Source organism: Triticum aestivum, chromosome 2D (genome assembly GCF_018294505.1).
Source record: "Triticum aestivum cultivar Chinese Spring chromosome 2D, IWGSC CS RefSeq v2.1, whole genome shotgun sequence".
NCBI lineage: Eukaryota > Viridiplantae > Streptophyta > Magnoliopsida > Poales > Poaceae > Triticum > Triticum aestivum.
In genome coordinates this window covers 141,296,395-141,368,483 of record NC_057799.1, presented here as the reverse complement: position 1 = coordinate 141,368,483, position 72,089 = coordinate 141,296,395, and the positions used below count along the sequence as shown (strand labels likewise).

The 72,089-nt window shown below is 46.3% G+C and overlaps 1 protein-coding gene across 1 annotated transcript in view; it reads right to left on the bottom strand.

The window, feature by feature from the left end:
- The window catches only part of LOC123052234 (omega-6 fatty acid desaturase, chloroplastic), a 5,659-nt gene extending 3,769 nt beyond the window's left edge, over nucleotides 1–1,890 (bottom strand). Inside the window, exons 1-4 of the mRNA XM_044475360.1 lie at nucleotides 1,600–1,890; nucleotides 1,448–1,499; nucleotides 218–450; nucleotides 1–28 (exon numbers count right to left, since the gene is read on the bottom strand). The exon at nucleotides 1–28 is cut by the window's left edge and continues 116 nt beyond it. Of these exons, the coding sequence (XP_044331295.1) occupies nucleotides 1–28; nucleotides 218–450; nucleotides 1,448–1,499; nucleotides 1,600–1,653 (367 nt within the window). The 5' untranslated portion in view covers nucleotides 1,654–1,890. The remainder of the gene's footprint in view (nucleotides 29–217; nucleotides 451–1,447; nucleotides 1,500–1,599) is intronic.
- Between the last annotated feature and the right edge of the window lie 70,199 nt (nucleotides 1,891–72,089).

Here is a 72,089-nt window from a genome sequence, read left to right as displayed (position 1 = left end):
AAGCCTTTACATCATCGATTTCAAATACCTAGCAGGAGCAAAGTTTTACATAAGAATTTGAGTACAGGAAACATCAGGAGCATAGCTGGTATTGGCATTGTCTAGTTGGTACTCCCTCCGTTCGGAATTACTTGTCGCAAAAATGGATGTATCTAGACGTATTTTAGTTCTAGATACATTCATTTCCGAGACAAGTAATTCCGAACGGAGGGAGTACCTCTTTAGGCAGAGTATCCATGACATCTTTAAGAGTAATGTTATCTGGTAGCTGTTCTCCAATTTGATTGAAACCATAATCTTCAGACATTTGCTTCCTTTTTTCCTCATCATCAAGCAGTGGTGGAGTAACAGGTAGTACTGCTGCTTGCAACCTTCCCCTTTGTTTCAATGGTAAAAATTGGTGATGACTTCTCCCGTTGCATAAAGAAAATCTCTTCACAATAAGTGAACCTGGCAAAACATTGGAACGCAACATCGAAACAATGAAACGATGCGGCCAAATAAGAATGAAAATTGGGAAGTTAGATATATACTCCATCCATTCCAAAATATTTGAAGTTCTAGGTTTGTCTTAAGTCAAACTTCTTTAAGTTTGACCATGTATATCTAAAAAGATATTAATATCTACAACATCAAATATATATAGTATGAAAATATATTTTGTGGTGAATATAACAAAACTAATTTGGTGTTGCAAATGTTGGTATAGTTTCCAATAGACTTGGTCAAACTTAAAGATGTTTGACTTAGGACAAATCTAGAACTTCAATTTGGAATGGAGGGAGTATATGTGATGAGCTGAGCTGAGCAATTTCTCAATCATCTCATTTGTATCACAATCTAATTACGGCCGTGCTACAGCATGGATCCGTGCCCAAGGTTTACAGAACGAATCACATGGCCCCTTATTCTTCCTTGTGCCGGGACTCCTCCCCTCCTCCTACTCCACACGGTAGCTGCACTGCCTCCTTCTCTCCTGCACCTGTTCTGGCTACATTGCTACTGCCAGTGTCAAGTCAGGACACCGCTCACCCAAATCAGGCCATCCTCTAAGCCTGGCAGGGAGCTCATTACCGATCATTCGGTGTGCCACCTTGTCACTATTGCCTCTACGGTCGCCAGCGTCGAGGTCAACCCTCTCAACCGCCAGAGTCCAAGCCCACAAGCCTTTCTACCAAAGGAAGATTATTTGATATAACTAACCACTTGTAATGCTACATACAAGGACACATCCTTGTATTCCCGCCATGCAATTGGCAGTACAATTCACAAATTCACAATACCACGACCTCGGCATGGTGATTTCCCATCCAACCCTGAACAGTTATATTCCAGGCAATTCAACGCATTACTATGCCAGCAAGAACAGGGGAGCCGTCTATCTCGCACCACACAAAGGCCCTACATTTCCAACCCAAATGCGAGTGCTAGGACGGCGGGACTGTACCTGACAGAGCTCCCGCGGCTGCTCTCCGCGGCGAGAGGTTCTTGGCGGGTGCCTGGGCAACAACAAGCTCAGGTGAGTGCCTCGCAGGCATTAACGCGAACAGATGGCGGGCACATAAACAAAGCATGCGCAGGATAGGATAGGGTTCCTACCCGCCGCAAGGAGAGGAGCTGCAGAGGGGCGGAGAGGCCGCTCGCCGTCGCCATCCGCCCCCGTCGCGGCGGCCGAGCGTAGAGAGTGTGGAGTCGGCGGCGGGGGCCTGGCGAGAGGAGTGTGGAGATGGTTTGGATGGGGGAGGGCCCTGCGCTGGCGTGGTGGTTGTGATGAACGCAGCAGCCCGGCAGAGGCGAGGCGAGCGCGCGCCGCAGATTGCAGCGACTAGTGGCTGGGGCGCGATAACGGCCAGAGCACCTGGCAATAAATTTTGCGTGCCAAAGGATTTATATCAATTTTTGTGTCACAAAAAGGGATATAGGAACACGGTTGATAACAAAGTTTGACATGAAACCTGCGTGGCTCCGTGAACATAGACCATCAATCAATGGCGCTAAGAGCGTCTCCACTCGTTCGTCCCCCAGCGCACGGTTCGACGCTATTTTGACCCTTCGGCCGGCGCATTTTGGGCCCTGGGGGCGATGTAGTTCCCAGCCACGCCCCCAGGTGTCGGCCCCAAGACGTTATAAATTCAAACTTGATATTTTCCACTACCAAAAAATCGCCACAAGTCCGGCGATCAGCGGCTACCACATAGTTCGGTGATCACCATGCCACAGTTCGGCGATCAATAACTCGAAAGTTCAGCGTTCAAAAAGGAAGGATGCGTAAGCAATGCATCAAGCGGCGGCGGCGGCCTCCGGCGTCGGACTGGCGGGAGTCGGCGTGCGGGCTGGTCGGCGTCGGCGCGGCTTCTGTGTTGGGCGTCGTGGAGGCGTCATCGCTCGGGCTTGGCGACTGCGTAGGGGTCGGCGTGGGAGTTGGCGCGGTCGTCGGCGGCATCCTGGTTCAAGATGAGGCCGCGCTCCGCCAGGTACCACGCCTTGACCTGCTCGTCCATCTCGACATGTCCGCCCCCATCAGGAATGCCAGGTCGGTGTTCCTCTTCTTCGCGGCGACGTTGGTCCGGAGTAGGTCGAGCTTGACGACGTTGTTCGTCATCAACGCCGACCATCGCGCCTCGGATTTCTCTTCCCTCTGGGCTGCGTGGTTCTTGGCGTCGACGATGCACTGCTCGATGGACGCATGCAGCCGTACCGATAGATGGCACGTCGTCCTTCGCCGCATTGGCTCGTTTGTTGCCGTCTGAGCGCCCATCAGCCGCGCCCGGAGTCGGCGCGTCCGACTTGTACGTCTCCTTGGCCTTGGCGAGGGTGCAACGGACATCCGCCCACTTCTCGCACTTCTCGATCCGGGAGAATACGTGGAGGTACTTGAACTCTTGGTCGGTGCTGCTGTCCTGGCGGTACATGGTGAACATCCGAACCATCTGCGCCCAAGAACAAGTGTCGGCGACGCAAACGGCGAAAGGAGCGACAACCGGCGACGGTGCATACCTGACCCTCGATGTTGGCGCCGCTATCCACGTGAGCCGCGACCTCCTCGACGATCCCATGCCATTTGTTGCAGGCCATTTGGATGAGCGCCCAATGGTTCGCCATGGCCTTCGAGCTGCGCTTCATGTGGATGCCGGCGAAGTAGGGGTCGACCAACTTGCGCTCATCGAACTTCGACTTGATGCGCTCCCAGTACGTGTCGGTGCTCTGGTTCGTGCCGGTGATCGGGTCGAGGCAGACGGTCTTCCATGCTTCGGCGAGGCACTCACCTTCTTTGGACGCCCACTTGACGCGCGGCTCGCCGGTCCTGGCCGCCCGCTGAAGGAAATATGCCCTAGAGGCAATAATAAAGTTGTTATTTATATTTTCTTATATCACGATAAATATTTATTATTCATGCTAGAATTGTATTAACCGGAAACTTAGTACATGTGTGAATACATAGACAAACAGAGTGTCACTAGTATGCCTCTACTTGACTAGCTCGTTGAATCAAAGATGGTTATGTTTCCTAGCCATAGACATGAGTTGTCATTTTATTAACGAGATCACATCATTAGAGAATGATGTGATTGACTTGACCCATTCCGTTAGCTTAGCACTTGATCGTTTAGTATGTTGCTATTGCTTTCTTCATGACTTATACATGTTCCTATGACTATGCGATTATGCAACTCTCGAATACCGGAGGAACACTTTGTGTGCTACCAAACGTCACAACGTAACTGGGTGATCATAAAGGTGCTCTACAGGTGTCTCCGATGGTACTTGTTGAGTTGGCATAGATCGAGATTAGGATTTGGCACTCCGATTGTCGGAGAGGTATCTCTGGGCCCTCTCGGTAATGCACATCACTATAAGCCTTGCAAGCAATGTGACTAATGAGTTAGTTGCGGGATGATGCATTACGGAACGAGTAAAGAGACTTGCCGGTAACGAGATTGAACTAGGTATTGAGATACCGACGGTCGAATCTCGGGCAAGTAACATGCCGATGACAAACGGAACAATGTATGTTGTTATGCGGTTTGACCGATAAAGATCTTCGTAGAATATGTAGGAGCCAATATGAGCATCCAGGTTCCGCTATTGGTTATTGATGTTGGGGAACGTAGCAGAAATTCAAAATTTTCTACGCATCACCAAGATCAATCTATGGAGTAATCTAGCAACGAGGGGAAGGGCAGTGCATCTACATACCCTTGTAGATCGCGATGCGGAAGCGTTGCAAGAACGCGGATGAGGGAGTCGTACTCGTAGCGATTCAGATCGCGGTTGATTCCGATCTAAGCGCCTCCGCGTTCAACACACGTGCAGCCCGGTGACGTCTCCCACGCCTTGATCCAGCAAGGTGAGAGGGAGAGGTTGGGGAAGACTCCATCCAGCAGCAGCACGACGGCGTGGTGGTGATGGAGGAGCGTGGCAATCCCGCAGGGCTTCGCCAAGCACCGCGGGAGAGGAGGAGGAGGGAGAGGGGTAGGGCTGCGCCGAAAGAGAGACGTTCTCATGTGTCTTGGGCAGCCCAAACCTCAACTATATATAGGGGGGGAGGGGGCTGCGCCCCCCTCTAGGGTTTCCACCCCAAGGGCTGGCGGCCAGCCCTAGATCCCTAGATCCCATCAAGGGGGGGCGGCCAAGGGGAGGAGAGGGGGGGCGCCCCACTAGATGGGCCCTAAGGCCCATCTGGACCTAGGGTTTGCCCCCTCCCACTCTCCCATGCGCCTTGGGCCTTGGTGGGGGGGCGCACCAGCCCACCTGGGGCTGGTCCCCTCCCACACTTGGCCCACGCAGCCTTCTGGGGCTGGTGGCCCCACTTGGTGGACCCCCGGGACCCTCCCGGTGGTCCCGGTACATTACCGATAACACCCGAAACTTTTCCGGTGACCAAAACAGGACTTCCCATATATAAATCTTTACCTCCGGACCATTCCAGAACTCCTCGTGACGTCCGGGATCTCATCCGGGACTCCGAACAACATTCGGTAACCACGTACATACTTTCCCTATAACCCTAGCGTCATCGAACCTTAAGTGTGTAGACCCTACGGGTTCGGGAACCATGCAGACATGACCGAGACGTTCTCCGGTCAATAACCAACAGCGGGATCTGGATACCCATGTTGGCTCCCACATGTTCCACGATGATCTCATCGGATGAACCACGATGTCGAGGATTCAATCAATCCCGTATACAATTCCCTTTGTCTATCGGTATGTTACTTGCCCGAGATTCGATCGTCGGTATCCCTATACCTTGTTCAATCTCGTTACCGGCAAGTCTCTTTACTCGTTTCGTAACTCACATCATCCCGTGATCAACTCCTTGGTCACATTGTGCACATTATGATGATGTCCTACCGAGTGGGCCCAGAGATACCTCTCCGTTTACACGGAGTGACAAATCCCAGTCTCGATTCGTGCCAATCCAACAGACACTTTCGGAGATACCTGTAGTGCACCTTTATAGCCACCCAGTTACGTTGTGACGTTTGGTACACCCAAAGCATTCCTACGGTATCCGGGAGTTGCACAATCTCATGGTCTAAGGAAATGATACTTGACATTAGAAAAGCTCTGAGCAAACGAACTACACGATCTTGTGCTAGGCTTAGGATTGGGTCTTGTCCATCACATCATTCTCCTAATGATGTGATCCCGTTATCAACGACATCCAATGTCCATGGTCAGGAAACAGTAACCATCTATTGATCAACGAGCTAGTCAACTAGAGGCTTACTAGGGACATGGTGTTGTCTATGTATCCACACAAGCATCTGAGTTTCCTATCAATACAATTCTAGCATGGATAATAAACGATTATCATGAACAAGGAAATATAATAATAACCTATTTATTATTGCCTCTAGGGCATATTTCCAACAGTCTCCCACTTGCACTAGAGTCAATAATCTAGTCCACATCACCATGTGATTAACACTCATAGGTCACATCACCATGTGACCAACATCCAAAGAGTTTACTAGAGTCAACAATCTAGTTCACATCACTATGTGATTGACACTCAATGAGTTCTGGTTTGATCATGTTATGCTTGTGAGAGAGGTTATTTAGTCAACGGGTCTGAACCTTTCAGATCCGTGTGTGCTTTACGAATATCTATGTCATCTTGTGGATGCTACCACGCGCTATTTGGAGCCATTTCAAATAATTGCTCTACTATACGAATCCGGTTTACTACTCAAAGTCATCCGGATTAGTGTCAAAGTTCGCATCGACGTAACCCTTTACGACAAACTCCTTTTCACCTCCATAATCGAGAAAATCCTTAGTCCACTAGATACTAAGGATAAGTTCGACCGCTGTCATGTGATCCATTCCCGGATCACTATTGTACCCCTTGACCAACTCATGGCAAGGCACACTTCATGTGCGGTACACAGCATAGCATACTGTAGAGCCTACGTCTGAAGCATAGGGGACGACCTTCGTCCTATCTCTCTCTTCTGTTGTGGTCTGGTCTTGAGTCTCACTCAATACTCACACCTTGTAACACAGCCAAGAACTCCTTCTTTGCTGATCTATTTTGAACTCTTTCAAAATCATGTCAAGGTGTGCGTTCTTTGAAAGTATCATCAGGCGTCTTGATCTATCTCCATAGATCTTGATGCCCAATATGTAAGCAGCTTTATCCAGGTCTTCCTTTGAAAAACTCCTTTCAAACAACCCTTTATGCTTTCCAGAAATTTTACATCATTTCGGATCAACAATATGTCATTCACATATACTTATCAGAAATGTTGTAGCGCTCCCACTCACTTTATTGTAAATACAAGTTTCTAACAAACTTTGTATAAACCCAAAAACTTTGATCACTCCATCAAAGCGTATATTCTGACTCCGAGATGCTTGCTCTTATCCATGGAAGGATCGCTGGAGCTAGCATACCTTTTAGCATCCCTAGGATCGACAAAACCTTTCTGATTGTATCACATACAACCTTTCCTTACGAAAACTGGTAAGGAAACTTGTTTTGACATCCATCTGCCAGATTTCATAAATGCAGCTAATGCTAACATGATTCCGACGGACTTAAGCATCGCTACGGATGAGAAAATCTCATCGTAGTCAACTCCTTGAACTTGTGAAAATACTCTTTGCCACAAGTCGAGCTTCATAGACGGTAACCTTACCGTCCACGTTCGTCTTCTTCTTAAAGATCCATTTATCTCGGATTTCATGGCTTCTAACCATTTGTCGGAATATGGGCCCACCATCGCTTCTCCATAGCTCGTAGGTTCATTGTTGTCTAGCAACATGACTTCCAAGACAGGATTACGTACCACTCTGAAGTAGTACGCATCCTTGTCGACCTACGAGGTTTGGTAGTGACTTGATTCGAAGTTTCATGATCACTATCAGAAGCTTCCACTTCAATTGGTGTAGGTGCCACAGGAACAACTTCCTGTGCCCTGCGACACACTAGTTGAAGTGACGGTTCAATAACCTTATCAAGTCTCCACCATCCTCCCACTCAATTCTTTCGAGAGAAACTTTTCCTCGAGAAAGGACTCGTTTCTAGAAACAATTACTTTTGCTTCCAGATCTGAAATAGGAGGTATACCCAACTGTTTTGGGTTTTCTATGAAGATGTATTTATCCGCTTTGGGTTCGAGCTTATCAGCTTGAAACTTTTTTCACATAAGCATCGCAGCCCCAAACTTTTAAGAAACGACAACTTAGGTTTCTCTAAACGGTGTCGTCTCAACGGAATTGTGTGGTGCCCCTTTTAAAGTGAATGCGGTTATCTCTAATGCCTAACCCATAAACGATAGTGGTAATTTGATAAGAGACATCATGGTATGCACCATATCCAATAGGGTGCAGTTATGATGTTCGAACACACCATCACACTGTGGTGTTCCAGGCGGTATTAATTGTGTAACACTTTCCACAATGTCTTAACTGTGTGCCAAACTCGTAACTCAGATACTCATCTCTATGATCATATCACAGACATTTTATCCTCTTGTCATGACGATCTTCAACTTCACTCTGAAATTACTTGAACCTTTCAATAATTCAGACTTGTGTTTCATCAAGTAAATACACTCAGCATCTAATCAAATCATCTGTGAAGTAAGAACATGACGATATCCACTGCATGCCTCAGCACTCATTGGACTGCATACATCAAAATGTATTACTTCCAATAAGTTGCTCTCTTGTTCCATCTTACTGAAAACGAGGCCTTTCAGTCATCTTGCCCATGTGGTATGATTTGCATGTCTCAAGTGATTCAAAATCAAGTGAGTCCAAACGATCCATCTGCATGGAGTTTCTTCATGCATATATACCAATAGACATGGTTCGCATGTCTCAATCTTTTCAAAAACGAGTGAGTCCAAAGATCCATCTACATGGAGCTTCTTCATGCGTTCTATACCAATATGACTCAAATGGCAGTGCCACAAGTATGTGGAACTATCATTACTATTTTATATCTTTTGGCACGAACATGTGTATCACTACGATCGAGATTCATTTTAGGTGCAAGACCATTGAAGGCATTATTCAAATAAACAGAGTAACCATTATTCTCCTTAAATGAATAACCGTATTGCGATAAACATAATCCAATCATGCTCAACGCAAACACCAAATCTCGATGGTAGAGGGAGCATGCGATGCTTGATCACATCAACCTTGGAAACACTTCCAACACATATCGTCATCTCACTTTAGCTAGTCTCCGTTTATTCCGCAGCTTTTATTTCGAGTTACTAACACTTAGCAACCGAACCGGTATCTAATACCCTAGTGCTGCTAGGAGTACTAGTAAAGTACACATTCATATAACGTATATCCAATATACTTCTGTCGACCTTGCCTGCCTTCTCATCTACCAAGTATCTAGGGTAGTACTGCTTCAGTGACCGTTCCCCTCATTACAGAAGCACTTAGTCTCGGGTTTGGGTTCAACTTTGGGATTCTTCGCTAGAGCAGCAAATGATTTGCTGTTTCATGAAGTATCCCTTCTTGCCCTTGCCCTTCTAGAAACTAGTGGTTTTACTAACCATCAACAATTGATGCTCCTTCTTGATTTCTACTTTCGCGGTGTCAAACATCGCGAGTTGCTCAAGGATCATCATAACTGTCCCTAATATGTTATAGTTCATCACAAAGCTCTACTAGCTTGGTGGCAGTGACTATGGAGAACCATCACTATCTCATCTGGGAGATTAACTCCCACTCGATTCAAGTGATTGTAGTACTCAGACAATCTGAGCACATGCTCAACGATTGAGCTTTTCTCCCTTAGTTTGCAGGCTTAAGAAACTTGTCAGAGGTCTCATACCTCTTGACGTGGGCACTAGTCTGAAATCCCAATTTCAGTCTTCAGAACATCTCATATGTTCTGCGACGTTTCAAAAACGTCTCTTGTGCCACAATTCTAAACCGTTAGCATTTCGCACTGAACTATCACGTAGTCATCAAAACGTGTATGTCAGATGTTTCGTAACATCTACAGACGACGCTGAGGTTCAGCACACCGAGCGGTGCATTAAGGACATAAGCCTTCTGTGCAGCAATGAGGACAATCCTCAGTTTACGGACCCAGTCCGCATAATTGCTACTACCAACTTTCAACTAAATTTTCTCTAGGAACATATCTTAAACAGTAGAACTAAAGCGCAATCTATGACATAATTTGCAAAGACCTTTTGACTATGTTCATCATAATGAAGTTCATCTGATTATTGAATGAACTCCCACTCAGATAGACATCCCTCTAGTCATCTAAGTGATACATGATCCGAGTCAAACTAGGCCGTGTCCGATCATCACGTGAGACGGACTAGTCATCATCGGTGAACATCTCCATGTTGATCGTATCTGCTATACGACTCATGTTCGACCTTTCGGTCTCTTGTGTTCCGAGGCCATGTCTGTACATGCTAGGCTCGTCAAGTCAACCTAAGTGTTTCGCATGTGTTCCGAGGCCATGTCTGTACATGCTAGGCTCGTCAACACCCGTTGTATTCGAACGTTAGAATATATCACACCTGATCATCACGTGGTGCTTCAAAACAACGAACCTTCGCAACGGTGCACAGTTAGGGGGAACACTTCTCTTGAAATTTTAGTGAGGGATCATCTTACTTACTACCGTCGTTCTAAGCAAATAAGATGCATAACATGATAAACATCACATGCAATCAAATAGTGACATGATATGGCCAATATCATTTTGCTCCTTTGATCTCCATCTTCGGGGCACCATGATCATCTTTGTCACCGGCATGACACCATGATCTCCATCATCATGATCTCCATCATTGTGTCTTCATGAAGTTGTCACGCCAACGATTACTTCTACTTCTATGGCTAACGCGCTTAGCAATAAAGTAAAGTAATTTACATGGCGTTATTCAATGACACGCAGGTCATACAAAAAATAAAGACAACTCCTATGGCTCCTGCCGGTTGTCATACTCATCGACATGCAAGTCGTGATTCCTATTACAAGAATATGATCAATCTCATACATCACATATATCATTCATCACATCTTCTGGCCATATCACATCACATAGCACATGCTGCAAAAACAAGTTAGACGTCCTCTAATTGTTGTTGCATGTTTTTACGTGGCTTGTATAGGTTTCTAGCAAGAACGTTTCTTACCTACGTAAAACCACAACGTGATATGCCAATTTCTATTTACCCTTCATAAGGACCCTTTTCATCGAATCTGTTCCGACTAAAGTGGGAGAGACAGACACCCGCTAGCCACCTTATGCAACTAGTGCATGTCAGTCGGTGGAACCTGTCTCACGTAAGCGTACGTGTAAGGTCGGTCCGGGCCGCTTCATCCCACAATGCCGCCGAAACAAGATAAGACTAGTAGCGGCAAGAAGAATTGACAAAATCGACGCCCACAACTACTTTGTGTTCTACTCGTGCATAGAAACTACGCATAGACCTAGCTCGTGATGCCACTGTTGGGGAACGTAGCAGAAATTCAAAATTTTCTACGCATCACCAAGATCAATCTATGGAGTAATCTAGCAACGAGGGGAAGGGGAGTGCATCTACATACCCTTGTAGATCGCGATGCGGAAGCATTGCAAGAACGCGGATGAGGGAGTCGTACTCGTAGCGATTCAGATCGCGGTTGATTCCGATCTAAGCGCCGAACCACGGCGCCTCCGCGTTCAACACACGTGCAGCCCGGTGACGTCTCCCACGCCTTGATCCAGCAAGGTGAGAGGGAGAGGTTGGGGAAGACTCCATCTAGCAGCAGCACGACGGCGTGGTGGTGATGGAGGAGCGTGGCAATCCCGCAGGGCTTCGCCAAGCACCGCGGGAGAGGAGGAGGAGGGAGAGGGGTAGGGCTGCGCCAAAAGAGAGACGTTCTCATGTGTCTTGGGCAGCCCAAACCTCAACTATATATAGGGGGGAGGGGGCTGCCCCCCCCCCCTCTAGGGTTTCCACCCCAAGGGCTCGCGGCCAGCCCTAGATCCCATCAAGGGGGGCGGCCAAGGGGAGGAGAGGGGGGGGGCGCCCCACTAGATGGGCCCTAAGGCCCATCTGGACCTAGGGTTTGCCCCCTCCCACTCTCCCATGCGCCTTGGGCCTTGGTGGGGGGGCGCACCAGCCCACCTGGGGCTGGTCCCCTCCCACACTTGGCCCACGCAGCCTTCTGGGGCTGGTGGCCCCACTTGGTGGACCCCCGGGACCCTCCCGGTGGTCCCGGTACATTACCGATAACACCCGAAACTTTTCCGGTGACCAAAACAGACTTCCCATATATAAATCTTTACCTCCGGACCATTCCGGAACTCCTCGTGACGTCCGGAATCTCATCCGGGACTCCGAACAACATTCGGTAACCATGTACATACTTTCCCTATAACCCTAGCGTCATCGAACCTTAAGTGTGTAGACCCTACGGGTTCGGGAACCATGCAGACATGACCGAGACGTTCTCCGGTCAATAACCAACAGCGGGATCTGGATACCCATGTTGGCTCCCACATGTTCCACGATGATCTCATCGGATGAACCACGATGTCGAGGATTCAATCAATCCCGTATACAATTCCCTTTGTCTATCGGTATGTTACTTGCCCGAGATTCGATCGTCGGTATCCCTATACCTTGTTCAATCTCGTTACCAGCAAGTCTCTTTACTCGTTCCGTAACTCACATCATCCCGTGATCAACTCCTTGGTCACATTGTGCACATTATGATGATGTCCTACCGAGTGGGCCCAGAGATACCTCTCCGTTTACACGGAGTGACAAATCCCAGTCTCGATTCGTGCCAATCCAACAGACACTTTCGGAGATACCTGTAGTGCACCTTTATAGCCACCCAGTTACGTTGTGACGTTTGGTACACCCAAAGCATTCCTACGGTATCCGGGAGTTGCACAATCTCATGGTCTAAGGAAATGATACTTGACATTAGAAAAGCTCTGAGCAAACGAACTACACGATCTTGTGCTAGGCTTAGGATTGGGTCTTGTCCATCACATCATTCTCCTAATGATGTGATCCCGTTATCAACGACATCCAATGTCCATGGTCAGGAAACCGTAACCATCTATTGATCAACGAGCTAGTCAACTAGAGGCTTACTAGGGACATGGTGTTGTCTATGTATCCACACAAGCATCTGAGTTTCCTATCAATACAATTCTAGCATGGATAATAAACGATTATCATGAACAAGGAAATATAATAATAACCTATTTATTATTGCCTCTAGGGCATATTTCCAACAATTGACCGGAGACGTGTCTCGGTCATGTCTACATAGTTCTCGAACCCGTAGGGTCCGCATGCTTAACGTTCGGTGACGATCGGTATTATGATTTTATGTGTTTTGATGTACCGAAGATAGTTCGGAGTCCCGGATATGATCACGAACATGACTAGGAGTCTCGAAATGGTCGAGACATAAAGATCGATATATTGGACGGCTATATTCGGACACCGGAAGTGTTCCGGGTGATTTCGGAGAAAACCGGAGTGCCGGAGGGGTTACCGGAACCCCCCGGGGAAGTATTGGGCCTTAGTGGGCCTTAGGGGAGAGAGAGGGCAGCAGCCCAGGAGGTGGCGCCCCCCAATGGGAGTCCGAATTGGACTAGGGGAGGGGGCGCGGCCCCTCTTTCCCTCTCCCTCTCCCTCTCCTTCCTTCCCCCTTCCTCCTCCTAGTTGGACTAGGAAAGGGGGAGTCCTACTCCTACTAGGAGGAGGACTCCTTCCCCTCCTTGGCGCGCCCCAAGGCCGGTCGGCCTCCCCCTTGCTCCTTTATATACGGGGGCAGGGGGCACCCTAGAAGACACAACAGACATTGTTCTTAGCCGTGTGCGGTGCCCCACTCCACCATAATCCACCTCGGTCATATCGTTGCAGTGCTTAGACGAAGCCCTGCGCCGGTAGCTTCATCATCACCGTCATCACGCCGTCGTGCTGACGAAGCTCTCCCTCGACACTCTGCTGGATCGTGAGTTCATGGGACGTCACCGAGCCGAACGTGTGCAGATCGCGGAGGTGCCGTATCTTCGGTGCTAGGATCGGTCGATCGTGAAGACGTACGACTACATCAACCGCGTTGTCATAACGCTTCCGCTTACGGTCTACGAGGGTACGTAGACAACACTCTCCCCTCTCGTTGCTATGCATCACCATGATCTCGCGTGTGCGTAGGAATATTTTTGAAATTACTACGTTCCCCAACAGTGGCATCCGAGCCAGGTTTATGCGTAGATGTTATATGCACGAGTAGAACACAAGTGAGTTGTGGGCGATAATAGTCATACTGCTTACCAGCATGTCATACTTTGATTCAGCGGTATTGTTGGATGAAGCGGCCCGGACCGACATTACGCATACGCTTACGCGAGACTGGTTCTACCGACGTGCTTCACACACAGGTGGCTGGCGGTGTCAGTTTCTCCAACTTTAGTTGAATCGAGTGTGGCTACGCCCGGTCCTTGTGAAGGTTAAAACAGCACATACTTGACGAAAAATCATTGTGGTTTTGATGCGTAGGTAAGAATGGTTCTTACTCAGCCCGTAGCAGCCACGTAAAACTTGCAACAACAAAGTAGAGGACGTCTAACTTGTTTTTGCAGGGCGTGTTGTGATGTGATATGGTCAGGACATGATGCTAAATTTTATTGTATGAGATGATCATGTTTTGTAACGGAGTTATCGGCAACTGGCTGGAGCCATATGGTTGTCGCTTTATTGTATGAAATGCAATCGCCATGTAATTGCTTTACTTTATCACTAAGCGGTAGCGATAGTCGTAGAAGCAATAGTTGGCGAGACGACAACGATGCTACGATGGAGATCAAGGTGTCGTGCCGATGACGATGGTGATCATGACGGTGCTTTGGAGATGGAGATCAAAGGCATAAGATGATGATGGCCATATCATATCACTTATATTGATTGCATGTGATGTTTATCCTTTATGCATCTTATTTTGCTTAGTTCGGCGGTAGCATTGTAAGATGATCTCTCACTAAATTTCAAGGTACAAGTGTTCTCCCTGAGTATGCACCGTTGCGAAAGTTCATCGTGCCGAGACACCACGTGATGATCGGGTGTGATAAGCTCTACGTTCACATACAACGGGTGCAAGCCAGTCTCGCACGCAGAATACTCGCGTTAAACTTGACGAGCCTAGCATATGCAGATATGGCCTCGGAACACTGAGACCGAAAGGTCGAGCGTGAATCATATAGTAGATATGATCAACATAGTGATGTTCACCATTGAAAGCTACTCCATCTCACGTGATGATCGGACATGGTTTAGTTGATTTGGATCACGTGATCACTTAGATGATTAGAGGGATGTCTATCTAAGTGGGAGTTCTTAAGTAATTTGATTAATTGAACTTTAATTTATCATGAACTTAGTACCTGGTAGTATTTTGCATGTCTATGTTGTTGTAGATAGATGGCCCGTGCTGTTGTTCCGTTGAATTTTAATGCGTTCCTAGAGAAAGCTAAGTTGAAATATGATGGTAGCAACTACACGGACTGGGTCCGTAACTTGAGGATTATCCTCATTGATGCACAGAAGAATTACGTCCTGGAAGCACCGCTAGGTGCAAGGCCTGTTGCAGGAGCAACTCCGGATGTTATGAACGTCTGGCAGAGCAAAGCTGATGACTACTTGATAGTTCAGTGTGCCATGCTTTATAGCTTATAACCGGGACTTCAACGATGTTTTGAACGTCATGGAGCATATGAGATGTTCCAGGAGTTGAAGTTAATATTTCAAGCAGATGCCTGGATTGAGAGATATGAAGTCTCCAATAAGTTCTACAGCTGCAAGATGGAGGAGAATAGTTCTGCCAGTGAGCATATACTAAAAATGTCTGGGTATAACAATCACTTGATTCAGCTGGGAGTTAATCTTCCTGATGATAGTGTCAATGACAGAATTCTTCAATCACTGCCACCAAGCTACAAGAGCTTCGTGATGAACTATAACATGCAAGGGATGGATAAGACAATTCCCGAGCTCTTCACAATGCTAAAGGCTGCGGAGGTAGAAATCAAGAAAGAGCATCAAGTGTTGATGGTCAACAAGACCACCAGTTTCAAGAAAAAGGGTAAAGGGAAGAAGGGGAACTTCAAGAAGAACGGCAAGCAAGTTGCTGCTCAAGTGAAGAAGCCCAAGTCTGGACCTAAGCCTGAGACTGAGTGCTTCTACTGCAAAGGGACTGGTCACTGGAAGCAAAACTGCCCCAAGTATTTGGCGGATAAGAAGGATGGCAAGGTGAACAAAGGTATATGTGATATACATATTATTGATGTGTACCTTACTAATGCTCGCAGTAGCACCTGGGTATTTGATACTGATTCTGTTGCTAATATTTGCAACTCGAAACGGGGACTACGGATTAAGCGAAGATTGGCTAAGGACGAGGTGACGATGCGCGTGGGAAATGGTTCCAAAGTCGATGTGATCGCGGTCGGCACGCTACCTCTACATCTACCTTCGGGATTAGTTTTAGACCTGAATAATTGTTATTTGGTGCCAGCGTTAAGCATGAACATTATATCTGGATCTTGTTTGATGTGAGAGGTTATTCATTTAAATCAGAGAATAATGGTTGTTATATTTATATGAGTAATATATTTTATGGTCATGCACCCTTGAAGAGTGGTCTATTTTTGTTGAATCTCGATAGTAGTGACACACATATTCATAATATTGAAGCCAAAAGATGCAGAGTTGATAATGATAGTGCAACATATTTGTGGCACTGCCGTTTGGGTCATATTGGTGTAAAGCGCATGAAGAAACTCCATTCTGATGGACTTTTGGAATCACTTGATTATGAATCACTTGGTACTTGCGAACCATGCCTCATGGGCAAGATGACTAAAACTCCGTTCTCTGGAACAATGGAGCGAGCAACAAATTTGTTGGAAATCATACTGATGTATGTGGTCCGATGAATGTTGAGGCTCGCGGTGGGTATCGTTATTTTCTCGCCTTCACAGATGATTTGAGCAGATATGGGTATATCTACTTGATGAAACATAAGTCTGAAACATTTGAAAAGTTCAAAGAATTTCAGAGTGAAGTGGAAAATCATCGTAACAAGAAAATAAAGTCTCTACGATCTGATCGTGGAGGAGAATATTTGAGTTACGAGTTTGGTCTTCATTTGAAACAATGCGGAATAGTTTCGCAACTCACGCCACCCGGAACACCACAGCGTGATGGTGTGTCCGAACGTCATAATCGTACTTTACTAGATATGGTGCGATCTATGATGTCTCTTAATGATTTACCGCTATCATTTTAGGGTTATGCTTTAGAGACGGCTGCATTCATGTTAAATAGGGCACCATCTAAATCCGTTGATACGACACCTTATGAACTATCGTTTGGCAAGAAACCAAAGTTGTCGTTTCTTAAAGTTTGGGGCTGCGATGCTTATGTGAAAAAACTTCAACCTAATAAGCTCGAACCCAAATCGGAGAAATGTGTCTTCATAGGATACCCAAAGGAGACTGTTGGGTACACCTTCTACCACAGATCCGAAGGTAAGACATTCGTTGCTAAGAATGGATCCTTTCTAGAGAAGGAGTTTCTCTCGAAAGAAGTGAGTGGGAGGAAAGTAGAACTTGATGAGATAACTGTACCTGCTCCCTTATTGGAAAGTAGTTCATCACAGAAATCTGTTCCTGTGACTCCTACACCAATTAGTGAGGAAGCTAATGATGATGATCATGTAACTTCAGATCAAGTCACTACCGAACCTCGTAGGTCAACCAGAGTAAGATCCGCACCAGAGTGGTACGGTAATCCTATTCTGGAGGTCATGTTACTTGACCATGACGAACCTACGAACTATGAGGAAGCGATGATGAGCCCAGATTCCACAAAATGGCTTGAGGCCATGAAATCTAAGATGGGATCCATGTATGAGAACAAAGTGTGGACTTTGGTTGACTTGCCCGATGATCGGTAGGCCATCGAGAATAAATGGATCTTCAAGAAGAAGACTGACGCTGAAGGTAATGTTACTGTCTACAAAGCTCGACTTGTTGCGAAAGGTTTTCGACAAGTTCAAGGAGTTGACTACGATGAGACCTTCTCACCCGTAGCGATGCTTAAGTCTGTCCGAATCATGTTAGCAATTGCCGCATTTTATGATTATGAAATTTGGCAAATGGATGTCAAAACTACATTCCTTAATGGATTTCTTAAAGAAGAATTGTATATGATGCAACCAGAAGGTTTTTTGATCCTAAAAGTGCTAACAAAGTGTGCGAGCTCCAGTGATCCATTTATGGACTGGTGCAAGCCTCTCAGAGTTGGAATATACGCTTTGATAGTGTGATCAAAGCATATGGTTTTATACAGACTTTTGGAGAAGCCTGTATTTACAAGAAAGTGAGTGGGAGCTCTGTAGCATTTCTAATATTATATGTGGATGACATATTGTGATTGGAAATGATATAGAATTTCTGGATAGCATAAAAGGATACCTCGGTGAAGCTGCTTATATATTGGGCATCAAGATCTATAGAGATAGATCGAGACACTTAATTGGACTTTCACAAAGCACGTACCTTGATAAAGTTTTGAAGAAGTTCAAAATGGATCAAGCAAAGAAAGGGTTCTTGCATGTGTTACAAGGTGTGAAACTGAGTCAGACTCAATGCCCAACCACTACAGAAGATAGAGAGAAAATGAAAGGTGTTCCCTATGCTTCAGCCATAGGCTCTATCATGTATGCAATGCTGTGTACCACACCTGATGTGTGTCTTGCTATTAGTTTAGCAGGGAGGTACCAAAGTAATCCAGGAGTGGATCACTGGACAGCGGTCAAGAACATCCTGAAATACCTGAAAAGGACTAAGGATATGTTTCTCGTTTATGGAGGTGACAAAGAGCTCGTCGTAAATGGTTACGTCGATGCAAGCTTTGACACTGATCCGGATGACTCTAAGTCACAAACCGGATACGTATTTATATTGAACGGTGGAGCTGTCAGTTGGTGCAGTGCTAAGCAAAGCATCGTGGCGGGATCTACGTGTGAAGCGGAGTACATAGCTGCTTCGGAAGCAACAAATGAAGGAGTCTGGATGAAAGAGTTCATATCCGATCTAGGTGTCATACCTAGCGCATCGGGTCCAATGAAAATCTTTTGTGACAATACTGGTGCAATTGCCTTGGCAAAGGAATCCAGATTTCATAAGAGAACCAAGCACATCAAGAGACGCTTCAATTCCATCCGCGATCAAGTCGAGGAGGGAGACATAGAGATTTGCAAGATACATACGGATCTGAATGTTGCAGACCCGTTGACTAAGCCTCTTCCACGAGCAAAACATGATCGGCACCAAGACTCCATGGGTGTTATATTCATTACTATGTAATCTAGATTATTGACTCTAGTGCAAGTGGGAGACTGAAGGAAATATTCCCTAGAGGCAATAATAAAGTTGTTATTTATATTTCCTTATATCATGATAAATGTTTATTATTCATGCCAGAATTGTATTAACCGGAAACTTAGTACATGTGTGAATACATAGACAAACAGAGTGTCACTAGTATGCCTCTACTTGACTAGCTCGTTGAATCAAAGATGGTTATGTTTCCTAGCCATAGACATGAGTTGTCATTTTATTAACGAGATCACATCATTAGAGAATGATGTGATTGACTTGACCCATTCCGTTAGCTTAGCACTTGATCGTTTAGTATGTTGCTATTGCTTTCTTCATGACTTATACATGTTCCCATGACTATGAGATTATGCAACTCCCGAATACCGGAGGAACACTTTGTGTGCTACCAAACGTCACAACGTAACTGGGTGATCATAAAGGTGCTCTACAGGTGTCTCCGATGGTACTTGTTGAGCTGGCATAGATCGAGATTAGGATTTGTCACTCCGATTGTCGGAGAGGTATCTCTGGGCCCTCTCGGTAATGCACATCACTATAAGCCTTGCAAGCAATGTGACTAATGAGTTAGTTGCGGGATGATGCATTACGGAATGAGTAAAGAGACTTGCCGGTAACGAGATTGAACTAGGTATTGAGATACCGACAATCGAATCTCGGGCAAGTAACATACCGATGACAAAGGGAACAACATATGTTGTTATGCGGTTTGACCGATAAAGATCTTCGTAGAATATGTAGGAGCCAATATGCATCCAGGTTCCGCTATTGGTTATTGACCGGAGACGTGTCTCGGTCATGTCTACATAGTTCTCGAACCCGTAGGGTCCGCATGCTTAACGTTCGGTGACGATCGGTATTATGAGTTTATGTGTTTTGATGTACCGAAGATAGTTCGGAGTCCCGGATATGATCACGGACATGACTAGGAGTCTCGAATTGGTCGAGACATAAAGATCGATATATTGGACGGCTATATTCGGACACCGGAAGTGTTCCGTGTGATTTCGGAGAAAACCGGAGTGCCGGAGGGGTTACCGGAACCCCCCGGGGAAGTATTGGGCCTTAGTGGGCCTTAGGGGAGAGAGAGGCAGCAGCCCAGGAGGTGGCGCCCCCTTCCCCAAGGGGAGTCCGAATTGGACTAGGGGAGGGGGTGCGGCCCCTCTTTCCCTCTCCCTCTCCCTCTCCTTCCTTCCCCCTTCATCCTCCTAGTTGGACTAGGAAAGGGGGAGTCCTACTCCTACTAGGAGGAGGAATCCTTCCCCTCCATGGCGTGCCCCAAGGCCGGCCGGCCTCCCACTTGCTCCTTTATATACGGGGGCAGGGGGCACCCTAGAAGACACAACAGACATTGTTCTTAGCCGTGTGCGGTGCCCCCCCCCCACCATAATCCACCTCGGTCATATCGTTGCAGTGCTTAGACGAAGCCCTGTGCCGGTAGCTTCATCATCACCGTCATCACGCCGTCATGCTGACGAAGCTCTCCCTCGACACTCTGCTGGATCGTGAGTTCGTGGGACGTCACCGAGCCGAACGTGCGCAGATCGCGGAGGTGCCGTATCTTCGGTGCTAGGATCGGTCGATCGTGAAGTCGTACGACTACATCAACCGTGTTGTCATAACGCTTCCGCTTATGGTCTATGAGGGTACGTAGACAACACTCTCCCCTCTCATTGCTATGCATCACCATGATCTTGCGTGTGCGTAGGAATATTTTTGAAATTACTACGTTCCCCAACAGTGGCATCCGAGCCAGGTTTATGCGTAGATGTTATATGCACAAGTAGAACACAAGTGAGTTGTGGGCGATAATAGTCATACTGCTTACCAGCATGTCATACTTTGATTCGGCGGTATTGTTGGATGAAGCGGCCCGGACCGACATTACGCATACGCTTACGCGAGACTGGTTCTACCGACGTGCTTCACACACAGGTGGCTGGCGGGTGTCAGTTTCTCCAACTTTAGTTGAATCGAGTGTGGCTACGCCCGGTCCTTGTGAAGGTTAAAACAGCCGCTCGTGATGATGTCGTCCATGTCGGCTTCCGTCCGGTCTGGGGGCCCGAAATGCGACGACGAGGCTTGCGAGAAGAGCAGGGCGCCAGGGCGTAGCGGCAGCGTCGGGGAGGTGGCGTAAGCCGGCAACGAGTATGTGTACGGGGGGGTACTGGACGCCGGCGAACGCGGGTGAGGGTGTGCGCTGGGCGGGATGGCCATGCAGAAAGGTGATGTTGGGGTTTAACCCGCCGTGCGCGTCGCCGTCGGCGTAGCCAAGCGAGGGTGCGCACCCCCAGGGTTGTGTCAGCGGCGAGAAGCCGAACAGTGTCCCGACGCTCTGATGGCTCCAGGTTTGCGGGCCGTGGCCGCCGGGTGGATTCATCATCACCACGCGAGACGCCTTGGCCTGCTCCGCCGTGCGAGACGCCTCTGCCTACTCCGCCGTAGCCGCCGCCGACACGGCCGCGTCTCGGGCCTTCTTGGCGTTGAGCCTATTCCGCTGGTCAGTGGTGACAGCCTCCCGACGCTGAACCTCCACCTTCCAGTCGGTGTTCGACATGCCCGGTGGTTTTGCCGTTGGCGCCCTCGGCTTCCTCTGCTTCGGCTGGGATGCATCAGCACCGACAGCGGTGCGAGGGGCCGTATACTTCTTCGGCGGCATGGCGGTTGAATGGAGGGGAGATGGAGGAGAATGGTGGGAGAAGTGTGGAAGAAGGGGAGAATGGAGGGAAAGGGGGGAAGCGGGGGATCGGCAGGAAAAAGGGTCGTCTCTCGTTGATAGAGCAGACCCACACACCTTTTCGCTTCGGCCGGCGACCCCAGGCGACCCTCGGGGGCTTGGGTTCGGCTCGGGTTCACCGGCTATTATTTTGGCCCAAACCGGCAATAAATAAGGCCTTGGGGGCGCGGCTGGGCCGAATTTTCGGCGCCGGCGCTAAAAAAAGGGCCTTGGGGGCATGTTGGGGGCGCGAGTGCTCTAAGGGCATTTATAATGGAAGTATCGCCATGGTGCTGCCGCAGGCCATCCACATCACTACACATCAGCATATGGAACTGAGACCAACATAGAGCTTCATATCTATCCAACGCGCATGTGCCCTTGTGACGTGAGCCGTTTCTCTTTTTCCCATTCTTTACGTTTTCCCTTCTCTTCCCCTCGTCCTATCTCTCTTTCCTTCTTGCTTTCCTCCATGGAGAGACCGCCTCCTACGAAGGAGTCTCTTGCACCCGTTTGAGTGGCCACAGTGGCGTTCGAGCCTACCTGGCCTCTGGGGCATCAGACTGGGGCGACCCGCCATGCCCTAAGACTTTAAATCCGGTCCCATATGATCTTGTTGTTTTGGGACGGGACGTGGACTTTTTGCGGGAAGAAACTTTACTCATAAATTTTGGAAACATCTAGAAAGAGCACAACTCTTCTTACAAAGTGCGAAAGGCCCTGTGCTTCAGGGAGACACCCCCATGGAGAAGAAGAGGACGACACCTCATTTGATCCGCATCTGCAGCCGGGGACTACTCCACTCGAAGCCATGAGTGTCGGCCATCAGTGGTGGCCGCCACCAATGACGAAGGAACACAACAACACGAGCACGAACATGAATATCAGCATCACATCTGCACAGAGAAGACACCCAGTAGATCGAAGTAAAGCCACTTCAAACTTCATCTTCCAACCGCCACCGTCGTTACTTTGCCATCTAGGCGGAGTGACCGACACAGATGAGCCCTTGTACACAACCTCTGAAGCTCCACAACGACGACAAGGTGCACATCGCTGCAACGACGGAGCCTAAAGAGCAAAAGCCACACCAAGGTCGTTGTTGCCGCCACATTGACCTCGCCCTGCACTCCCTCCTCCCAGATCCAGACCCGAACGCCACCGGAGATGCAGCATCGGAGCAGGATCTGGAGACAATTTATTCGGCGGTGCCATCAACATCGCTAGAGCAGTGCGACTTGTTCTCTAGGCTTGTCATAGTCATGGATTCGATTGCTCCTTCACCCTCGTCCTCGACAATTATATTGTACAAAATGACAACTTCTCATCAGGTGCCACAAAGTTTCTGATTCCCACATCATTGCAGCTCCACAAACAATTCCCCAACGAGCTTGAAGCACTATGAATGCCCTCTCTACATCCTTATAGTTGTTTCTTGCATGGTAGCAAAGTGGCTTTTTTGGAGAAACTTTGAATCTATTCATTCTCAATCATGGTAATACAAAGAGCACGAGAGATAATAAAAATTACAACCAGGTCCGTGGACCACCTAGCGACGACTACAAACATTGGAGCATGTCAAACGCGCGTTGCCGTCATCGCCCCTTCCTCGCCGGAGCCGGGCAAACTTTGTTGTAATAGACAGTCGGGAAGTCATCGTGCTAAGGCCTAATAGGACCAGCGCACCAGAACAACAACCATCATCAATGAAGAAAGTCATAGATTGGAAGGATCAAACCTGTAAACACCCAAACCTGTATACACCATGAAGAAAGGTGTGTAGCCAATTGATTTGTTTGGCGTCATCTACAGGATCTAGAGGACGGAGGGAGCTCCTCCACCCAGTTGCCCTTTGCACGCACCAGTGTCGTTATGACCCGTGGTTTTAGGCCTTGCATGATTAGCCCATCGGCCCATTCGACCTGTCCGTTGGACTGGGGCTGGGCGACGGGCGCGTAGTCTATTCGAATTTGCCTCTTGTGGCAGAAGTCTTGGAATACTGCAACAGTGAAGTTGGATACATTGTCTGTAATGATGCTGAGCGGACGCCAAAGCGGTGCATGAGCACGGAGACGAACTTGACTGTCGTGTCGGCCTCTAAGTTGGTCACCGGCTTGGCTTCTATCCACTTTATGAACTTGTTGATTGCCACCAGCAGGAACTTGTGTCCTCCTAGTGAAGGTGGGAGCTTGCCAACCATGTCCAGCCCCCACACTACAAGCAACCAGGTTAGTGGGATTGTTTTCAGTGTTGTCGCTGGCATGTGGGTTTTGTTGGGGAAGCGTTGACAACCATCGCAACTTCGACTGATGTCCTAGGCGTCGAGCATTGCGTGGGGCCAGAAGAAACCTTGGCGGAAGGCCTTTGCTGCAATCGTTCTAGGGGATGTGTGATGCCCGCAAGCCCGTGCGTGTATTTCCTGCAACAACTTTTTGTCCTCCTCTTCGATGACACAGCATTGGAAGACTCCCACTTGGATGCGCTTGTAGAGCTCGCAATTGATGATGGTATAAGCTTTGGAGCGGTAGACGATGTGGCGGGCTTCTGTTTTATCTTGCCATGGCTCGCCTTTAGCCATGTAGGCTAGTAATGGTTGGGCCTATTCTGGTGCAATGACGGCCAGTACGGCCTCTTCCTGGATGGCCTCGGCTGGCACGTTGTTGTTCGAAGCTCCGGTTTCGAGCGAGGTGGGGCTCGGTGATTTCGCCTCATGGTCTTCAATTTTGATTGTTGGTTTGTGCAATATTTCCAAGAAGGTCTCCTTTGGCATGGGGTCCCTTGATGATCTGACTCGCACCAAGTTGTCGGCGGCGATGTTTTCACTTCTCTTGACGTGATGCAGTTTGAGCCCATCGAATTTTCCTTTGAGCTCTCGAACGGCAGCATGATAGGCCGCCATTTTGGGGTCCTTTGTGTCGAACGTCTTCATGACTTGTTGGACCATGAGGTTGGAGTCGCCCCGGCAGATGAGTGTGCAAATTCCATGGAGGCTGCGATACGGAGCCCGTGAATGAGGACTTCGTATTCTTCCACGTTGTTGGAGTCCCAAAAATGGAGTTGTAGGACATAGTTCATCTTGTTGCCTCTGGGGGAGACGAGGACCACTCCAACCCCTAGTCCTTGCACCGTCATTGATCCGTCAAAGTACATCATCCAGTACTCAAGGTCGATATTCTTGGGGACCTGCTGGGCCTCTGTCCATTCCACCAGGAAGTCGGCAATGGCCTGCAACTTAACTGTTGTTCATGATTTGTAGGAGAGCTTGAATGGCAGGAGCTTGATTTCCCACTTCGCCACGTGGCCTGTGGCATCTTTGTTGTTGATGATGTTAGATAGCGGTGTGTGGCTGACCGCCGTTATTGGGTTTGCCTGAAAAAATGCCACAACTTCCTTGCAGCCATAAATACCTCGTAGGTGATCTTTTGGTAGCGTGGGTATCTGGTCTTGCAGGGCGTGAGTACCTCGCTGATGTAGTACACCGAGTGTTGTACTCATTAGACTTTCCCGGCCTCCTCTCGCTCCATAGTGATGACCACGTTGACCACTGATGACCCACAAGTATAGGGGATCTATCGTAGTCCTTTCGATAAGTAAGAGTGTCGAACCCAACGAGGAGCAGAAGGAAATGACAAGCGGTTTTCAGCAAGGTATTCTCTACAAGCACTGAAATTATAGGTAACAGATAGTTTTGTGATAAGGTAATTTGTAACGGGTAGCAAGTAACAAGTGTAAATAAAGTGCAGCAAGGTGGCCCAATCCTTTTTGTAGCAAAGGACAAGCCTGGACAAACTCTTATATACATAAAAGCGCTCCCGAGGACACATGGGAATTATCGTCAAGCTAGTTTTCATCACGCTCATATGATTCGCGTTCGGTACTTTGATAATTTGATATGTGGGTGGATCGGTGCTTGGGCGGTGTACTTACTTGGACAAGCATCCCACTTATGATTAACTCCTAATGCAAGCATCCGCAACTACAAAAGAAGTATTAAGGTAAACCTAACCATAGCATGAAACATATGGATCCAAATCGGCCCCTTACGAAGCAACGCATAAACTAGGGTTTAAGCTTCTGTCACTCTAGCAACCCATCATCTACTTATTACTTCCCAATGCCTTCCTCTAGGCCCAAACAATGCTGAAGTGTCATGTAGTCGACGTCCACATAACACCACTAGAGGAAAGACAACATACATCTCATCAAAATATCGAACGAATACCAAATTCACATGACTACTTATAGCAAGACTTCTCCCATGTCCTCAGGAACAAACGTAACTACTCACAAAGCATATTCATGTTCATAATCGGAGGGATATTAATATGCATATAGGATCTGAACATATGATCTTCCACCAAATAAACCAACTAGCATCAACTACAAGGAGTAATCAACACTACTAGCAACCCACAGGTACCAATCTGAGGATTTGGGACAAAGATTGGATACAAGAGATGAACTAGGGTTTGAGAGGAGATGGTGCTGGTGAAAATGTTGATGAAGATTGACCCCCTCCCGATGAGAGGATCGTTGGTGATGATGATGGCGATGATTTCCCCCTCCCGGAGGGAAGTTTCCCCGGCAGAACAGCTCTGCCGGAGCCCTAGATTGGTTTCGCCAAGGTTCCGCCTCGTGGCGGCGGAGTTTCTTCCCGAAAGCTTTCTTATGATTTTTTCTCAGATGAAAGACTTCATATAGCAGAATATGGGCACCGGAGGCCTGCCAGGGGGCCCACGAGGTAGGGGGCGCGCCCAGGGGGGTAGGGCGCGCCTCCCACCCTCGTGGCCAGGGTGTGGCCCCCCTCTGGTAGTTTCTTCGCTCAGTATTTTTTATTAATTCCAAAAATGACTTCCGTGAAGTTTCAGGACTTTTGGAGCTGTGCAGAATAGGTCTCTAATATTTGCTCCTTTTTCAGCCCAGAATTCCAGCTGCCGGCATTCTCCCTCTTCATGTAAACCTTGTAAAATAAGAGAGAATAGGCATAAGTATTGTGACATAACGTGTAATAACATCCCATAATGCAATAAATATTGATATAAAAGCATGATGCAAAATGGACGTATCAACTCCCCCAATCTTAGACCTCGCTTGTCCTCAAGCGGAAGCCAATAACGATAAATATGTCCACATGTTTAGAGATAGAGGTGTCGATAAAATAAAATACGGACATGAGGGCATCATGATCATTCTTATAACAGCGACATATATGGATATTGTCATATTATTTCTTATGCTCAAGTAATAATCAATTCACATTGTCAAGTATGAATCAGAAACTTCATTGAAAACTAACAACCAATGATCTCGGTCATTGAAGCAATTGCAATTTATCATAACATGGGAAAGAGTCAATATAAGAGCTTTTCAGCAAGTCCACATACTCAACTATCATTTAGTCATTCACAATTGCTAACACTCACGCAATACTTATGGGTATGGAGTTTTAATCGGACACAGAGAAAGATAGGGGCTTATAGTTTCGCCTCCCAACCTTTTACCTCAAGGGTAATCTCAACAATAATAGTTCATGATGACTTACATCCAATTGGATATATATATCAAGATCTTTCCAACACATTGTGCTTGCCAAAGGATAAAATATAAAAAGGAAAGGTGAAGATCACCATGACTCTTGCATAAGGTAAAAGTAAAAGATAGGCCCTTCGCAGAGGGAAGCAGAGGTTGTCATGTGCTTTTGGGGTTGGATGCACAAAATCTTAAAATGTCACTTTATATTGCCACTTGTGATGTGGACCTTTATTATGCAGTCCGTCACTTTTATTTCTTCCACATCACAAGATCGTATAAAGCTTATTTTCTCCACACTAATAAGTCATACATATTTAGAGAGCAATTTTTATTGCATGCAATGATGACAACTTACTTGAAGGATCTTACTCAATCCATAGGTAGGTATGGTGGACTCTCATGGCAAAACTGGGTTTAAGTGTATTTGGAAGCACAAGTAGTATCTCTACTTGGTGCAAAGAATTGGCTAGCATGAGGGAGAAAGGCAAGCTCAACATGTTGGATGATCCATGACAATATACTTTATTTCAGATATAAGAAAACATAACCCATTACGTTGTCTTCCTTGTCCAACATCAACTCTTTAGCATGTCATATTTTAATGAGTGCTCACAATCATAAAAGATGTCCAAGATAGTATATTTATATGTAGAACCTCTCTTTCTTTATTACTTCCTATTAATTGCAATGATGACCAAAACTATGTTTGTCCCATCATACTCTTTATATGTGAAGTCATTACTCTCCATAAGATCAATATGATCTCTTTATTTCTTTTTATTCTTTCCCTCAAGATCAAAGCAACTAATCTTTATTATATATATCTCACGGACACGATTACATAGAGGGATCATAAGGCAAAACTCAAAACTAAATCATACTAAAACTTTATTCTACTAGATCAAGATATTACTAAAAGGATCGAACTAAGGAAAACTGTAAAGATAGGAGTGTGATGGTGATACGATACCGGGGCACCTCCCCCAAGCTTCGCAGTTGCCAAGGGGAGTGCCCATACCCATGTGATTATGTCTCTTTCTTCGGTGGTGGTGATGATGGAGTTGTTGATGATGTAAATTGTGTTTTCAGCTTCTTCATATTATAATTGAGAAGATAAATTTCCTCATTTAAATCATCGACCTCCGACTCCAGCTTCAAGATTTTGTCCCATAAATCTCCTTTGCTTTTCTGCTGAAAACGAGAAGGAATAGATCGATTGTTAGATATTTAGCCCTCTTAGGGAGACTAGACTTCTTGAACTTCACGTGCATATCCCCAGGTTGAGGTAGAGGTACATCCTCCTCCTCCGAGCTTGAATCGTTGATCCTCATCAGATGAGCATCCTCCTCCTCATCCGTAGTTCGACCACAAGGAGATAGATCCCCATAGGTCTTTGGGTCAGCAATGAGGTGTGAGACATAGTTCTCTCCGTCGGAATCCTGAGATGACATCTTGCTCCAAATCTGCTACAGAAATAGCTCGAAACAAAAACAGAGGATATTTGCGTGATACGAGAGTCAAAACCTTCGGGAGATTATATAATGAATTTTTACCGACCAAAAGAAGTATCGTGCAAGAAAATGGAGTCCGGAGAGCACACGGGGTGCCCACGAGGCAGGGGGCGCGCCCAGGAGGGTTGGGCGCGCCTCCCACCCTCGTGGAAGCCTCGTGTCCTTCCCAGACTGCTTCTTATTTTCCTATTTTCTTAAATATTCCAAAATGGAGGAAAATTTCCATCAGAACTATTTTGGAGTCGGTTTACTTACCGTACCATGAACCTATTCCTTTTCGGAGTCTGAAACGTTCTGGAAAGTGTCTCTTATGTATTCCTCCGGAGTTACGGTTTCAATAATATTGGTTTCAACATTTATGGGATTACCTGAGATATAATGTTTGATTCTTTGACCGTTCACCACCTTCGGATTTGTGCCTTCGAAGTTGTTGATTTTTATGGCACCAGAACGATAGACCTCCTTGATAACGCAAGGACCTTCCCATTTAGAGAGAAGCTTTCATGCAAAAAAATCTTAAACGAGAGTTGAATAGCAACACATAATCACCTACATTAAACTCACGCTTTTGTATCCTTTTGTCATGCCATCTTTTAACTTTTTCTTTAAACAGTTTGGCATTCTCATAGGCTTGGGTTCTCCATTCATCAAGTGAGCTAATGTCAAATAGCCTCTTCTCACCAGCAAGTTTGAAATCATAATTGAGCTCTTTAATAGTCCAATACGCCTTATGTTCTAGTTCGAGAGGTAAGTGAGATGCTTTTCCATAAACCATTTTATACGGAGACATACCCATAGGATTTTTGTATGCAGTTCTATAGGCCCATAATGCATCATCAAGTTTCTTGGACCAATTCTTTCTAGATCTATTAACAGTCTTTTGCAAAATTAATCTGAGCTCTCTATTACTCAATTCTACTTGACCACTAGACTATGGGTGGTAAGGGGATGCAATTCTATGATTAACATCATACTTAGCAAGCATTTTACGGAAAGCACCATGAATAAAATGTGAACCACCATCAGTCATTAAATATCTAGGGACTCCAAACCTCGGAAAAATAATTTCTTTAAGCATCTTAATAGAAGTGTTGTGATCAGCACTATTAGTTGGAATAGCTTCTACCCACTTAGTAACATAATCAACAACAACTAAAATATGAGTATACCCATTAGAGGAAGGAAACGGTCCCATATAATCAAAGCCCCAAACATCAAATGGTTCAATAACAAGTGAATAATTCATAGGCATTTCCTGAAGTTTACTAATATTACCAATTCTTTGACACTCATCACAAGATAAGACAAACTTACGGGCATCCTTGAAGAGAGTAGGCCAATAAAAACCGGATTGCAATACCTTATGTGCAGTTCTATCTCCAGCGTGGTGTCCTCCATAAGCCTCGGAGTGACACTTGCGTAGGATATGTTCATGTTCATGATCAGGTATACAACGTCTAATAACACCATCTACTCCTTCTTTATAAAGATGTGGGTCATCCCAGAAGTAATGTCTTAAATCATAGGAAAACTTTTTCTTTTGCTGGTATGTGAAACTAGGTGGTATAAATTTAGCAACAATGTAATTGGCATAATCAGCATACCATGGAGCAGTACGAGAAGCATTTATGACAGCTAATTGTTCATCAGGGAAGCTATCATCAATAGGTAGTGGGTCATCAAGAACATTCTCTAACCTAGACAAGTTATCTGCAGCGGGGTTCTCAGCCCCTTTCTATCAATAATATGCAAATCAAATTCTTGTAGCAAGAGAACCCACCTAATAAGTCTAGGTTTAGCATCTTTCTTTTCCATAAGATATTTAATAGCAGCATGATCAGTGTAAAATGTTACTTTAAAATCAACAATGTAAGGTCTGAACTTATCACAAGCAAATACAATTGCTAAGAATTCTTTTTCAGTAGTAGCATAATTTCTCTGGGCACTGTCTAGAGTTTTACTAGCATATTGGATAACATTTAGCTTCTTATCAACTCTTGCCCTAGAACGGCACCTATAGCATAATCGCTAGCATCACACATAATTTCGAAGGGTAAATTCCAATCAGGTGGCTGAACGATAGGTGCAGAAATCAATGCTTTCTTAAGTATTTCAAATGCTTCCACACAATCATCATCAAAGACAAAGGGTATATCTTTCTGTAAAAGGTTAGTCAGATGCCGAGAAATTTTTGAGAAGTCCTTAATGAACCTCCTATAAAAATCGGCATGACCAAGGAAACTTCTTATACCTTTGATGTCCTTGGGACAAGGCATCTTTTCAATAGCATCAACTTTAGCTTTATCAACTTCAATACCTCTTTCAGAAATTTTATGCCCCAAGACAATGCCTTCATTAACCATAAAGTGGCATTTCTCCTAGTGCAAGACAAGGTTAGTTTCTTCACATATCTACAAAACTCGATCAAGGTTGCTCAAGCAATCATCAAAAGAGGATCCATAAACGGAGAAATCATCCATGAAAACCTCACAAATCTTTTCACAAAAGTCAGAGAGTATAGCCATCATGCATCTTTGAAAGGTAGCAGGTGCATTACATAAACCAAAAGGCATACGTCTATAAGCAAAGGTACCGAAAGGGCAAGTAAAAGTGGTCTTTTCTTGATCCTCAGCTGACACGGGTATTTGAGAGAAACCAGAGTAACCATCTAGAAAGCAAAAAGGTGTATGTTTGGATAATCTTTCTAGCATTTGATCAATGAATGGCAAAGGGTAATGATCCTTTTTAGTAGCTTTATTTGATTTTCGGAAATCAATTACCATTCTATAACCTGTAATAATTCTTTGCGGGATCAATTCATCTTTATCATTAGGAACGACAATAATACCTCCCTTCTTAGGGACACAATGGACATGACTTACCCACTGACTATCAGCAAGGGGATAAATTATACCTGCCTCAAGAAGCTTGAGTATTTCCTTTCTTACCACTTCTTTCATCTTAGGATTTAGCCGTCGTTGGTGATCAATAACCGGTTTGGCGTCTTTCTCCAAATTTATTTTGTGTTGACATAGAGTGGGACTAATGCCCTTAAGATCATCAAGAGTATACCCAATAGCAGCACGGTGCTTCTTTAGAGTTTTCAATAATTTCTCTTCCTCCTTCTCTGAAAGGTTAGCACTGATAATAACAGGATATATCTTCTTTTCATCAAGATAAGCATATTTAAGAGTATCAGGTAAAGATTTAAGCTCAAACACGGGATCACCCTTGGGTGGAGGAGGGTCCCCTAGGATTTCAACAGGCAAGTTGTGTTTCAGAATAGGTCCCTCTTTAAACAACACTTCATCTATTTCCCTTCTTTCATTCATAAACATGTCATTTTCATGGTCCAGCAAATATTGTTCTAAAGGATCACTAGGAGGCACGACAATAGAAGCAAGACCAATAATTTCATCCTTTCTAGGCAATTCCTCATCACGGGGTTGTCTACGAAATTTAGAAAAATTAAACTCATGAGACATATCACCCAAACCAATAGTAACAACATCCTTTTCGCAGTCTATCCTAGCATTGACAGTATTCAAAAAGGGTCTACCAAATATAATGGGACAAAAGCTATCTTGTGGGGAACCAAGAACAAGAAAATCAGCAGGATATTTAACCTTCCCACACAAGACTTCAACATCTCTAACAATCCCAATCGGTGATATAGTATCTCTATTGGCATGCTTAATTGTGACATCAATTTCTTCTATCTCAACTGGTGCAATATCATGCATAATTTCTTTGTATAAGGAATGAGGTATTGCACTAGCACTAGCACCCATATCACATAAGCCATGATAACAATGATCTCCTATTTTAACAGAATAACAGGCATGCCTACAACAGGTCTATGTTTATCTTTAGCACCAGGCTTAGCAACTCTAGCAGTTTCCTCACAAAAGTAAATAACATGCCCATCGATATGATCATCCAAGAGATCTTTAACCATTGCAATATTAGGTTCAACTTTAACTTGCTCAGGGGGTTTATGTGTCCTAATATTACTCTTGTTGACTACAGTTGAAGCTTTAGCATGATCCTTTATTCTAACAGGGAAAGGTGGTTTCTCAACATAAGCAATAGGAAGAATAGGATCATTGTAAGTGATAGTCTTTTCTTCAACTTTAATAGGTGCAGCTACTTTTACTTCTAGAGGATTATATTTAAACCACTTCTCTTTAGGGAGATCAACATGAGTAGCAAATGATTCACAGAAAGAAGCTACTATCTCAGAGTCAAGTCCATATTTAGTGCTAAATTCACGGAAAACATCGGTATCCATAAAAGATCACAATCAAACTTAGGTGTTATACCTGACTCCTTACCTTCGTCGAGGTCCCAATCTTCAGAGTTGCATTTAATTCTTTCCAATAAATCCCATTTGAATTCAATAGTCTTCATCATAAAGGAGCCAGTACAAGAAGTATCGAGCATGGATTGATTATTACGAGAAAGCCGAGCATAGAAATTTTGAATAATCATTTCTCTTGAGAGCTCATGATTGGGGCATGAATATAACATCGACTTAAGCCTCCCCCATGCTTGAGCAATTCTTTCTCCTTCGCGAGGCCAAAAATTATATATATAATTACGATCACGATGAACAAGATGCATAGGATAAAACTTCTGATGAAATTCCAATTTCAATCGTTTGTAGTTCCATGATCCCATATCATCACATAGCCTATACCATGTCAATGCCTCTCCCTTCAAAGATAAAGGGAAGACCTTCTTCTTGATAACATCATCGGGCATACCTGCAAGCTTAAATAATCCACAAACTTCATCCACATAGATTAAGTGTAAATCGGGATGCAATGTTCCATCTCCTGTAAAAGGATTAGCGAGCAGTTTCTCTATCATACCCGAAGAAATTTCAAAGTAGACATTTTCAATAGGTTCAGTGGGTTGAGGACAACTATTTGCTCTACCGGTCGGGGTGAAGATACCCCGAACAAGCCCCTCGAAGGATTACTTTCCATAGTAACAAGTGACAGTAAATTTCAGCACACTATATAAATTTTTCCTTACCACATTCCACTCACCAAAGGCGCTTCACTCCCTCGGCAACGGCGCCAAAAAAGAGTCTTGATGATCCACAAGTATAGGGGATCTATCGTAGCCCTTTCGATAAGTAAGAGTGTCGAACCCAACGAGGAGCAGATGGAAATAACAAGCGGTTTTCGGCAAGGTATTCTCTGCAAGCACTGAAATTATAGGTAACAGATAGTTTTGTGATAAGGTAATTTGTAACGGGTAGAAAGTAACAAGTGTAAATAAAGTGCAGCAAGGTGGCCCAATCCTTTTTGTAGAAAAGGACAAGCATGGACAAACTCTTATTAGAGAAAAGCGCTCCCGAGGACACATGGGAATTATCGTCAAGCTAGTTTTCATCATGCTCATATGATTCGCCTTCGGTACTTTGATAATTTGATATGTGGGTGGACCAGTGCTTGGGCGCTGTCCTTACTTGGACAAGCATCCCACTTATGATTAACTCCTAATGCAAGCATCCGCAACTACAAAAGAAGTATTAAGGTAAACCTAACCATAGCATGAAACATATGGATCCAAATCAACCCCTTACGAAGCAACGCATAAACTAGGGTTTAAGCTTCTGTCACTCTAGCAACCCATCATCTACTTATCACTTCCCAATGCCTTACTCTAGGCCCAAACAATGGTGAAGTGTCATGTAGTCAACGTTCACATAACACCACTAGAGGAAAGACAACATACATCTCATCAAAATATCGAACGAATACCAAATTCACATGACTACTTATAGCAAGACTTCTCCCATGTCCTCAGGAACAAATGTAACTACTCACAAAGCATATTCATGTTCATAATCAGAGGGGTATTAATATGCATATAGGATCTGAACATATGATCTTCCACCAAATAAACCAACTAGCATCAACTACAAGGAGTAATCAACACTACTAGCAACCCACAGGTACCAATCTGAGGCTTTGGGACAAAGATTGGATACAAGAGATGAACTAGGGTTTGAGAGGAGATGGTGCTGGTGAAGATGTTGATGAAGATTGACCCCTTCCCGGTGAGAGGATCGTTGGTGATGACGATGGAAATGATTTCCCCCTCCCGGAGGGAAGTTTCCCCGGCAGAACAGCTCTGCCGGAGCCCTAGATTGGTTCTGCCAAGGTTCCGCCTCGTGGCGGCGGAGTTTCTTCCCGAAAGCTTTCTTATGATTTTTTCTCGGACGGAAGACTTCATATAGCAGAAGATGGGCACCGGAGGCCTGCCAGGGGGCCCACGAGGCAGGGGGCGCGCCCAGGGGGTAGGGCGTGAAGGAGTCCTGGATTAGGGGGTCCTCGGACAGCCGGACTATATCCTCTGGCCGTACTGTTGGACTATGAAGATACAAGATTGAAGACTTCGTCCCGTGTCCGGATGGGACTCTCCTTGGCGTGGAAGGCAAGCTTGGCAATACGGATATGTAGATCTCCTCCCTTGTAACCGACTGTGTGTAACCCTAGCCCCCTCCGGTGTCTATATAAACCGGAGGGTTTAGTCCGTAGGACGACAACAATCATACCATAGGCTAGCTTCTAGGGTTTAGCCTCTACGATCTCGTGGTAGATCAACTCTTGTAATACTCATATCATCAAGATCAATCAAGCAGGAAGTAGGGTATTACCTCCATCGAGAGGGCCCGAACCTGGGTAAACATTGTGTCCCCCGCCTCCTGTTACCATCCGCCTTAGACGCACAGTTCGGGAGCCCCTACCCGAGATCCGCCGGTTTTGACACCGACATTGGTGCTTTCATTGAGAGTTCCACTGTGCCGTCACCGTAAGGCTTGATGGCTCCTTCGATCATCGGACAACTTGATGGCAACGATGCGATCCAGGGTGAGGTTTTCCTCCCCGGACAGATCTTCGTATTCGGCGGCTTCGTACTGCGGGCTAACTCGCTTGGCCATCTGGAGCAGATCGATAGCTATGCCCCTGGCCATCAGGTCATGTTTGGAAACTTGAACTATACTGCCGACATCTGCGGAGACTTGATCTTTGACGGATTCGAGCCCATGTCAGGTGCGCCGCACAATCACGACGAGCATGATTTAGCTCTGCCGTCGGACTGTGTTCGAGAGATCACACATGCAACTACTCCGGCCCTTAATCCGGAACAAATTGCGCCATCTGTGGACGGGTGGATGGACCCCGCCACGGAGGCCGCACACTCAGTGGCGATAGCGCCGAATACTGACCTCACCTCTTACGAGACCCGTGTTGCCGAACCGTTGGATTCATCCCCGGCCACAGACTCCGAGCCGCTTGTGTCCGTGCCCATCAAATCCGATTGGGCACCGATCATGGAGTTTACCTCCGCGGATATCTTTCAGCACTCGCCTTTTGGCGACGTACTAAACTCATTGAAGTCTCTCTCCCTGTCGGGAGACCCTTGGCCGAACTATGTCCGGCTAGAATGGGATGTGGACGACAAAGAAATTCGCGCCCCACCCACTACCCACTTAGTAGCCACTGTCGACGATTTAACCGACATGCTCGACTTCGGCTCTGAAGACATCGACGGTATGGACGACGATGCAGGAGACGAACAAGAACCACCGCCCACAGGGCGCTGGACGGCCACCTCATCGTATGACATATACATGGTCGATACCCCCAAAGAAGGGGATGGCGATAAGACAACGGAGGATAATCCCTCGAAGAAGCAACCCAAGCACCAATGTCAGCGGCGCCGCTCTAAGTCTCGCCATAGCAAAAGCAGCGATACCGGCACAAGAGACAATAACGCTCCAGATAGTGCCGAAGACGATGATAATCCCCTCCAGCCAGACCTCGAGCGGGAGGATGAACAAGCTAGCCCTCCGGAACAGGCAGCAAACGGAGAATCAGAGGATGACAATTACATGCCTCTCTCCGAAGACGAAGTGAGCCTCGGCGACGAAGAATTTGTCGTGCCTGAGGATCCCGTCAAGCAGGAACGCTTCAAGCGCCGGCTTATAGCCACAGCAAACAGCCTGAAGAAAAAGCAACAACAGCTTCAAGCTGATCAAGATCTGCTAGCGGATAGATGGACCGAAGTCCTGGCAGCCTAGGAATACGAACTCGAGCGCCCAACCAAGAGTTATCCAAAACGCAGGCTGCTACCTCACCTCGAGGAGGAAGCATTGAAACCTACATCACTAGCGTATGATGCGGCTGATCGGCCACCTCGTGCCCGAGACAGAGAGGCATTTCAGCCCGTAGTCCAGCCCGCACCCCGTCGCTAATCAAACAAAAATACCAAGGCCCGGGGCAACACGCGGGACCTGCGAGACGTATTGGAAAACAAGGCAAAACATGCAAGATCGATCTACGGATCACGGGGGCGCGCACCAACACGGGACGATGACCGTCACGCCGGATACACTAAAAGAAAATCCAGCCGGCCGAATACAGCAGACAAGACTCATATGAACTGCGTCGTGACATAGCCCGGCACAGAGGCGGCGCACACCCCCTATGCTTCACTGATGAAGTAATGGATCACGAATTCCCAGAGGGTTTTAAACCTGTAAATGTTGAATCATATGATGGTACAACAGATCCCGCGGTATGGATCGAGGATTTCCTCCTCCACATCCACATGGCTCGCGGTGATGATCTACATGCCATCAAGTACCTCCCACTAAAACTCAAAGGACCAGCTCGGCATTGGCTGAATAGCTTGCCAGCAGACTCCGTTGGCAGTTGGGAGGATTTGGAAGATGCATTCCTTGACAACTTCCAGGGCACTTATGTGCGACCACCGGATGCTGATGACTTGAGCCATATAACTCAGCAGCCAGGGGAATCGGCCAAGCAATTCTAGACCCAGTTCCTAACTAAGAAAAACCAAATTGTCGACTGTCCGGATGCAGAGGCCTTAGCGGCATTTAAGCATAACATCCGTGACGAGCGGCTCGCCCGGCACCTCGGCCAGGAGAAGCCGAAGTCTATGGCAGCCCTCACGATGCTCATGACCCGCTTTTGCGTGGGCGAAGACAGCTGGCTGGCTCGCAGCAACAACACATCAAGAAGTCATGACACTTCAGATACAAAGGATACTAACGGCAGACCGCGTTGTAACAGACACAAGTGCCGCAACAACGGTGACAACGCCGAGGACACGACAGTCAATGCCGGATTCAGCGGCTCTAAATCTGGTCAGCGGAAGAAGCCGTTCAAAAGAAGCAATCCGGGCCCGTCTAGTTTGGACCGCATACTCGATCGCTCGTGTCAAATTCACGGCACCCCCGATAAGCCAACCAATCACACCAACAGAGAATGCTGGGTGTTCAAGCAGGCCGGCAAGTTGAATGCCGAAAACAGGGATAAGGGGCTGCATAGCGACGACGAGGAGGAGCCCCGGCCGCCGAACACAGGAGGACAGAAGAGGTTCCCTCCACAAGTGAAGACGGTGAACATGATATACGCAACCCACATTCCCAAGAGGGGACGGAAACGTGCACTAAGGGACGTCTATGCGATGGAGCCAGTCGCCCCAAAGTTCAACCCATGGTCCTCTTGTCCGATCACCTTCGATCGCAGGGACCACCCCACTAGTATCCGTCATGGTGGATCTGCCGCATTGGTCCTTGACCCCATCATCGACGGATTTCACCTCACTCGAGTCCTTATGGACGGCGGCAGCAGCCTGAACCTGCTCTATCAGGATACAGTGCGCAAAATGGGTATAGACCCCTCGAGGATCAAACCCACTAAAACCACCTTTAAAGGTGTCATCCCAGGTGTAGAGGCCCATTGCATGGGCTCAATCACACTAGAAGTGGTCTTCGGATCTCCGGACAACTTCCGAAGCGAGGAGTTAATCTTCGATATCGTCCCGTTCCGTAGTGGCTATCACGCACTGCTCGGGCGAACCGCATTCGCGAGATTAAATGCGGTACCGCATTATGCATACCTCAAGCTCAAAATGCCAGGACCTCGTGGGGTTATAACAGTCAATGGAAACACAGAACGCTCGCTCCGCACGGAGGAGCATACTGCGGCCCTCGCAGCTGAGGCACAAAGCAACCTTTTAAGGCAAACCGCCAATTCGGCGATAAAGCCCCCGGACACCTTCAAGCGAGTCCGGAGTAACCTGCAACAGGATCGCTTGGCACGTTCAGAGCTTGCCTAGCAATTCGGCCCCCATCCTAGTCCTAGTGAAGCGACGAAATATTTGCCGCGCGTACATAATTACGCACTAAAAATACCATGGGCATAGGCGGGGGCACGACCAGGGCAAGTCCCACAATGCGGCTCAACCGCCCCAGGGGTTGTATACCTTTACCATTTCCTCTCTTTCAGGACCTTACTCTCTAGAAGCCCTTTCCGGCAGTCTGATTGCTGGACACATTACGGGAAGGAACAACCAAGGAGGCAAGAAGCTAAGACGTACAAGGGAATCCCCAGGTGGTCTCTGATAACAATCGAAGTACCCATTTTTAATACCCATACGCAGCTTACGCTTGGATAGGACATGTCAAATAGTCCTAGTTTTTGCTTATTGCACTACTTGTATCAGTACGCTTCGACGTATTATTTAAATAACAATGCATAGCATTAGTCTATTATTGCATTACCCTTCTTTTTTCTTGTCTGTTTATTTACGACAACTTGCACCCGTACATTCTGGTACGACTAGTACGCCAGGGGCTTCAGTATACCCCATAATACGGCGTGAGAAGTCCGAACACTTTCGACAACGCGGCACCCCGAACTTATAGCATTATATGCATCACCTCTGAATCATGTCTTGGGTCAATAGTTGGGTTTGCCCGGCTCCCATGTTTTGGTACCTTACGTTCTGCAATATCGGCTAAGGTAGCGCTGGGAGAACTACTGCGATTGTGTCTCGGTTCTTCCGGACGAGCACCTCAGTAGAGAAAGCCAAAAACTGACTGACATGATAAGGCGAGAGTTGCTCGCTATTCGAGAGGTCTCAAGTCCTTAAAGACTTTTTCCGCTTCGGGCGAGGAGTCGGCCTTGCCCGACATAGGCGTATATAGCGCCCCAAATTCGGCCTTCCGAATACTAGGGGCTTCGCCAAAATTTAAAATTGTAGACTTCTATGGCTAAGTGAGAGTGATAAAGCCTTATAGTCTGATTGCCTGGTTCGTTGTGCTGAACACCTCCCTAGAAGGACCCAAAATTGGGATAAAGAGTGCTCAGGTTTATCCCGAACACCTCAGTACTAGTTACATGGCGGCAGAAGCCGACGACTGGCCAACTCTCAGATTTTATAAACGGCCGCACAGAAGGTAATATTTTAAATTCAAAAGCGTTGCATAGCGCAAATGAACTAGTTTCATATTACAGGATCGCATGAGTACATTCATTCGAATATACTCATCCTTAGTACATTCCTTCGCCACTAGGCGAGAACCCTTCAGGACACTGTTATAATACATTTCGGGGTGGCGATGCTCCTTGCCTTCCGGCGGCCCCTCCTTCACCAGCTTCGCCCAATGGACTTTTGCTCAAGCAAAAGCCCTACGCGCGCCCTCGATGCAGACAGACCGCTTTATGACGTCAAGCCGTGGGCAGGCATGTTGGAAATATGCCCTAGGGGCAATAATAAAATGGTTATTATTATATTTCCTTGTTCATGATAATTGTCTATTGTTCATGCTATAATTGTGTTATCCGGAAACCGTAATACATGTGTGAATACATAGACCACAACATGTCCCTAGTGAGCCTCTAGTTGACTAGCTCGTTTATCAATAGATGGTTACGGTTTCCTGACTATGGACATTGGATGTCATTGATAATGGGATCACATCATTAGGAGAATGATGTGATGGACAAGACCCAATCCTAAGCATAGCACAAGATCGTGTAGTTCGTCTGCTAGAGCTTTTCCAAATGTCAAGTATCATTTCCTTAGACCATGAGATTGTGCAACTCCCGGATACCATAGGAGTGCTTTGGGTGTGCCAAACGTCACAACGTAACTGGGTGGCTATAAAGGTGCACTACGGGTATCTCCGAAAGTGTCTGTTGGGTTGGCACGAATTGAGACTGGGATTTGTCACTCCGTATGACGGAGAGGTATCTCTGGGCCCACTCGGTAATGCATCATCATAATGAGCTCAGTGTGACCAAGTGTTTGGTCACGGGATCATGCATTACGGTACGAGTAAAGTGACTTGCCGGTAACGAGATTGAACAAGGTATTGGGATACCGATGATCGAATCTCGGGCAAGTAACGTACCGATTGACAAAGGGAATTGTATACGGGATTGATTGAATCCTCGACATCTTGGTTCATCCGATGAGATCATCGTGGAACATGTGGGAGCCAACATGGGTATCCAGATCCCGCTGTTGGTTATTGACCGGAGAGTCATCTCGGTCATGTCTGCATGTCTCCCGAACCCGTAGGGTCTACACACTTAAGGTTCGGTGACGCTAGAGTTGTAGAGATATTAGTATGCGGTTAACCAAAAGTTGTTCGGAGTCCCGGATGAGATCCCGGACGTCACGAGGAGTTCCGGAATGGTCCGGAGGTAAAGATTTATATATGGGAAGTCCTATTTTGGCCACCGGAAAATGTTCGGGATTTTTCGGTATTGTACCGGGAAGGTTCTAGAAGGTTCTGAAGTGGGGCCCACCTGCATGGGGGACCCACATGAATGTGGGTAGTGGGGGCAAGGCCCCACACCCCTGGTCAAGGCGCACCAAGATCCCACCTTAGAAGGAATAAGATCATATCCCGAAGGGATAAGATCAAGATCCCTAAAAAAGGGGGATAACAATCGGTGGGGAAGGGAAATGATGGGATTTCTTTCCCCCACCTTTGCCAACGCCCCAATGGACTTGGAGGGCAAGAAACCAGCCCCCTCCACCCCTATATATAGTGGGGAGGCGCATGGGAGCAGCACCCCAAGCCCTGGCGCCTCTCTCCCTCCCTCCCGTGACACCTCTTCCTCCCTGCTTGCGCTTGGCGAAGCCCTGCCGGGATCCCGCTACTTCCACCACCACGCCGTCATGCTGCTGGATCTCCATCAACTTGTCCTCCCCCCTTGCTGGATCAAGAAGGAGGAGACGTCCCCGCTCCGTACGTGTGTTGAACGCGGAGGTGCCGTCCGTTCGGCGCTAGGATCATCGGTGATTTGGATCACGATGAGTACGACTCCATCAACCCCGTTCTCTTGAATGCTTCCGCGCGTGATCTACAAGGGTATGTAGATGCACTCTTTTCCCTCTCGTTGCTACCAGACTCCATAGATTGTTCTTGGTGATGCATAGAATTTTTTTTAATTTCTGCAACGATCTCCAACAGTGGCATCATGAGCCAGGTTTATGCATAGATTCTATGCACGAGTAGAACATAAAGTAGTTGTGGGCGACGATTTGTTCAATTTGCTTACCGTTACTTGTCTTATCTTGATTCGGCGGCATTGTGGGATGAAGCGGCCCGGACCGACCTTACACGTACTCTTACGTGAGACAGGTTCCACCGACTGACATGCACTTGATGCATAAGGTGGCTAGCGGGTGTCTGTCTCTCCCACTTTAGTCGGATCAGATTCGATGAAAAGGGTCCTTATGAAGGGTAAATAGCAATTGGCATATCACCATTGTGGCTTTTGCGTAGGTAAGAAACGTTCTTGCTAGAAACCCATAGCAGCCACGTAAAACATGCAACAACAATTAGAGGACGTCTAACTTGTTTTTGCAGGGTATGCTATGTGATGTGATATGGCCAAAAGGATGTGATGAATGATATATGTGATGTATGAGATTGATCATGTTCTTTTAATAGGAATCACGACTTGCATGTCGATGAGTATGACAACCGGCAGGAGCCATAGGAGTTTTCTTAATTTATTGTGTGACCTGCGTGTCAATGAAAACGCCATGTAATTACTTTACTTTATTGCTAACCGTTAGCCATAGTAGTAGAAGTAATAGTTGGCGAGACAACTTCATGAAGACACGATGATGGAGATCATGATGATGGAGATCATGGTGTCATGCCGGTGACGAAGGTGATCATGCCGTGCCTCGATGATGGAGATCAAAAGGCGCAAGATGGTATTGGCCATATCATGTCACTTTATGATTTGCATGTGATGTCTGTCATGTTTACATCTTATTTGCTTAGAACGACGGTAGCATAAATAAGATGATCCCTCACTAAAATTTCAAGAAATGTGTTCCCCCTAACTGTGCACCGTTGCGAAGGTTCGTTGTTTCGAAGCACCACGTGATGATCGGGTGTGATAGATTCTAATGTTCGCATACAACGGGTGTTGACGAGCCTAGCATGTACAGACATGGCCTCGGAACACATGCGAAACACTTAGGTTGACTTGACGAGCCTAGCATGTACAGACATGGCCTCGGAACACAAGAGATCGAAAGGTCGAACATGAGTCGTATAGTAGATGCGATCAACATGGAGATGTTCACCGTTGATGACTAGTCCGTCTCACGTGATGATCGGACATGGCCTAGTCGATTCGGATCATGTATCACTTAGATGACTAGAGGGATGTCTATCTAAGTGGGAGTTCTTCAAATAATTTGATTAATTGAACTCATTGTCATGAACATAGTCTAAATTGTCTTTGCAAATTAAGTTGCAGACCAATAGCTCGTGCTTAAGCTCCCTGTTTTAATATGTTCCTAGAGAAAGACTAAGTTGAAAGTTATTGTGAGCAATTGTGCGGACTAGGGCCGTAGTCTGAGGATTGTCCTCACTGCTACACAGAAGGCTTCTGTTCTTGATGCACCGCTCGGTGTGCCAACCCCTCTAGCGTCGTCTGTGGATGTTGTGAACATCTGGCAGACACGTTCTGATGACTACTTGATAGTTTAGTGCGCCATCCTTTACGGCTTAGAGTCGGGGCTCCAAAAGCGTTTTGAACGCCATGGAACATATGAGATATTCCAAGAGCTGAAATTGGTATTTCAGGCTCATGCCCATGTTGAGAGGTTTGAGACCTCTGACAAGATCTTTGCCTACAAGATGGAGGAGAATAGCTCAGCCAGTGAGCATGTGCTCAGAATGTCTAGGTACTTCAATCGCTTGAATCAAGTGGGAGTTAATCTTCCAGATAAGAGATTGATTGACAAAGTTCTCCAGTCGCTATCACCAAGCTACTAGAACTTCATGATGAACTATAACATGCAGGGGATGGAGATGATCCCGGAGCAGTTCGCGGTAGGCCGCGGAAGTAGAAATGAAGAAGGAGCATCAAGTGTTGATGGTTAACAAGACCACTAGTTTCAAAGAAGGGAAAGGGCAAGTAGGGAAACTTCATGAATGGCAAGCCAGTTGCCGCTCCAATGAAGAAACCCAAGAACCCAAACCCGAGACGAAGTGCTTCTATTAGGGGAACTGTCACTGGTAGCGGAACTGCCTCAAATACTTGGTAGATAAGAAGGCTGGCAACTTCAACAAAAGTATATTTGATATATGTGTTATTGGTGTGTACCTTACTAGTACTCCTAGTAGCACATTGGTATTAGATACCGGTTCAGTTGCTAAGATTGGTAACTCGAAACAAAAGCTACGGAATAAACGGAGACTAGCTAGGGGCGAGGTGACGATGCGTGTTGGAAGTGTTTCCAAGGTTGATGTGATCACCATCGCACGCTTCCTCTACCTTCGAGATTAGTGTTGAACCTAGATAAATGTTGTTTGCATTGGTGTCTGCGTTGAGCATGAACATGATTAGATCATGTTTATTGCAATGCGGTTATCCATTTAAGTCAGAGAATAATGGTTATTCTGTTTACATGAATAACACCTTCTATGGTCATGCACCCCATGTGAATGGTTTATTGAATCTCGATCGTGGTGATACACATGTTCATAACATTGATGCCAAAAGATGTAGAGTTGATAATGATAGTACCACTTTGGTGGCACTACCGCTTAAGGTCATATTGGTGTAAAGCGCATGAAGAACCTCCATGCCGATGGAGTTTTGGAGTCACTTGATTTTGAATCACTTGACACATGCGAGCCATGCCTCATTGGCAAGATGACTAAAACCCCGTTTTCTGGAACAATGGAACGGGCAAGTGACTTGTTGGAAATCATACATGCTGATGTGTGCGATCCGATGAGTGTTGACGCGTGCGGTGGATATCGTTATTTTCTCACCTTCACCAATGAATTGAGTAGATATGGGTATATTTACTTAATGAAGCCTAAGTCTGAAATGTTTGAAAAGTTCAAGCAATTTCAGAGTGAAGTTGAAAATCATCATAACAAGAAGATCAAGTTCCTGCGATCTGATCAAGGGAAAAGTATCTGAGTTGTGAGTTTGACAATCACTAAAGACAAGGTGGAATCGTTTCACAGTTGACGCCACCTGGAACACCATAGCGTAATGGTGTGTCCGAGCGTCGTAGTCGCACCCTATTGGTTATGGTGCGATCTATGATATATTTTACCGATCTACCGCTATCGTTTTGGGGTTATGCATTAGAGACAGCTACATTCACTTTAAATAGGGCACCATCTAAGTCCGTGGAGACGACACCGTATGAACTATGGTTTGACAAGAAACCTAAGTTGTTGTTTCTTAAGGTTTGGGGCTACGATGCTTATGTCGATAGGCTTCGGCCAGAAAAGCTCGAACCCAAAGCGGAAAATTGTGTCTTCATAGAATACCCAAACAAGACGATTGGGTATACCTTCTATCTCAGATCTGAGGGCAAATTGTTTGTCGCTATAAACATGTCCTTTGTCAAGAAAGAGTTTCTCTCGAAAGAATTGAGTGGGAGGAAGATAGAACTTGATGAGGTTGTTGAACCTTCACTTCAATCAGAGAGTAGTGCATCACAGAAAGATGTTTCTGTGGCACTTGCCTCAGTTGAAGAGAAAGCTAATGATCATGGAGCTTCAGATCAAGTTACTATCAAACCTCGTAGGTCGACAAGGGTGTATACAACTTCTGAGTGGTCACCCTGTCTTAAAGGTCATGTTGTTGGACAATGATGAACCTATGAGCTATGGAGAAGCGATGGTGGGCCCAGATTCCAACAAATGGCTAGGAGCCATGAAATCCGAGATAGGATCCATGTATGAGAACAAAGTATGGACTTTGGTGGACTTGCCCAATGATCGGCAAGCCATTAAGAATAAATGGATCTTTAAGAAGAAGACATACGCTGATGGTAATGTCACCATTTATGAAGCTCGACTTGTCTCAAAGAAGTTTCCGACAAGTTCAAGGAGTTGACTGTGATGAGACTCTCTCAATCATAGCGATGCTAAAGTCTGTTAGAATTATGTTAGCAGTTGCTGAATTTTCATTTACGAAATCTGGCAGATGGATGTCAAAACAAAAGTTTCCTTGACGGTTTCCGTGAGGAAAGGCTGTATGTGATACAACCAGGCTGTATGTGATACAACCAGAAAGTTTTTGTCGATCCTAAGGATGCTAAAAGGTATGCAAGCTCCAGCTATCCCTCTATGGATTGGAGCAAGCATCTCGGAGTTGGAACATACGCTTTGATGAGGTGGTCAAAGTTTTTGGGTTTATACAAAGTTTGCAAGAAACTTGTATTTACAAGAAAGTGAGTGGGAGCACTACAACATTTCTGATAAGTATATGTGGGTGACATATTGTTGATCGGAAATGATGTAGAATTTCTGGAAAACAAAAAGGGTTGTTTGAATGGAGTTTTTCAAAGGAAGACCTTGGTAAAACTGCTTACATATTGGGTATCAAGATCTATAGAGATAGATCAAGACGCCTGATAAGACTTTCACAGAACACATACCTTGACATGATCTTGAAGGAGTTCAATATGGATCAGTCAAAGAAGGAGTTCTTGCCTGAGTTGTAAGGTGTGAAGTTAAGACTTAAAGCTCGACCACGGCAGAAGAAAGAGAAAGGATGAAGGTCGTCCCCTATGCCTTAGCCATAGGCTCTATACGATATGCCATGCTGTGTACCGCGATGTGCCTTGCCACGTGTCTGGCAAGGGGGTATAAGAATGATCCAGGAGTGGATCATTGGACAGCGGTCAAAATTGTCCTTGGGAATAAGGAAATGTTTTCTCGATTGTGGAGGTGATGAAGAATTCGGTGTAAAGGGTTACGTCGATGCAAGCTTTAACACCAAGCCAGATGACTCTGAGTAGCAAACCGGATACGTATAATGGAGCAACCATTTGGAATAGCTCCAAGTGGAGCATAGTAGCAACATCTACAATATGAAATAGAGATTTGCGAAGTACACACGGATCTGAATGTTGCAGACCCGTTGACTAAAACCTTTCTCACAAGCAGAACATGATCAAACCCTAGAACTCATTGAGTCTTAATCACATGATGATGTGAACTAGATTATTGACTCTATTAAACTCTTTGGGTGTAGTCACATGGCGATGTGGACTATGAGTGTTAATCACATGGCGATGTGAACTAGATTATTGACTCTAGTGCAAGTGGGAGACTGTTGGAAATATGCCCTAGAGGCAATAATAAAATGGTTATTATTATATTTCCTTGTTCATGATAATTGTCTATTGTTCATGCTATAATTGTGTTATCCAGAAACCGTAATACATGTGTGAATACATAGACCACAACATGTCCCTAGTGAGCCTCTAGTTGACTAGCTCGTTGATCAATAGATGGTTACGGTTTCCTGACTATGGACATTGGATGTCATTGATAACGGGATCACATCATTAGGAGAATGATGTGATGGACAAGACCCAATCCTAAGCATAGCACAAGATCGTGTAGTTCGTCTGCTAGAGCTTTTCCAAATGTCAAGTATCATTTCCTTAGACCATGAGATTGTACAACTCCCGGATACCATAGGAGTGCTTTGGGTGTGCCAAACGTCACAACGTAACTGGGTGGCTATAAAGGTGCACTACGGGTATCTCCGAAAGTGTCTGTTGGGTTGGCACGAATCGAGACTGGGATTTGTCACTCCGTATGACGGAGAGGTATCTCTGGGCCCACTCGGTAATGCATCATCATAATGAGCTCAATGTGACCAAGTGTTTGGTCACAAGATCATGCATTACGATACGAGTAAAGTGACTTGTTGGTAACGAGATTGAACAAGGTATTGGGATACCGACGATCGAATCTCGGGCAAGTAACGTACCGATTAACAAAGGGAATTGTATACGAGATTGATTGAATCCTCGACATCGTGGTTCATCCGATGAGATCATCGTGGAACATGTGGGAGCCAACATGGGTATCTAGATCCCGCTGTTGGTTATTGACCGGAGAGTCGTCTCGGTCATGTCTGCATGTCTCCCGAACCCGTAGGGTGTACACACTTAAGGTTCGGTGACGCTAGAGTTGTAGAGATATTAGTATGCGGTTAACCGAAAGTTGTTCGGAGTCCCGGATGAGATCCCAGACGTCACGAGGAGTTCCGGAATGGTCCGGAGGTAAATATTTATATATGGGAAGTCCTATTTTGGCCACCGGAAAATGTTCGGGATTTTTCGGTATTGTACCGGGAAGGTTCTAGAAGGTTCCGAAGTGGGGCCCACCTGCATGGGGGGACCCACATGAACGTGGGTAGTGGGGGCAAGGCCCCACACCCCTGGTCAAGGCGCACCAAGATCCCAACTTAGAAGGAATAAGATCATATCCCGAAGGATAAGATCAAGATCCCTAAAAAAGGGGGATAACAATCGGTGGGGAAGGGAAATGATGGGATTTCTTTCCCCCACCTTTGCCAACGCCCCAATGGACTTGAAGGGCAAGGAACCAGCCCCCTCCACCCCTATATATAGTGGGGAGGCGCATGGGAGCAGCACCCCAAGCCCTGGCGCCTCCCTCCCTCCCGTGACACCTCTTCCTCCCCGCTTGCGCTTGGCGAAGCCCTGCCGGGATCCCGCTACTTCCACCACCATGCCGTCGTGCTGCTGGATCTCCATCAACTTCTCCTCCCCCCTTGCTGGATCAAGAAGGAGGAGACATCCCCGCTCCGTACGTGTGTTGAACGCGGAGGTGCCGTCCGTTCGACGCTAGGATCATCGGTGATTTGGATCACGACGAGTACGACTCCATCAACCCCGTTCTCTTGAATGCTTCCGCGCGCGATCTACAAGGGTATGTAGATGAACTCTTTTCCCTCTTGTTGCTAGAAGACTCCATAGATTGTTCTTGGTGATGCGTAGAATTTTTTTTAATTTCTGCAACGATCTCCAACAAGGCATTCACAAGCCGCCTCACCAGGCCGAAGTAGCTATGAGGCAAGGGATCGCCAGGCCACATCCGGACTATAAGACCCTTCATGGCCTGTTCAGCCGTCTTGTGGAGCTCGACCAGTTGCTTCAGCTGGTCGCTCAAGGGCATAGGGTGTTCGGTCCCAGTATACTGAGACCAGAACAACTTCTCCGTCGAGCTCCCCTCCTCGGCCCGGTAGAATTCCGCGGCATCTGATACACTGCGGGGTAGATCTACGAACACTCCTGGAGAGCTCCGAACTCGGGTAAGTAAAAGGAAATTTTGTCTCACATGCTTGCTTTGCATACTGAATGCCTTACCCATCGCTATCTTCTTAATCGCCTCAATTTCCCGGAGGGCCTTTTGGGCTTCGGCCTTGGCATGTTGTGCACTTTTGAGGGCCTTCGCAAGCTCAGACTCTCGCGTCTTAGAGTCAAGCTCCAAGGACTCGTGTTTCTTGACGAGAGCCTGGAGCTCTTGCTGCACCTTGCTCACCCGGGCCTCTTGTTTTTCCCGCTCAATGCGCTCCTTGGCCGCCTTGTCCTCGGCCTCGGACAACGCCTTCTTCAGGGTCGCCACTTCGGACATGGCCCCTGGCAAAATTCACGACGATCCTATGATCTAAGCAACCACCCTTGTTTTTTCTTATCAACATACAGACGGGGTATAACTTACCTTTGTTCTCTTCGAGCTGCCTTTTGGCAAGGCCGAGCTCTTCCTTGGACCGATCAAGGTCCCGCTTCAGTGCGGCGACCTCCGCAGTACGTGCGGCAGCGGCTAGCAGTGAAGCCTGCATATGCACATAGACATATTTCGATTAGACTCCCGCGGTTACTATTTGATCCTCTATTCGGCCTTTCTTCGCAAACGCCAAACAGAGCATCAGGGGCTAGTGTCTATGCGGTAACATTCTCTTATAATCTGGTTACTTACCTCAAAGCCTGTTAGGAGGCTGGCACAGGCTTCAGTCAGTCCGCTCTTGGCGGACTGAACCTTCTTGACCACCGCACTCATGATAGTGCGGTGTTCTTCGTCAATGGAAGCGCCGCGAAGTGCTTCTAGCAAGTTGTCCGATGCCTCTGGATGGACAGAGGCCGCTGGCACAGGCGGCTTACCCCTCTTAACGGGGGGTCGCCTGACAGAGTCCGGAACCACTGGAGGTTCCGGCGCAGCGTTCGGCTGGGGGCTGAATTCGGAGCCCATGGGAGTTTTGCTCCCCTTGCGCCCAGGGTCCGGAACGTTGCCTTGAGGCGCCTCCAGGACTACCTCCCCTCGGCTCGGTGCCCTTTGAGACAACACCTCGACATTGTCCGTAGGGTGAGGGGTGGAGGCGGTCAGAAGTGAATCGCTATTCATATCCGACGGGTCCAAAGAACCATCCGACGAAGATACGTCGATATGGGCTCGGGATGGACTGCATAATCATGTATGGCGTGATGAGAAGCAGTGCAATAAAACATACCATGAATTACTATGGTATCCGGATACTTACGACTTCGCCAGGGGCTTGTCCCTGGGCAACCACTCGTCGTCGCTGTAGGCAGCCGTCGTGGAGCAGTCCGGAAGGAAGGTCCTTCCCTTCTTGGACCCTTCGGCCTCCCCGGTTTGGGCGGCCTTCCTTTTCTGGTCTCCCCCGGCTGGGGGGAGAACTTTCCTCTTCCTCCTCCTCGTTTTTGTGGGAGGAGTGCGCCTCGGAGTTTTCGGACGATGAGTCCGATATAACCTTGCGCCGGAGACCCTTTCGGGTCCCCGTGGCCTTCTTCTTGGCCTTCTTCACCGGCACCTCGTAAGGCGCCGGAACCAGCATCTCCGTTAGGAGAGCATCTGCAGGATCTTCAGGCAGGGGGGCTGGGCAATCGATCTATTCCGCTGTCTCTACCCAGTCCTGTTAAATGGCATGGAGGCTTAGATCCCGCACATGATTAAACTAGGGAAAATAAACATCCTATGAGATATGGAAAACTTACCGGATTGGCGGGGCGCTTTGCGCTGAGTCCGCGGTCCTCGGTAAGGGGAGGAGGTACCTTTGCACCCTTGAACAGCACCTTCCAGACGTCCTTGTGCGTCGTGTCGAAGAGCTCTTGCAGCGTCTGGTGCTCGGCTGGGTCGTACTCCCACAAATTGAATGCCCGTCGTTGACACGGGAGGATCCGACGGAAGAGCATGACCTGGACCACGTTGACAAGCTTGATTTTCTTGCTCATCATGTTTCTGATGCATTTCTGGAGTCCGGTCAGCTCCACCGATGAACCCCAGGACAGGCCCTTCTCTTTCCAGTAGGTGAGCCGCGTGGGGATTCTGGATCGGATTCGGGGGCCACCACCCAGTTGGTGTCGCGCGGCTCGGTGATGTAGAACCACCCCGATTGCCACCCCTTTATGGTCTCCACATAGGAGCCTTCGAGCCAGGTGACGTTAGGGATTTTGCCCACCATGGCGCCTCCACACTCCGCTTGCTGGCCGACCACCACCTTCGGTTTAACATTGAAGGTCTTCAGCCACAGGCCTAAGTGGAGCCTGATGCGGAGGAAGGCCTCGCACACGACGATAAACGCCGAGATGTTGAGGATGAAATTGGGGGCCAGATCGTGAAAATCCAGCCCGTAGTAGAACATGAGCCCGCGGACAAATGGGTGGAGGGGAAATCCCAGTCCGCGGACGAAGTGGGTAAGGAAAACCACCCTCTCATGGGGCTCTGGCGTAGGGATGATCTGCCCCGCATCTGACAGCCGGTGTGCGATATCCGCGGCTAGATATCCGGCTTCCCGTAGCTTTGTGATGTTCTCCTCCGTAACGGAGGAGACCATCCACTTGCCTCCCGCTCCGGACATGCTTGGAGTGGTTTGAGGAGAAAAACGCGAGCTTGGGCGCTGGAGCTCGAGTGCGCAAGAATGGATGAGCAAGGAGGAAGAAGGCGTGGGTAAAAAGGGTGAATCCTTGTCCCTTTATAAGGGCGGAAGAGGCCATGCGCCTCCCCACTTACCTGGTAAAATCGCTTATTCCCCAAGCGCCGTAATTGATGGCGCGGTTGGGTTACCCACACCCATATTGACGAGAATCCCGTGATAAGGGGACACGATCTCTGCTTCGACAGGACGTGCCAAGGAAAACGCCTCGCGATATGTGCAGTGGCTGGTTGTGAAAAACGGTTCGAATAATGACCGGGCCGTGGTGTGATGTCATGCTGCAAAATGCATCAGCAGATTAGATTTGTGGGAATATTGTTCTCTCTACGGTGGTATGTGGAATTTGTTTTGCAGAGCCGGACACTATCCTTGTGTTCAAAATCTTCTATGGAGTATTTGGAGGAGGAACCCGCCTTGCAATGCCGAAGACAATCTGCGCGCCGGACTCATCGTCATTGAAGCCTGGTTCAGGGGCTACTGAGGGAGTCCTGGATTAGGGGGTCCTCGGACAGCCGGACTGTTGGACTATGAAGATAGAAGATTGAAGACTTCGTCCCATGTCCGGATGGGACTCTCCTTGGCATGGAAGGCAAGCTTGGCAATACAGATATGTAGATCTCCTCCCTTGTAACTGACTCTGTGTAACCCTAGCCCCCTTCGGTGTCTATATAAATCGGAGGGTTTAGTCCATAGGATGACAACAATCATACCATAGGCTAGCTTCTAGGGTTTAGCCTCTACGATCTCGTGGTAGATCAACTCTTGTAATACTCATATCATCAAGATCAATCAAGCAGGAAGTAGGGTATTACCTCCATCGAGAGGGCCCGAACCTGGGTAAACATTGTGTCCCCCGCCTCCTGTTACCATCCGCCTTAGACGCACAGTTCGGGACCCCCTACCCGAGATCCGCCGGTTTTGACACCGATAGGGCGCACCTCCCACCCTCGTGGCCAGGGTGTGGCCCCCCTTTGGTAGTTTCTTCACTCATTATTTTTTATTAATTCCAAAAATGACTTCCGTGAAGTTTCAGGACTTTTGGAGCCGTGCAGAATAGGTCTCTAATATTTGCTCCTTTTCCAGCCCAGAATTCCAGCTGCCGGCATTCTCCTTCTTCATGTAAACCTTGTAAAATAAGAGAGAATAGGCATAAGTATTGACATAACGTGTAATAACAACCCATAATGCAATAAATATCGATATAAAAGCATGATGCAAAATGGACATATCAACCACCTGGGTGGTCACCGCTATATAAAGTAGCACTAGTTCTGACTGTGTCAGGGATATCGGGAGTGGGTCTGACTGTAGTAGCCTCTTGAGGTCTGCAAATGCTTCCTTGGCCTCGTTGCTCCAATAAAACTTGTCGCCCTTTTTACGAGGCGATATAAGGGCAGGGCTTTCTCTCCAGTCTGGAGATGAATCTGCTAAGGGCCGCCACGCATCCTGCAAGTTCTGTACCTCGCGCATCATCTCCGGAGGCTGGAGATTTACTAGTGCTTGAATTTTTTCTGGATTTGCTTCGATTCCTCGTTGGGATACGATGAACCCCAGGAACTGTCTGGCGGGGACCCCAAAGAGGCACTTTTCGGGGTTTAACTTCATGTTGAAGTTGCGAAGGTTGTCGAAGGTCTATTGGAGGTCGCCTAGAAGGCTGGAGTCCTATTTGTATTTGACCACGAGGTCGTCGATATAGACATCCGCGTTAACTCCGATCTGCTTGTTGAAGCACTTCTGCATTGTCCACTGGTACGTTGCTCCCGTGTTCTTGAGGCCGAAAGGCATAGTGACGTAGTAGAAAGGTCCTTATGGTGTGATGAAGGAGGTCGTTTCTTGGTCAGACTCCTTCACCTCTATCTGGTGATACCCAAAGAATGTGTTCCAGAAAGCACAGGAGCTCGCACCCTATCATGGAGTCGATAATTTGATTGATCCTGGGTAGCGGGAACGTGTCTTTGGGGCATGCTTTCTTGAGGTCGGTGTAGTCCACACACATGCACCATGTATTGTTTTTCTTTAGTACCATTACTGAGTTTGCCAGCTATTCCAGGTGCACGACCTTGTTGGGGAACATAGCATGCAATTTCAAAAAAAAATCCTACGCTCACGCAAGATCTATCTAGGAGATGCATAACAATGTGAGGGGGAGAGTGTGTCCACGTACCCTCGTTGACCGAAAGTGGAAGCGTTAAGTTAACGTGGTTGATGTAGTCGAACGTCTTCACGATCCAACCGATCTATGTACCGAACGTACGGCACCTCCGAGTTCAGCACACGTTCAGCTCGATGACGTCCCTCGAACTCTTGATCTAGTAGAGGGTCGAGGGAGAGTTCCGTTAGCACGACGGAGTGGTGATGGTGATGGTGATGTGTGATAAACCACAAGTATAGGGGATCGCAACAGTTTTCGAGGGTAGAGTATTCAACCCAAATTTATAGATTCGACACAAGGGGAGCCAAAGAATATTTGAAGGTATTATCAGCTGAGTTGTCAATTCAACCACACCTGGAGATTAATTATCTGTAGCAAAGTGATCAGTAGCAAAGTAGTTTGATAGTTTTGATAATAGTAACAGTAGCAACGGTAACGGTAACAGTGATAACAGTAATTTTGTAGCAAGTGTAACAGTGATGATAGCAGTAGTAACTTAGCAGAAACAATATAAGATAAATTCATAGGCATTGGATCGGTGACTTGTTGGATGATATTCATCATGAGACAGTTATAACCTAGGGCGATACGGCACTAGCTCCAGTTCGTCAATATAATGCAGGCATGTATTCCATAAATAGTCATACGTGCTTATGGAAAGAACTTGCATGACATCTTTTGTCCTACCCTCCCGTGGCAGCGGGGTCCATATTGGAAACTAATGGATATTAAGGCCTCCTTTTAATAGAGAGCCGGAACAAAGCATTAACACATAGTGAATACATGAACTCCTCAAACTACGGTCATCACCAGAAGAAGTCCCGGTTAATATCACTCCGGGGTTACCGGATCATAACACGTAGTAGGTGACTATAACTTGCAAGATCGGATCTAGAACATGGATATAATGATGATAACATAAACGGTTCAGATCTGAGTTCATGGCACCTGGGCCCAAAGTGACAAGCATTAAGCATGGCAAAGTCATAGCAACATCAATCTTAGAACATAGTGGATACTAGGGATCTAGCCCTAACAAAAGTAACTCGATTACATGATGAATCTCATCCAACTCCTCACCGACCAGCGAACCGACAAAGGAATTACTCACTCCCGGTGGGGAGCATCATGGAATTGGCGATGGAGAAGGGTTGTTGATGATGAAGAACGAAGACCCCCCCTCTCCGGAGCCCCAAACGGACTCCAGATCTGGCCTCCCGATGAAGAACAGGAGGTGACGGCGGCTCCGTCTTGTGGATCACGATAATTCTTTCTCCTCTCTTTTTTTCTTGAAAAATAGGATTTTATAGCGTCGGTTTCAGGGTCTGCGGGGCCACCAGGTGGGGACAACCCACCTGGGCGCGCCAGGTGAGGGGGGCGTGCCCTGGTGGGTTGTGCCCACCCAGGGTGCCCCCCTTCGGTAGGTCTTGGCTCAAGAAATTCTCTTATTTGATATAAAAATTCCTCGCAAAGTTTTGCTCCATTCCGAGAACTTTTATTTCTGCACAAAAACAACACCATGGTAGTTCTGCTGAAAACAGCGACAGTCCAGGGTTAGTTTCATTCAAATCATGCATATTAGAGTCCAAAACAAGAGGAAAAGCTTTAGGAAAAGTAGATACGTTGGAGACATATCAATGTGATCCGCGCAGGGCTTCGTGTAAGCACTACGACGCTATGACCGGAGGAGTAAACTGTGGAGGGGGGCACCGCACACGGCTAAGAGAACAATTGATGTGCCTTTGGGGTGCCCACGCCCTCGTATATAAAGGAGAAGGGGAGGAGGTGGCTGGCCAGGAGGAGGCACGCCAAGGGGGGCAGTCCTACTAGGACTCCACTCCTAGTAGGATTCGCCCCCCCTTCCTTCCAACGAAGAGGGGGAAAGGGGAAAGAGGGGAGAGGGAGAAGGAAAGGGGGGCCGCGCCCCCACCCCTTGTCCAATTCGGATTGGGCAAGGGGAGACGCGCGCCACCTCTTGTGGCCTGGCTCCCTCTCTCCACTATGGCCCATGAGGCCCATTAACTTTCCCGAGGGGTTCTGGTAACCTCCCGGTACTCCGAAATATCCCCGAACCTCTTCGAAACCATTCTGGTGTCCGTATATAACCTTCCAATATATCAATCTTTACCTCTCGACCATTTCGAGACTCCTCGCCATATCCATGATCTCATCCAGGACTCCAAACAAACTTCGGTCACCAAAACACACAACTCATAATACAAATCGTCATCGAATGTTAAGCGTGCGGACCCTACGGGTTCGAGAACTATGTAGACATGACCGAGACACATCTCCGGTCAATAACCAATAGCGGAACCTGGATGCTCATATTGGTTCCTACATATTCTACGAAGATCTTTATTGGTCAAACCTCATAACAACATACGTCATTCCCTTTGTCATCGGTATGTTACTTGCCCGAGATTCGATCGTCGGTATCATCACACCTAGTTCAATCTCGTTACCGGCAAGTCTCTTTACTCGTTCTGTAATGCATCATCCCGCAACTAACTCATTATTCACCTTGCTTGCAAGGCTTATAGTGATGTGCATTAATGAGAGGGCCCAGAGATACCTCTCCGATACACGGAGTGACAAATCCTAATCTTGATCTATGCCAACCCAACAAACACCTTCGGAGACACCTGTAGAGCATCTTTATAATCACCCAGTTAAGTTGTGACGTTTGATAGCACACAAGGTGTTCCTACGGTATTCGGGAGTTGCATAATCTCATAGTCAGAGGAATATGTATAAGTCATGAAGAAAGCAATAGCAATAAAACTTAAACGATCATAATGCTAAGCTAATGGATGGGTCTTGTCCATCACATCATTCTCTAATGATGTGATCCCGTTCATGAAATGACAACACATGTCTATGGTCACGAAACTTAACCATGTTTGATTAACGAGCTAGTCAAGTAGAGGCATACTAGGGACACTCTGTTTTTTCTATGTATTCACACATGTACTAAGTTTCCGGTTAATACAATTCTAGCATGAATAATAAACATTTATCATGATATAAGGAAATATAAATAAAAATTTTATTATTGCCTCTAGGGCATATTTCCTTCAGTCTCCCACTTGCACTAGAGTCAATAATCTAGATTACATAGTAATGATTCCAACACCCATGGAGTCTTGGTGCTGATCATGTTTTGCTCGTGGAAGAGGCTTAGTCAACGGGTCTGCAATATTCAGATCCGTATGTATTTTGCAAATCTCTATGTCTCCCTCCTTGACTTGATCGCGGATGGAATTGAAGCGTCTCTTGATGTGTTTGGTTCTCTTGTGAAATCTGGATTCCTTCGCCAAGGCTATTGCTCCAGTATTGTCACAAAAGATTTTCATTGGACCCGATGCACTAGGTATTACCCCTAGATCGGATATGAACTACTTCATCCAGACTCCTTCATTTGCTGCTTCCAAAGCAGCTATGTACTCCGCTTCACACGTAGATCCCGCCACGATGCTCTGCTTGGAACTGCACCAACTGACAGCTCCACCATTCAATATAATTACGTATCCGGTTTGTGACTTAGAGTCATCCAGATCTGTGTCAAAGCTTGCATCGACGTAACCATTTACGACAAGCTCTTTGTCACCTCCATAAACGAGAAACATATCCTTAGTCTTTTTCAGGTATTTCAGGATGTTCTTGACCGCTGTCCAGTGATCTACTCCTGGATTACTTTGGTACCTCCCCGCTAAACTTATAGCAAGGCACACATCAGGTCTGGTACACAGAATTACATAAATGATAGAACCTATGGCTGAGGCATGGGGAATGACTTTCATTTTCTCTCTATCTTCTGCAGTGGTCGTGCATTGAGTCTAACTCAACTTCACACATTGTAACACAGGCAAGAACCCTTTCTTTGATTGATCCATTTTGAACTTCTTCAAAACTTTATCAAGGTACGTGCTTTGTGAAAGTCCAATTAAGCGTCTTGATCTATCTCTATAGATCTTGATGCCCAATATATAAGCAGCTTCACCGAGGTCTTTCATTGAAAAATTCTTATTCAAGTATCCTTTTATGCTATCCAGAAATTCTGTATCATGTCCAATCAACAATATGTCATCCACATATAATATTAGAAATGCTATAGAGCCCCCACTCACTTTCTTGTAAATACAGGCTTCTCCAAAAGTCTATATAAAACCATATGCTTTGATCACATTATCAAAGCGTATATTCCAACTCCGAGAGGCTTGCACCAGTCCATAAATGGATCGCTGGAGCTTGCACACTTTGTTAGCACTTTTAGGATCGACAAAACCTTCTGGTTGTATCATATACAATTCTTCTTTAAGAAATCCATTAAGGAATGTAGTTTTGACATCCATTTGCCAAATTTCATAATCATAAAATGTGGCAATTGCAAACATGATTCGGACAGACTTAAGCATCGCTACGGGTGAGAAGGTCTCATCGTAGTCAACTCCTTGAACTTGTCGAAAACCTTTCGCAACAAGTCGAGCTTTGTAGACAGTAACATTACCTTCAGCGCTCTGTTGGAAAAAGCAGTGCCTAGGAGGTGCTTAGGCACGCCTAGGCGCTAGGCAACGTCCAACTGCCTCGCCTAGGGCATAAATGGAGGTCTAGGCAATTTCACATAAGCATCGCAGCCCCAAACTTTAATAAATGACAGCTTAGGTTTCTTGCCAAACCACAGTTCATATGGTGTCGTCTCGATGGATTTAGATGGTGCCCTATTTAACGTGAATGCAGCCGTCTCTAAAGCGTAACCCCAAAAGATAGTGGTAAATCGGTAAGAGACATCATAGATCGCACCATATCTAATAAAGTACAATTGCGACGTTCGGACACACCATTACGCTGTGGTGCTCCAGGTGGCGTGAGTTGCAAAACTATTCCACATTGTTTCAAATGAAGACCAAACTCATAACTCAAATATTCACCTCCACGATCAGATCGTAGAAAATATATTTTCTTGTTACGATGATTTTCCACTTCACTCTGAAATTCTTTGAACTTTTCAAATGTTTTAGACTTATGTTTCATTAAGTAGATATACACATATCTGCTCAAATCATCTGTGAAGGTCAGAAAATAACGATACCCGCCGCGAGCCTCAACACTCATTGGACCGCATACATCAGTATGTATTATTTCCAATAAGTCAGTTGCTCGCTCCATTGTTCCGGATAACGGAGTCTTAGTCATCTTGCCCATGAGGCATGGTTCGCAAGCATCAAGTGATTCCTAAAGCCCATCAGCATGGAGTTTCTTCATGCGCTTTACACCAATATGACCTAAACGGCAGTGCCACAAATAAGTTGCACTATCATTATTAACTTTGCATCTTTTGGCTTCAATATTATGAATATGTGTATCACTACAATCGAGATTCAACAAAAATAGACCACTCACCAGGGTGCATGACCATAAAAGATATTACTCATATAAATAGAACAACCATTATTCTCTAATTTAAATGAATAATCGTCTCGCATCAAACAAGATCCAAATATAATGTTCATGCTCAACGTTGGCACCAAATAACAATTATTTAGGTCTAAAACTAATCCAGAAGGTAGATGTAGAGGTAGCGTGCCGACCGCGATCACATCGACTTTGGAACCATTTCCCACGCGCATCGTCACCTCGTCCTTAGCCAATCTTTGTTTAATCTTTAGCCCCTGTTTCGAGTTGCAAATATGAGCAATAGAACCAGTATCAAATACCCAGGCGCTACTACGAGCATTAGTAAGGTACACATCAATAACATGTATGTCGAATATACCTTTCACTTTGCCATCCTTCTTATCCGCGAAATACTTGGGGCAGTTCCGCTTCCAGTGACCAGTCCCTTTGCAGTAGAAGCACTCAGTTTCAGGCTTAGGTCCAGACTTGGGCTTGTTCCCAGGAGTAGCAACTTGCTTGCTATTCTTCTTGAAGTTCCCCTTCTTCCGTTTGCCCCTTTTCTTGAAACTAGTGGTCTTGTTAACCATCAACACTTGATGCTCCTTCTTGATTTCTACCTCCGTAGCCTTTAGCATCACGAAGAGCTCGGGAATTGTCTTTTCCATCCCTTGCATATTATAGTTCATCACAAAGCCTTTATAGCTTGTTGGCAGTGATTGAAGAACTCTGTCAATGACACTATCATTAGGAAGATTAACTCCCAGCTGAGTCAAGTGGTTATGGTACCCAGACATTTTGAGTATATGTTCATTGACAGAACTATTCTCCTGCATCTTGCAGCTATAGAACTTGTTGGAGACTTCCTATCTCTCAACTCGGGCATTTGCTTGAAATATTAACTTCAACTCCTGGAATATTTCATATGCTCCATGACGTTCAAAACGTCTTTAAAGTCCCGATTCTAAGCCGTAAAGCATGGCACACTGAACTATTGAGTAGTCATCAGCTTTAGCTTGCCAGACGTTCATAACATCCGGAGTTGCTCGTGCAACAGGCCTTGCACCTAGCGGTGCTTCCAGGACGTAATTCTTCTGTGCAGCAATGAGGATAATTTTCAAGTTACGGACCCAGTCCGTGTAGTTGCTACCATCATCTTTCAACTTAGCTTTCTCTAGGAACGCATTAAAATTAAAGGGAACGGTAGCACGGGCCATTGATCTACAACAACATAGATATGCAAAAAACTATCATGTACTAAGTACATGAGAAATTAAAGTTCAATTAATCATATTACTTAAGAACTCCCACTTAGATAGACATCCCTCTAGTCATCTAAATGATCACGTGATCCATATCAACTAAACCATGTCCGATCATCACGTGAGATGGAGTAGTTTTCAATGGTGAACATCTCTATGTTGATCATATCTTCTATATGATTCACGTTCGACCTTTCAGTCTCACTGTTCCGAGGCCATATGTGCATATGCTAGGCTCGTCAAGTTTAACCCGAGTATTCTGCATGTGCAAAACTGGCTTGCACCCGTTGTATGTGAATGTAGAGCTTATCACACCCGATCATCACGTGGTGTCTCGGCATGACGAACTGTAGCAACGGTGCATACTCAGGGAGAACACTTATACCTTGAAATTTAGTGAGGGATCATCTTATAATGCTACCGTCGTACTAAGCAAAATAAGATGCATAAAAGATAAACATCACATGCAATCAAAATATGTGACATGATATGGCCATCATCATCTTGTGCCTTTGATCTCCATCTCCAAAGCACCGTCATGATCCATCGGCTTGACACGTTGATCTCCATCGTAGCTTCGTTGTCGTCTCGCCAACTATTGCTTCTACAACTATCGCTACCGCATAGTGATAAAGTAAAGCAATTACATGGCGATTGCATTTCATACAATAAAGCGACAACCATAAGGCTCCTGCCAGTTGCCGATAACTTTTACAAAACATGATCATCTCATACAATAACGTATATCACATCATGTCTTGACCATATCACATCACAACATGCCCTGCAAAAACAAGTTAGATGTCCTCTACTTTGTTGTTGCAAGTTTTACGTGGCTGCTACGGGCTTCTAGCAATAACCGTTCTTACCTACGCATCAAAACCACACTGATTTTTCATCAAGTGTGTTGTTTTAACCTTCAACAAGGACCGGCCGTAGTCAAACTCGATTCAACTAAAGTTGGAGAAACAGACACCCGCCAGCCACCTGTGTGCAAAGCACGTCGGTTGAACCGATCTCATGAACGTGGTCATGTAATGTTGGTCCGGGCCGCTTTATCCAACAATACCGCCGAATCAAAGTAAGACGTTGGTGGTAAGCAGTATGACTATTATCGCCCACAACTCTTTGTGTTGTACTCGTGCATATCTTCTACGCATAGACCTGGCTCGGGTGCCACTGTTGGGGACCGTAGCATGCAATTTCAAAAAAATTCCTACGCTCGCGCAAGATCTATCTAGGAGATGCATAGCAACGAGAGGGGGAGAGTGTGTCCACGTACCCTCGTAGACCAAAAGCAGAAGCGTTAGGTTAACGCGGTTGATGTAGTCGAACGTCTTCACGATGCAACCGATCCAAGTACCAAACGTACGGCACCTCCGAGTTCAGCACACATTTAGCTTGATGACGTCCCTCGAACTCTTGATCTAGCAGAGGGTCGAGGGAGAGTTCCGTCAGCACGACGGCGTGGTGACGGTGATGTGATCCGCGCAGGGCTTCGCCTAAGCACTACGACGCTATGACCGGAGGAGTAAACTGTGGAGGGGGGCACCGCACACGGCTAAGAGAACAATTGATGTGCCTTTGGGGTGCCCCCCCCCGCCGTATATAAAGGAGAGGGGGAGGAGGTGGCCGGCCAGGAGGAGGCGTGCCAAGGGGGGGAGTCCTACTAGGACTCCACTCTAAGTAGGATTCGGCCCCCGGACACCGGAATTGTTCCGAAGAGGTTCAGGGATTTTTCGGAGTACCGGGAGGTTACCGGAACCCCCCAGGAAAGTTAATGGGCCTCATGGGCCATAATGGAGAGAGGGAGGCAGGCCGCAAGAGGTGGCGCGTGCCTCCCCCTGCCCAATCCGAATTGTACAAGGGGTGGGGGTGCGGCCCCCCTTTCCTTCTCCCTCTCCCCTCTTTCCCCTTTCCCATCTCCGTTGGAAGGAAGGGGGAGGGGGCGAATCCTACTAGGAGTGGAGTCCTAGTAGGACTCCCCCCATGGCGCGCCACCCCTAGGGCCGGCCACCTCCTCCTCCCCTCCTTTATATACGGGGGCGGGGGGCACCCCAAAGACACATCAATTGTTCTCTTAGCCGTGTGTGGTGCCCCCCTCCACAGTTTACTCCTCCGGTCATAGCATCGTAGTGCTTAGGCGAAGCCCTGCGCGGATCACATCACCATCACCGTCACCACGCCGTCGTGCTAACGGAACTCTCCCTCGACCCTCCGCTAGATCAAGAGTTCGAGGGACGTCATCGAGCTGAACGTGTGCTGAACTCGGAGGTGCCGTACGTTCGGTACTTGGATCGGTTGGATCGTGAAGACGTTCGACTACATCAACCACGTTAACCTAACACTTACGCTTTCGGTCTACGAGGGTACGTGGACACACTCTCCCCTTCTCGTTGCTATGCATCTCCTAGATAGATCTTGCGTGATCATAGGATTTTTTTTGAAATTGCATGTTGTGTTCCCCAACACTGACCGCCTGGACCGTCAATGGAGGCAGAGCAGAGAGTTGCATGGCTCGTATCCGGCGGGCTCGACGGGCCACCTAGCCAGCTTGAATGCCGGAGAGCTTGGCTTCCTGCTCACCGGATGCCATGGAGCTTGTGGAGCAGATGGTGTGCAAGGAGGAGATGGGAGCGGAGTGTGGTGCAATTTTTGCCCAGCGTCTGGCCTCATTTAAATAGTGGGGGACGGCTGGAGCCAACCGGCGTTGTGTTTAATGATGGGCGGCTCGTGAACGGAAGTGTGGCTGGAGTAGATTTCTCGGCACACACGCGGGTTTAAATGCTGGAAGGCAGGCAATCTATGACCGTTTGAATGCGGTGAGGAGGCGTGTTCAACCGGGGGAGCAGCGGGCGGCGCTCCCTCGGCCGACGCGTGCTACCTCTTGAGCACTGCGTTGGTTTTCCCTTGAAGAGGAAAGGGTGATGCAGCAAAGTAGCGTAAGTATTTCCCTCAGTTTTTGAGAACCAAGGTATTAATCTAGTAGGAGGCCACACACGAGTCCCTCACACCTACACAAACAAATATATCCTCGCAACCAACGCGATAAGGGGTTGTCAATCCCTACACGGTCACTTACAAGAGTGAGATCTAATAGATATGATAAGATAATATTTTTGGTATTTTTATGATAAAGATGCAAGAAAGAAAGTAATATAATAACGTCGCCAGAAATAGCTTGTTGTCGGGAGATTAATATGATGGAAAATAGACCCGGGGGCCATAGGTTTCACTAGTGGCTTCTCTCAAGAGCATAAGTATTTACGGTGGGTGAACAAATTACTGTTGAGCAATTGACAGAATTGAGCATAGTTATGAGAATATCTAGGTATGATCATGTATATAGGCATCACGTTCGAGACAAGTAGACCGACTCCTGCCTGCATCTACTACTATTACTCCACACATCGACCGCTATCCAGCATGCATCTAGAGTATTTAAGTTCATAAGAACAGAGTAACGCTTTAAGCAAGATGACAGGATGTAGAGGGATAAATTCATGCAATATGATATAAACCCCATCTTGTTATCCTCGATGGCAACAATACAATACGTGCCTTGCTGCCCCTACTGTCACTGGGAAAGGACACCGCAAGATTGAACCCCAAGCTAAGCACTTCTCCCATTGCAAGAAAGATCAATCTAGTAGGCCAAACCAAACTGATAATTCGAAGAGACTTGCAAAGATAACCAATCATACATAAAAGAATTCAGAGAAGATTCAAATATTGTTCATAGATAAACTTGATCATAAACCCACAATTCATCGGTCTCAACAAACACAACGCAAAAGAAGATTACATCGAATAGATCTCCATGAGAGAGGGGGAGAACATTGTATTGAGATCCAAAAAGAGAGAAGAAGCCATCTAGCTAATAACTATGGACCCAAAGGTCTGAGGTAAACTACTCACACATCATCGGAGAGGCTATGGTGTTGATGTAGAAGCCCTCCGTGATCGATGCCCCCTCCGGCGGAGCTCCGGAACAGGCCCCAAGATGGGATCTCACAAGTACAGAAGGTTGCGGCGGTGGAATTAGGTTTTTGGCTCCGTATCTGGTAGTTTGGGGGTACGTAGGTATATATAGGAGGAAGGAGTACGTCGGTGGAGCAACGTGGGGCCCACGAGGGTGGAGGGCGCGCCCAGGGGGGTTGGCACGCCCCCTACCTCGTGGCTTCCTGGTAGCTTTCTTGGCGTAGGGTCCAAGTCCTCTGGATCACGTTCGTTCCGAAAATCACGTTCCCGAAGGTTTCATTCCGTTTGGACTCCGTTTGATATTCTTTTTCTGTGAAACTCTGAAATAGGCAAAAAAAACAGCAATTCTGGGCTGGGCCTCCGGTTAATAGGTTAGTCCCAAAAATAAAATAAAAGTGTATAATAAAGCCCAATAATGTCCAAAACAGAATATAATATAGCATGGAGCAATAAAAAATAATAGATACGTTGGAGACGTATCAAGCATCCCCAAGCTTAATTCCTGCTCGTCCTCGAGTAGGTAAATGATAAAAACAGAATCTTTGATGTGGAATGCTACTTGGCATAATTTCAATGTAATTCTTCTTAATTGTGGTATGAATATTCAGATCTGAAAGATTCAAGATAAAAGTTCAATATTGACATAAAAATAATAATACTTCAAGCATACTAACTAATTAGTCATGCTCCATTTTCGTCACACAAGAATGCTCTCATCATGCCCAACCCCAATGAGAAGCCAAGCAATTGTTTCATACTTTAGTAATCTCAAACCTTTTCAACTTTCACGCAATACATGAGCGTGAGTGTAGCGACCCGACCTCAGACGGTCAAGTCTCTGTGCTTAAGTGTCATCCCTGGATCGGTATGCTGGCACACACAGTACTCGAGGATTTATAACAGAGGTAAATCACATATATAATATAACGTAAATACTATTACCTCAATCCATATAGCGGAAGTAACAACAAGGTTGTGGATTCCCATCAACACCAACGGCAAAGTTGAGTGTAGAAATCGTAACCCTAACGTATCACTTACTCGTCGTAAGAATCCTGCAACATGAGATGTTGCAGCCCGAAATGGGTCAGTACATTGAATGTACTGGCAAGATAACACAGTATAGCAATGAGTAAAATAAATGCTACACTACATGCATATCTGGCTGGTGGAAAGCTCTACGGTTATAATGTTTTTGCGAAATGCCAATTTTTCCCTACTCCAAAGGAATATATTTTATTTAACTACAAAGTTGGTTGAAAACATTGAGAAGGTTCCTCCAACTCAATCCCAAATTAACATCAATAACCCAACAAATTATTTAAGTAACGTGATGAGATCAACATGATAATTCAAGAACCAGATGCTCAAGATGTCCATAACCGGGACACGGCTAACCATGATTAGTTTGTACACTCTGCAGAGGTTTGCGCACTTTTCCTCACAAGACTCGATCGCCTCCGTTTGATTTCTCGCACTACATGGTGTTTGAGAAACGGATGACCGAGACACAGTCTTTCAGAAGCATTTACTTTCTACTCCGGGCAGACCGGTACACCTACAATCCCCCTACATCTGCTAGTCCACCTCTTCAAGAGCTCACGCAACTTACTCAACTATGCCAGAGCCCATAATGGCTTGTGGCTGCACACGGAAGTTTCTAGCATGAATAATCTTATGATCCCTTTGAGCCTGGGTGGCATTCCATAGGGTGATCACACGGGTCCTCCGAGATCCCCTTGGGCAAGCACTGGGTTCTCCAGGTGCCCGGGCAACCACTGGGTGCTCCAGTGTGCCCCAACCATTCCACCCAGATGTGTATTAAAGTAGCCACCTTAAGTTAACCATTAAATAATAATCTCACATCTGGCATGGATACACTCAATCCCAAGCCACGTCTACGAGCAGAGCATAGCATAGCAGTATAAGCATAACGTAGTAACTCCCAGGGGTTGAATGCAAGGCAATAGGTTCCTACCTCATCAACTACTTCCCAATACCCACATGTTATCAATCCTACTCATGCAATGTTTTGAGGATGGAAACTAATGCATAAAAACTGGGTAATAATGGGGTATGATCAAAGTGTTAATTGCATGTACTGTTGATGAAGATGATTCGCACTCAAAACTCTTGATAGTTCTACTCGTCACACTCCGGTCAATCTATCGTAAGCAAGCAATAGTAACCACACATAAGCAATCACTCAAAAGATCGGAAACAAAGAAGACTATTCGGAAAACATCAAAACCAATCAAATAACTCTTGCAACATAAAACAGTTTCTACCAGTACCAAAATTATGTGAATTTGGCTTTATCAGAAAGTTTGGGTCAAGACCTTTGATTAGCAAAAAGAATCAACTCAAACGGAGCTACGAAACTCAAGTTATGATCAAACGAAGTTCAAATACAAATCTGTTTGAATTCAAATTTTAAAATTTCAAAAAACATGTTCAAGTTGGTTAACTGGATAGATGAGATCATAACAAAGAAGTGGGCGTTGGTTTCGTTGCATTTGGACAAACGAGCGAAAAGTTGTGATCGTTTGAAAAACAGGGGCCAAACTATAAAATAAAACAACTACAACTAGGTCCCTGGCGTAAATAAACAGAAAACGAAAAGACTAAATAACGAACGCTCGTTTATAAGATCTAAACAGTGGACGTTCGCTGTTTAATAAAACCCTAAAAAACAGATCTAGTCCAGTGTTTTTTAAGAAAAACCGAACTAAACAAGGAAAACCGAGAAAACCGGGGCGGCGGTTATACCGGTTCGCGGCGGAGTAAACCGGCGGCGGATCTGGCGATGGTGGCGTTCTCCGGCGAGGTCGGCGGCGGGGCTGCGTGGCGCGGGCGGCGCTGCAGGCTGTGGGGCAAGGCGGCAGCGGCGGGAGGCGTCGCGGGCGGCGCAGGCAGCGGTGCGGTCGGAGCAGTGGCGGCGAGATGCGGCGGCGGCGAGGAGAGAGAAGAGAGAGGGGGTCGGGCGAAGTATATAAGGAGGGGGGCAGAGGCTTGCGTGGAGGAGGGGCAAGAGGAGGCCGGCGGCGACACGGAGGCGACGGCGATGGCGTGGTGGCTCGGGACTCCGTCCCGAGTTCGGGGACGAGCGGCTGGGCTGGGCCGCGGCCTGTTGGGCCGGCCCAGTTCGGCGGCGGAGAAGATTTTTTTTATAAAACATTTTCTCAGACAAATAAAAACAAAAAAAATAAAAATATTATATAGGCATATAATATATCAAAATTTTGAGAAAAAGATTTTCTACGACATGAACATTTTCCTAGCAATAAATAAAATCCACACAAACTCAAATAATACCAACAGTGCTCCTGCTCTACTAAAATCCAATAAAAATCATTTTAAAAATACCAAAATAATTTCAAATGTATTTCCCTCCAATTTTCTGATGTAGGGAATCATGTTACCCTAATTTCCATATATTTTATTTTTGGGGAAAAATAATTTGAAATAAAAACCAAATAACTCCAAATTGGAAATAATTTCAAAGGGGCTTTTAAAATTGATTCTTCGAAACTCCCAACTCATATTTCATCTGTTTTGAAGAAGTCATTTTATCTTCTCTCATGAAAATCATTGAGTTGCATGAAGTTTATGAATTTGAAATATTTCCAAATAAAATTCAAATCTTTTCAAAGCCCTTTTCATTTATTTAAAATGGAAGAAGTCATGTCATCTTCTCTCCAGGGTTTTGTGATGAAAAGAATTTGAATTCATGGAGATCATAAAAGCAAAAATGAAAGTTTGGGAAAGTCCTTTTATTCCCTCTCATTTAACTTTCAAAAAGTTTCAAATTTCACTCAATTTCACTCAATCAATCAAACAATCAATCAAATTTATCTATTAATATAACATTCCAAAATTTAGAATTTTGGGATGTTACAAACCTACCACCCTTAAAATGAATCTCGTCCTCGAGATTCGGAAAGGCTAGAAAGAAATAGGTTAGGGTTTGGGGGTCTTCTCAAAATCCGTCGATCATCACAGGGGGTCTGGGGTGCTACCACCCTTAGAAACATCGTTACGGTCCCATCCATGCTTATATACTCCATCCTTATTCTTGACAGGGCCAGTCTTCTCAGATTCTCGGGAAAATTCCTTCTCTGGGCTCTTCCGGTAGTGGCATAACCTTTTCCTCAATACTTCTGTCCTTTCATCTTGGTAAGGTTCTTCCATGACTGGGTCTTCTTAGCTGACGGGTCTGGCGCCAATACTAAAAAACTATCGATATCTTATGGTGGTCAACGATTTATGGTTTCTCCTGCAGGAAATGGGTCTGGGTTGAACCTCACCGTATAACCTACGGTTGGCAACAACTGCCGTGTACAAGGAAAAAATTATCATACCATTATAAGGTTTAAGCAAGGTTTTGATCGTAGTCTCTCTACTATAGGCAAGTCACTCAGATTTACCATCCCATATAGCAAGGCGAATAATAAGAGTAAGTCGGTATGGTGATCAATCCGCCCCGCACCCAAATCATTACCTTGTATATGGTTTAGCGAATCTCGCATTCTAACACTCGGTCATCCTCAGCAGCATTGCAGAATTTCTCTTGTCGATGAACCAAGTTCAGATAATCCATTGATTCTGCAAGCCAGACAAACAATCTATCGTTTCTTCACAACTCTCAGGTTTAGCGTTACTCCTATAAGATCGTCTATCGATAAAATCGTAACTTCTTCTAGGGTTTTTCCTTCAGCAAGAATGTGCTTGCTTCTTGGTAGGTCCTGGGGCCTGTGGGTTATGGCCCCTCTCATCACTTGTAGTCCTTGAACTTATCATCGAGCAACTGATCATTATTCCAACTTCCAACTTCCTAGTATTCTTAAATCCATCCAATTGTACTATCTTCCTTCCTTCTATTGGCACCAAACTAGGACATGATTACTCAGACTCATCATGGAATTTCCATTGATCCATATTTCCAACATCATACCTCCTTTATATCCAATAGTAATTCATCTCTTCATCCTCGTGGGATATCCCACATACTGAGATAACAAAAACTTATACTTATGAAGTCCATAATCCACTTCGTGGAACATCATTATCCTTTCCAGGGTCAAGCGTCCTTACAGGGGAGTATTGGCCATCTCTGCATGGCACCTCTTCAACTGGGAAACGTGAAACACATCATGAACTCCTGACAGTCCTTCGGGTGACTCCAACTTGTTGGCCACTTCTCCCATACGCTCCAAAACTTGGTATGGTCCTACAAATCTCGGGGCTAACTTTCCCTTAACTCCAAATCGTTTAACTCCTCGCAGAGGGGACACACGAAGACATGCTCTGTCTCCAATTTCATGGACTACCTCCTTGCGTTTTTGAGTCTGCATAACTCTTCTACCTGGACTGAGCTACCTTCAGTCTATCTCGAATCAACTTAACATTCTCTTCTGACTCCTTGATCACATTTGGCCCAAGCAACTGACGGTCTCCAACTTCATCCCACAACAATGGTGTCTGGCTCCTTCTCCCATACAAAGCTTCAAAAGGGGCCATCTTCAAACTGGCTTGGTAACTGTTGTTGTATGAGAACTCCGCGTAAGGTAGATTATCATCCCTACTAGATCCATAATCTAGCGCACACGCTCTCAACATGTCCTCCAGAATCTGATTGACTCTCTCGGTCTATCCATCTGTCTGCGGTTGAAAGGCTATACTGAACTCTAGCCTAGTACCCAAAGTCTGATGCAACTGATGCCAAAACTTCGAAGTAAACTGTGTTCCTCTATCTGATACGATGGTCCTCGGAACTCCATGCACACATACGATCCTGGTCATGTATATTTTGGCCAACTACGCACTTGTATAGGTGGTTTTCACTGGGATAAAGTGAGCCACTTTGGTCAAGCGAATCAACTACTACCCAGATAGAATCATATCCCGATCGGGTTCTGGGAAATCCGGTAATGAAATCCATGCCAAGCTTATCCCACTTCCATTCGGGTATCGACATAGGCTGTAGAAATCCTGCTGGCTTCTGATGCTCTGCCTTTACTCTCTGGCATACATCACCTACGACTACATACTCCGCAATATCCTTCTTCATACCAGTCCACCAGAAACGCTCCTTCAAATCCAAATACATCTTGTTGTTTCCAGGGCAAATCGAGTATGGTGAGTCATGAGCCTCCTGAAGTATTAACTTCCTGATCTTTGCATTATTGGGCACATATACACGGTCCTCGAACCATAAGGTATCGTGCTCATCCTTACGACAACCTTTGGCCTTTCCTCTGCTCATCCTCTCTTTTAACTCAGCAATCTCTTTCTGCTCATCCTCTCTTTTAACTCAGCAATCTCTTTGTCATCCTTCTGAGCTTCACGGATCTTTCCCAACAATGTAGACTGAACTTCCATTGCTGCAACAAAACCTTTGGGAACAATCTCCAACCGAAGTTCCCTGAAATCCTCGGCTAACTCCTTTGGTAATCCTCCGCTTATGAGGGTATTCATCCTTGTTTTCTTTATGGTTGTGTCCTATTTCTCCACAAAGCTTGTATGCACAAGGTTTCCATATCCTTTCCATAAGGCCTCAACTTCTCGGACACAAGACGAGATCTTTGCAGAGTCAACTTAAATTCTTCCCAAGTGGTTACTCTTTGCCATCCATTGATGGTTTGGTACATCCTCCACCAAGTAGCAACAACTCTTACAAAGCACTGAAGAGCATGCTGGGCCATATCCTTTCCGCCTATCGTGTTATGTTCCATATGATCTTCCATGTTCTGAATCCACCAGTCTGTCTCCAATTGACTCATCGCTCCAGAAAATACAAGCTCATCTCCATTCATCCTCTATTGGGTCCATGGGTTTGGGGTGAGATAAGAGAGAGAGAGGGATGCACACAATACAAGCAAAAGTTTTAACAGGCAGATTTTTATTTGTGGTTGTCGGGAAAAACATCAAACAAATGACAGCTCACAATCGTCGCATCTAACGTAGGTATAACAGGGGTTTGGTATTCTAAAGGTCAACGTCGCCAAACTCTTCAAGTCTTGTTCATGTCTCCGATGGCTTCTACCGATCGTGCTTGTCTTTCTCAAGTTCTTTTGCCGGATCATCTCTGTTGATGCGAAGTCTCTCGTGACATTCTTTATTATTTCTAGAGTTGCGTTCCAAACTTCTGGGTTTTCAATATCCTTAGCATGAACCATGGTCCTACTGTCCTTCAGTTCCTGACGGTTCTCCTGTATCTCGGGGTTCTCCTCTTCCAGCTTGGCTACTTTGAGCTTCTGGGTCCTGAGTTCTTCACTAAATGCTTCTTTGTCAAATACAACTTCCTCTTAAACTTACTGATGTAACACTCCAGATCCTGGTGATACTCCAGCTAAGGTTAAAACTGTATCCTTTGCTGATAGATGCTCCATCAGCTTTCTACCATCCAGTTCTTCCGAAGAAATGCCTGCTTAACTCAGCACGGTGATAATAGCATAAGCGGCGATAACATCATGGATAGCCGTGTTTCTGCTCTTTGTCATTT